The 72,089-nt window shown below is 40.9% G+C and overlaps 1 protein-coding gene and 1 long non-coding RNA gene across 9 annotated transcripts in view; one reads left to right on the top strand and one right to left on the bottom strand.

Moving 5' to 3' along the window:
* The window catches only part of LOC138760734 (sprouty-related, EVH1 domain-containing protein 2-like), a 119,730-nt gene extending 99,179 nt beyond the window's left edge, over positions 1–20,551 (top strand). For all 3 annotated transcript variants that reach the window (XM_069931752.1, XM_069931754.1, XM_069931755.1), the window contains exons 5-6: positions 11,453–11,602; positions 16,961–20,551. In XM_069931752.1, the coding sequence (XP_069787853.1) occupies positions 11,453–11,602; positions 16,961–17,620 (810 nt within the window). In that variant the 3' untranslated portion in view covers positions 17,621–20,551. The remainder of the gene's footprint in view (positions 1–11,452; positions 11,603–16,960) is intronic.
* A 7,676-nt stretch (positions 20,552–28,227) lies between these two features.
* Positions 28,228–70,943, bottom strand: LOC138760733 (uncharacterized). 6 transcript variants are annotated; one of them, XR_011355835.1, is made up of 6 exons: positions 70,331–70,943; positions 68,378–68,528; positions 68,018–68,101; positions 64,487–64,594; positions 64,177–64,372; positions 28,228–28,842 (listed from the first exon to the last, which is right to left on the bottom strand). It is a non-coding gene; the product is annotated as an uncharacterized lncRNA (long non-coding RNA). The 6 variants fall into 6 exon arrangements; XR_011355834.1 differs by having other exon boundaries at positions 28,229–28,842; positions 68,378–68,496; positions 70,331–70,941; XR_011355837.1 differs by lacking the exon at positions 28,228–28,842 and adding an exon at positions 31,356–31,636 and having other exon boundaries at positions 68,378–68,496; positions 70,331–70,942.
* Positions 70,944–72,089: the final 1,146 nt, after the last annotated feature.

Here is a 72,089-nt window from a genome sequence, read left to right as displayed (position 1 = left end):
GCCACTGCAACATGTTTAGGCTGAAGCAGAAGACTGATCTGGAATGAGACCAGAACAAGATAGAATTGTGCAAAGTTAAAGGTACATTCTACCACATGAAGGCCTCCAGACAACCCAGGTTTTGAACACATCCCGGTTTTATTGTCAGGGCTATCATGTTAGCAGTCAATTGTTGAGGAACAGCTTGTTCTGCTCCAACATATTGGACCTCATGCACAGCAGAACATCAGAGACTCTTCTCAGAACTCATCTAATTAGATCCCATGCCAAAGTCTAATGACTGTCAGGTTAATTTGTCTCTTGTTGCACAGAATCCAAACAAAGCCTTTAGAGCAGGGGTTCTCGACCCTTTTTTTTTCCACTCATATACCACTTAAGGATGCCATAGGTACTCTGTGGTTAGCAAGGGATTACTTAAGGTGGTATGTGAGTGGAAAAGAAAGGTTGAGAAACACTGCTTTGGAGGAACAGAGAGTGGATGGAGACCTGCTATGGATATAGTGCCTTTTAAATGCTATACTGCATGACCAGTGTTGTGATCTCCCCAGATATTGGAGCCCATTTTGTTGCCCAAGGAATCTTTTTTATTACAGTTCTAGACTTGTTAGGTTGCTTCAGAAAGATGGGAGTTAAAATGAAGTGCTCTTGGTCATCCTCCTTCAATATAGATCAAAGGTACAATTTTCCACCATCACCATGGTAACTTTCCAGCTGTGTCCTGTTAGGTCTGCTTTGTTCATGAATGAGTGAGACAAACACCAGGCTGAGTCGAAATCAGGGTTCTTTGTTCTTTATTACCGGATTGTAACACTTGCGACTAACAAAGTTAGTCGGAGAATGCATTCTGCCGTTATCAGCAAAATGGTGATTTTTTATACCCTTGGATACATGCTTAGAACATCATCATATCATTACTTGTCCAATGACTAAAACTGTTGCTATCCTTTCCCTGCTAGCTTCCTGCCTCTCAATCCATCAATGTCTCTCTTATCTTGTAAGTACAAGGATGCATTCTGTTACTCCTTAGTACTGGGTGACTCCTTCTCCGGTCCCATCTCATGATGTTTTACCTAACAGGAGTACAAGGACACCTCCCCTTCTTGTTACTGCCCTGTACAGGGTAACTCCCTACACATTCCCATCTCATGATGTTTTACCTTACAGTCCTCAATTCCTCAAATTCTGTCCCACTGAAGATGAGACCAAAATTGAGAAGCAATTTGGAACTTGAATCCTATGTGTTGGTGTAAAAAGCAAGAGGATGAAATTCTGCTCAGAACAGATGGATATCAGCAAGAGGGCTGTGAGCTGTCCCAAACTTGGCTCTGAGGAACCAAATGGGGATTACAAGGAACTGAACCTTTTATCCAGTCTGCCCAATGCTTGAAACTACCTGAATGGAGACTTGCTTCAAGCCCATACCCCATCCACTCCTGCAGGAATGAGCTGAGAGCTCTCTCTGGTTGAGAGATAGGAGGTGGAAACATTCATTCATCACACTTCATTTGCACTGTTTGTAGTTTGGACAGAGTACTGTACTTTCAGATTCCTTATCTCTGTTACATGCTCCAACCCATGACAACGTATGGACTTTGGAAATGCCCTGGTAGTATTAAAATTGAATTAAGTTTAAAAATTTGAAAATAAATTGCCATCAATTAAAATATCCATAAATGGATGTATTAAAACACGAACAAACTAGTATAACTTGGAGTTAGCCGTTTGAGAAGAACGTAAATGATGTTTTAGTTTCATTTCCCGCACTAATGCTATATTACATTCCCTTGATTTAAAAATCATCAAAAACACATCCAAAAGCTTGCTTGCACCTCGTTCATTCTTTAGGGAAGGAAATTCCCATTTATCTAAGGTGAGCCAAGGTGGGACTAGTCCAACGCAATCGTTGCACATGGCAAAGTGGCTTCTCAGCATCACTCCCTTAGCTTTGTTGTTTTAAGCTCCCACAATAGTTCAATAAGGCGTCTCCCATCTCCTTGGTGATCTAGAATTTAAGTGACAAATGCCAACAAATAAAGAAGAAACAAAGTTTTTTGCCCTACACCTTGACATCAATAAGTTCCCATTGTTTCTCTTAGCTCATGTACTTGTTCCTGAACCAGAGGAATTTTCCACAGACTTCAAATTTGGTGCAGGGAGTGCTCAAACTGAGAGACTCTGGCAAGATTTTTTTGGCGCACCTGCAACCTTGCACTTTGGTCAGCCTGATTGGCTGTACGCAAAATCTACACCTCTGCACCACCAGCTCCTGCTTTGACAGGAACAATACTAATTTGGTTTTCCATATGCCGGTGTCATGTTACTTTGCTCATGGCTGTGTTTATCTGCGGCCTCCCATCCAAACCACAAGAAAATATTCCACATTGTCATCTCCCTGACAGAGGAGTCATTCAGTGGACATGATCATTACACATTGACTGCATGAAATCTGGCCTTTCTGTGCAAGCAAATAATCGTGTAATTCTGGCCATTTTAACTTCTCCTTCCAGAGAGTTCAAGCAGAATTCCTGTTTGTTAACCTGACTATCCCATGTGGATATTAGAATGTGCATTTCCCCTAATCCATTGTCACAGTGCATTGCCACCTCAACCTCTCTGTGAAGAGGGAACCTCATGATTTATTTTGTACGGTGCAATCTGCCTTGCCTGTGATGGTTTGAAGGGAGTCTGCTGGTGTCAAATTAAGCTATGTGTTTTACAAGTTGAACTTCTTGCCAAAACATTGAGATTGACCGAGGGTTGTTAGCCTTCCTCCATTGCTTGCCCCTTCCATTAGAAACTGGCAATTACAGATCTCAGTGAACCTCCCAACAAAATAATCCAGTCATTCCTAAATTTTAAACCACTATCTTATCAATGTTATTGTTGGCTGCTGCTGGATCTAAAGGAAGGGTGTATTTTTTCATACAATCACTGTCTGCTGTATGTTCTCCACAAGTTGGACTGCTAGCACATTTCTCAGTACCTCATGCTAAATCTCTAAAATTTATATTTTTTTTTAAATTAAGTCTTTGAGAGCAAGATAAAGATGCCAGCATGCAAGACCAAATTGATGAGGATTGAGTTCTGGATTCCAAGAATCAGTCACTGCTCCCTGTAATTATGGAACAAATGGGATTGTCCTTTTCTAGAAGTTGGCATTTATTACATTATTTCAGTTGCTGCAAAAAAAAATTATGTAACTATTGTTTTCTACAATATAAAAGTGAATGTTAATAAAAAGCATTATTCAGTTTCACATTACAGTGGTGACTGGATTCCCCTCTCTCCAATAATATTGATCCATAGATTATGATTGTTTTTAATCTATCAGTACTGTAAGATTGTATCATACAACTGGCTTGTTTTGCAAAAATTTTCAGAAAGACAAAATTACTGACTGTTCCCAGTATCTTGGGACATGCTGAAACTTGGTGTCAGAAGTGTTCCTGAATAGAACTATGAAAATTAGACACCGTGCCTGAACCAGAATATGGAATGTAAGGCATAGATAGTCCTGACAATTGAGATGAAACACCATGTATGCCACAGAACTGTGTGATTCACTTGAAACAATTCACAACAGAACAAAGCATCACCTCCTTTTACCCCTTCACCTCCTTTCTAGATATGGGCTGCTGGATTGGCAGGCAAATAATGGCAGGTTGCAGAAAATTTGCATACAGCATTTTCTAGCAGCTTAAACCAACTCCAACAAAGGTAAAGACAGTCTTTTATCTCAATCACTAATGGAGAGAATTGTACCCTGCAATCAACCCCTCAAATGACACCCTGGAGAATAAGTTGGGCACATTACAGATTGCAACCCTGTCAGAAATAAAGCAGTCCACCATTACCAATTCTCCACACATATTTAGGAGCAGGGCGAATCCTCAAGGGCAGACTATTAGTAGATAATTGCAATATTGAGATTTGAAAGACTATCTTGGCAGAGATCAAATTATTTGTGGAACCTGTGAATCCAAGCAGAAGGAGCACAATTGCAAGAGACAGGGTTTGTTTTTCTAAAGATGTGCGTCCACTGCAACAGAGATAAAACAAAGCTAGACAGCAAACACTGGATTGGAGTATATATGGTGAAGCATGAGACCAAGGCAGAACAGGAAAACACAGCCAGGTTGAAAATCAACATGCTGTAAAAATTCAAACTACTAATCTCAAGGATGTCCAGCTAAACCAGCAAGTCTTGTCAAAATGCAAGACCACACAAAGAAAAGGTACGAGATGGGCCAAAAGATGCTGACCCCCAAAGTTTAAAAAAAAATGATAAATGCACTTTTTGCAAACATTAGCACAGTGGTTGTTTAGTCAGTAAAAGTTGTTTTAATTGCTCACTCTCCATTAGTGAGGTACTTCACCGCCCACCCGGAACAGTAGGGAGTAGTTGCAGCTATATGAAAAGTATATGATATTACACACACCCCCCCCCCCCCCCCCCCCAACAAACTTCAAATGATTCTGTTGGTTTTCACCACTGTCAATTCCCAGCTAGAATCAGGAAGCTCTTCCTCATTTCCTCCACCACTGGAAGATGGCATTCAATTCCTGCTGCCCTTGGGATCTGCACTAGCCCAACCCCTGGGGCCTGCCCCACCCACAACACTGCTAACACGTATATTGTGAAATTTTTTTTCATTCCAAATTAGAGTGTGTAGATCCTCCAGTGGGGAGAAACATTAAAACAGTGTGAAATGCAGTAAAACTACTGAACACTGGCTGGACATTGGTGCCAGTATGTCAGGTTTCCACAGACTGGTAGCTGTTACTCCCATTAATACCCAGGTGGGTTTTTCAACAGATTTGCATATTACACAATTTTCCAGTGAACCCGGAGAGTTTTAAAAGATCAGGAAATGTGCAAGCATTCTGGATTTTAGCTTCGACTACAATGCCAAACACATTGATCTATTGTGTTCCAGACCCTCACCCTAGCTGCACAGTCTGGACCCCAGCCCCGGCTGCACAACCTGTCGCCGGTGCCTTGGGCCCTGGCTGCACAGCCCACCTGCGCCCTGGGCCCTGGCTGCTTAGCCCATTCACAGCCCAAACCCCAGCCACGGCTGCAACATCTGATTAATGTGCCAGGTGCTGAAGCCTGAGGTGGCAGATTATCTGGGTTTCATTGTTATCGGAAGAAGGTTGAAATCCCCCCCCCCCCCTCCCCGGCAGACGTTTTGCTGACCATTCGAGAGACAGCCCTCAATGCAGTTTATTAAGAGCAGTTGATTTCTTTACTCCTAGTCCTTGTTCATTAATAACAAATTGTTTTTCTCTTCATCAGTTTTTGAATTGATTGCATTTTGAGGAGAGACAAGCTGTTAAATTATGCAAATGAAATTCTATTAACATGTGCTACTGTCCAACTGCAAATGCAGGACTTTAAAATAGTCCAGTGTTTAAAGTGAAGTGCTGCACAAATCTGGGTACGTAACAGGGGATCTGAAACATTTTCTTCAATGTAAAATTCTCTGCACTGGAGGTGGAGTGCTGCCAACAAACTTTAATCAGTAAAACTGCCAGGTCTTTTCACATTTGGGAAACAAACTAATGATATAATTATGATTTTTTTAAATGTACTGTGAAGTGGACTTTGAAAGCAAATGTAACAGCAGACAAAAATTAGTGTCAATAGATATTTATCAAACCATATATTTGGTTCCCATATTTAAAGAGCCTACTTATATCTACATCAGTTGAATATTTGAAGGTCTGCAACTGAGGTTGGTACGGTTCATAGTTGGGATTCCACTGTTCATGTCTTGGGTCAGCTGACTCAGATTATGCAAGTTTTATTATGTGGCTCCTCTATAGAATCATAATGTCATGAGTCAAAGGCGTTTGTCACCAGTTAATTTGTCCCCCCTTTGCAAATTTTAAAGTATTTTGTCACTTTGTCTCAGAACTTAGTTTAAGCATCTTGCATCCCAGGTCCTCATGGACATTATGTTTTAGCAACCCCTCTGGCAGAGAAAGCATTTTGATTTTTAAAGGAATTTATGCCCTTGAGTTCAGTGGAAACCGATTTTGGCAGTTCCTTTCCCCTGCACTTCGTAATTTTGATCTTCCCTCTGACCTCTTGATATTTTCCATTCTAGGAAACATTACTTATTCCTTTAGAACTCACAACCCCCTGAAAGTTTGAAAATGTGTATTATAAATAGATTTCCTGCTGGGATTTAATCACAGGAAGTGTATTAATCATCCATTTTTTCCAATAAATATATATATTCCTTCAAGATGTTCCCAATTTTTCTGTGGCATTGTGCTTGAGAGTTGATGGCTCTGTGAGTAATTTATTTAATATCTAATAGCTGCATTAGAAATTAAAATGTGTTAAAACTTGAAATAATTTAATTATTTTGAAGAATGGAAATTGTATTTGTAAGAATAATTGTTGTTAGTGACTTGGTGAATATCCTGTGTCTATTTCCTTCGTGTAGTTTACTTCCTATGAGAATAAATTTTAGAACTTGTGCCATTAATAAGTTAATAACTTTGTTCTGGGTTAAACGTTTTCGATAAGTTTTGAAGTTCTCATTACTGACCACTCTGTGGATCAGATTTAAGCAGTGTATTGTGCACACTTAATTTCAATGGCTAACAATGGTTCTTTTGCTGTAGCATAAAATATCCCAAAGTGTTTTGTAGGTACAGACCAAACTATTTGGCAACAGATATTTTTAAAAAGCTAAGCTGCCAAAAAGGTTTGTAAAAGAGGTAGGGTTTCATGTGCAGCTTAGGGACTAAGAGGACAAGGGAACAAAATGAAAGGAAGGAATTCTGGAGCTTTGGGCATAGGCCCTCTGAAGGCACGTGTAGTAACCAAGATGCTAGCATTGGAGCATATATCTGAGAGTTGGAGCATGAGAAGAGTTGAGAGCTAGGGCTAAGATCGTGGTTGAATTGGAAAATTACATGCTTGCCTAATGACCCTTTTTTTTTTGTTGAAGCAATGAATAGAAGCATTTTAGAGTTTCTAAACGTTCTGCCACTCTTCCATTGCCCAAGTTTGAAAAATGCATAATTTTTTTAAAAAGCATCGAGCTGCAAGGACTCCAAATTGAGCGAAAAGGAGAGATTTCCACTTGCTTAGACCTTTTCATCTTTTAAAAGTGACCCAAAATGTCTTTCCATTAACAACAATGCTGTACTTAGGAAAGGTGCAAGGTCTCTCAATGTGATGTCGCAATCATCAAACAAGCTACCCACAATATCTGAACAGAAAACTCATGCTGATGCTCCTCTGCAGTTTTTGAAGAAGGCGACACCGTTGGAGGGGCAACCTTTCCAGTGAAATATTGAAACAGACCCTTTTGTGCTCTCTGGTAAATGTAACCTATCCCATCATACTAATTGAAGGAAGATCAGGAAAGTTCTCCCTGGTGTCCCAACCAGCATCTCTTGCATGTTATTATTGCAATGGTCTGTGTGGAAGCTTTGACAAAGTGGTGGTACACTGCAGGTATCTGCTTCATATGAGGCCTGACGGTTGGAAAAACATTAAAACATTGAGAAAATAGTAGAAGGCACAATATTAAAAGTGCTCCTGTTCCTGTCCAAATTTAACTATTAGTCACCGGGGATAACTCTCCTGTTATGCTTTAACAATACCATGGGATGTTTTACATGAGCCAGTACATCAAGGTAATAGTGATAAGGACACATCAACACCTCTACTTTCTCAGATCAAATACTATTTATTGTTATGTAATATTACACAAAATTGCCTTTATTCTACAAACAGGAAGACAAAGATTCACCATTAGCATTGCCCGGCGCCCCTTACAGTCAGAGACGAGAAGCATAAGAGAGTTCTGTCAGTCACTGAGTATCTGTGAATTCGCCTCCAGCAGCCTCTGCAGCTGCACAAGACTCCATTTCAGTTCAAACCATCAGCAACCCAAGCCCAGATCAAAACTTCTGACACAATGAGAAAGCCTTCAATGTCCAGAGCCCCGTGGGAGCCCTTCTTGCCCTCGGCACCTTCTCAAATCCCGGATCCAATACCTGGTTTTCAGAGCCAGCCTTAAATTGCCCACGGCCTGGTGTGTCCTTTAATCTCAAGTCACCAGCAGCATGCGTGGGTTACTCGCTCATAAGTCGCCAAGAGCCTGCTGCCTGTATGCATCGTTCAGACTCTGAGCAGCTCTCCTATCTTCCTTCGTTACTCTGCTTTTCCTTCTCAACGGAGGTGTTCTCCCTATTACTGATTTCCTGGAATTTGCAAAACATCATGGCTGCTGCCGAACACAGGCACTGCCATCTTGGGCCCAGACATTGCAATCACATAAAACACATAAAGTACTGTTAAGGCCATATACATTAATTAGGGTCCAGGACTCTGAATATATTTGACAATGCACCATTACAAATCTCCTTGCTTTGTCTGTGAGTACTTTTCCAGATTTAACTGAGCACTTTTTCCAATCAAGATTGCCACACTTCTTGCCTTAGAACCAAACAAGCAGGCTATACTGGCTCTTTTTAACTTTTGATGTTCCCACTCTGTTAAATGTGTTTCCTGGAGGAAGGCCAGATTCGCCCTCATTTTCTTAGTGTGCCAAGGCGCTTTTCCTCTTCACTGTTCCGTTCATCCTTCAGCCAGGCACTCCAGGCCACCGAATCCACGACAAATCCCAGAAAGGAAAAATAATAAGAAACAAAAAAGACAGAAGGAACAATATAATGTATGGCAACAAACTATCAAAATCACATATATTCCCCATCTATATCTCATTCCCTTTAATCCTCCCTCCTTCCCCTTCTCTGGTGACTCACCCTCCGCATTGTCATCATCCCCTTCCTCACCACAGGCTGTGCATTTTGTACCCATCTATCTCTCATCCCTCAAGCCCCCACCCCAGTCCATTTCCCATTTTACAAATTTTCCCTTCAATGTATTTATACAACAAACAATTAAGCTCATTATTGTTATTCTTATATAACTATTACTTGTTGGGGTGGGGGGGGTGGTAGGGGATTAGTTTTAAAATATCATGTATGTATTTTGTGCATTTTTTTAAAGTTTTATTCATTAATTGTATGTTTTAACATATATCATGATTCAATAAATAAGTTTCAAGTAACTATTACTTGCAATATATTCTTACATACAACGAAACATTGGCATTTCCCATTTGGCACTATACACATGTATACTATTTCTTACAAACCAACAACTGCCGGGCCTCTTTGGCCTCCGACAGGAACTTTCTCTCACCCCCTGGCATTTCAATTTTTAGAGTTGCCAGATATCTAAGGACATTTTCGTACCTTTCTGCTTGGCTATTCTTTTTATTGGCTCGAATTATTTTCTTTGTTTTAAGAGGGCCACATTTATGTCTGGGTAGAATAACACCTTATTTCATTCCGGCTCCATTCCCCAACCTCCTTCGCTTTCGCCCCAACCACCGTTGCACTTAAAAAGTTTTCATGGTCCTGGTGACGCAGGAGCTTCACTAGCACCGAGCGTGGTTTTTAACCGGGGCCCGGGCGCAGGAAGGGGAACCAATAGGCCCTTACTACTTCCACTGATTCCCCCAGTTTCTCCCTTCACAAGACCTCTGGCAACCAGCCTTAAAACGCTACGGGATCCCTCCCTTCTTTTCTTTCCGGCAGTCCCACAATTTTTAAGATATTCCTCTGGCTATGGTTCTCCAGAGTGTCAATTCTCTGCCAGAGACATTCACCTTTCTGCCTCCCACACAGTGACTTACTTATTCCATTCTCATTGTTCCCAGTTCTTTCTTCCACTTCAGACACCCTTCCTGTCAGTCCAATTAGGGCATTTTTCAATCTGTCCATTTTGTTGTACAGTTCCCTGTTTTCTTCCTTAAGTCTCTGGCCAGTCTCTCTGCCATTCTTCCTATGGCCTTTAAAATATCTTATAATGAGGGCTCCGTGCCCCCTCCCTCTCTTGCCAACGTCATTTTGATCCTGGGTCTTCCCTGCTCTTTCTTCCCGACACTGCCTTCAACCTCCTCATCGTTTCCCACATTCCATGAGTCGTGCCTCCATCATTGAGACCTCCTAGCATTCGGGCCTGGACTCTTGGGCTCCACGATGATCAGGTGCTGACCATTCCACCTACCTTGCCGGCTGCCTTTGTCTGGCTGGCGCTTTTGTTACCCATTATTTCCAGGTAGGGATCTTTATTTATCTATTCTTATTATTTTTAGCATTTATTCTTTCTTTTAAAACTGTTTTTGACTCTCCTGGTCTGGGAGTTCTAGGGGTCAATATCCTGCTACTCCCTCCTCCACGTGACCTCATGGCTCTTGCTCTAGCGCCAAGTGCAACTATTAATAATTATTTATCTTTTGATATTTATTATCTTTTTCTGTCATGGTCTATTGCGTTAATTTTAAGCTATTGTAGTTGCAGTATCTTGCACACTTATTTGGCAGAGGCAAGTAAAAATTTCTGTGAATTTGAACAGTATGCATGTATATGACAATAAACTCTCTTCATGGGAAATAGCAGTAGGCCATCTGGCCCATTGAGCCTGCTCTGTCATTTAAGAAAATCTCGGATGATCGGGCTGTTTTATATATGTCTGGGGAAAGAAGTCAAACGCTGAATGAGAGTATTGCCTCAGTACTATATTAGAGAGTCCCTGCATCACTAGGAATCAAACCCTTATCTTTCGGACTGGTCTTTGGCCAATGGAATGTTATGCCCCAGCTATTCTGGGTTATTTTGAGTTGCTGAACATAACTGGTAATAGAAAATAAACTTTTAAGTTATCACAGTTGAGTTTGCATTTTCATGCCACATGATGTACAAAAAGTATTGAAATACTCCATGTTAATAATGAATAAACATGCACCGTGAACTGGAAAGGGAAAGAAAAGGTAGAGTTGTTAAAGTGAATGAGGAGGTAGCAGGTTTTATGGAAATTGGAAGGGAGAGGTCACAGCATTTGAGGATGAAACTGTCATCGATAAATAAGCTGTTAGTGATCTAGAGTGGATCCAGTCTCATCCAACTCACACGCCACCTTATTTTGCAATCTAGAATCTACTGTTTGAATGAAGACATTGGGAAAAGTGCAACATGAAGCTCATCCTTAAGCACTCTATTACAAAAAAAACAGTTGACCTGGTCATTAGCAAAAACATGATTGTTCTTCAGGAAAAAGCACGAAGAACTGATTGGAGCATTTGGCAGAAATGGAAGTTCTGCTGACCCAAACAGTACAGTTCAGCTTTGTCCCTTGGTGTGTTTTGTCTGACTTTCAATTAGCTGTGACCCAGTTTTGGTTAAATGATTCTATGTGCACATTTTAACACAACAGGCAACAGTCAACAATAAGGTATTGCATTTCAACACATGATTTAATTTTCTATGTATATGCTCTGATGCTGATGTGAATGATATTTGCTTTTAGATCTTATTTTTACTAATGAGATTTCTCCTTTTTTTTCCTTGAAAGGCTGCAACAGATAGTTCTTCAAACTCATCGAACAGGAAGGAGCAGCCAGCAAGGGTGCTTACTCCCATAGTCAGTGAAGCTCACCGGCCTCTCTGTCCTCTGAGACACACAATTGATCATTACAGCCCTGACCACTACCTCCTGGAGCAGGTGAGGTTCACTTTGCCCATTTTTTTGCACATTGAGTTACCAGGTTTGTTATTTTGGATGGGCTCCAACAGTCTGAGTGCTACCCTTTTTCGTTTGGAATAGTTAGAAAATAAGCAAGAAAGAAAATGCTTGAACTTGTGTGGAGGAGAACCTCTGGGTCTCCCACAGTGGGGAAGAAGAGGAAAATCCTTCCTAAAATGCCAGATTTTTTTCCCCCCAATGTGACAAATAAAGATTGCATTTTTTAAAATAGATAACTAGGCTTGTTCCAGCTGCAGCTCACCTCTTGAGCCAAAGGTTGTGGGTTCAAGTTCAGCACCAGGGTTTTGAGCACAAATATCCACCCTGATGCCTCAGTACCATATTGAATTGAAGCTGTATAGTCACAGTAAACATTTTACAAATGCAGTGTTAAATAAACCATTGTAAAATGTCTAAAACATTAATTATCTTAATTTGAGAATGAGCATGAGAGACACCACAGAAAAGGGTAGTTAGTGTTCATACTCTTTCAATGGCAGAAAACCTGAATTAAAAATAGTAAATGATGGAAATGGTTAGCACGACAAATAACATCTATGGAAGAAGACACGTAGCTAATGTTTCAGGTCAAAGGCCCTTCATCTCAACTGGGAAATTTAAAAAACTGTTTCAGTTGCAGAGATTGATAGAGCAGTAGGAAGAGGCCAGGTCAAGGGGATAATGGGGCAGTGAGGATAATTAAGATGCTTCCTGTGTTATGAGTTGCTTGCAGTGGGATTGAGAAGCACATGCTTTGAGTTGTGCTCATAGAGAGAGATGAACTGAGCCAATATAACATCTGGATGACTTGCTGCAGAAATGGCCAGTTCTCAGACAGAAAATGTGAGTTACCTAAAGATGAAGAATTCTAAGTTTTCAACAACTTGCCCAGATGGAAGATGTGTTGTTTCTCAAGCTTAAATTAGACCTCAGCATAACTGTGCAGGAGGCCACAGATGGACAGGTCAGAATTGGATGGAGAAATTAAATCACAAGCTTCTGAAAGCTCAGTCATTCCTGCAGATTGAACACACATGCTCTATTCCTCTTGGGTGGATTCAATTATGAATGAAGACACCACAGATTTCCTTGCAGAGATTTTTTTAGCTATCCTATTACATTCACATGCATTTCTTACTGTATCACCATTTCTCCCATCACTTCCTCCTGGCCTTTTCCCTCTCAAGTACACTGTATTCTGCCATTTTCTATGTATTCATTCTATCCATCAGACTACATTTCTCCCCAATAGTGTTAACTGCCTGACTTCCTGGTCCCAGTGCTGATTATCACTCTAGTTGACCCACACTCTCGATGCTGATCACATTGAACATTGAGGTCCAATTCTTCTAACCTCCACTTCAGAGAAAAAGTGTGTCATGGTTATAATGTGATATGAAGATAAATGCTGCTTTTTTGTAGTACCTGTATTCCTTATTACGCTTTATCTGGGACTGGAGGTTTAAGATCATGACTGATATGGGCATGAATTAGGCTTCAGTTAAAACATGGTGGTATAATTGTTTTAGTGCAAAATGCTTCACCTTTCATAAAGAAAAGGCCTTAAATAAGCCATGATTATCGTGTGGATGCCAAGCCAAATAAGGATGCCAACTGTGGATGACATATCTTTGGGTACTTTGGCTTTTAAGGATTTGAAAGGATTCCCACAATTATGCCTTCCAAAATCTTTTTTCCATATAACCATAACAATACAGAAGCAGGCCATCTCAGCCCCTCTTGTCTGTACCGATTTAAGTGATCTCCTCTAGTCCCACTTACCTGCATCCTGCCCATAACCCTCTAATCACCTCACATCCATGTGCCTTTTCTTAAATGACAAAATTGACCTTTCTGCAACCACCTCTTTCAGAAGGTCATTCCACTCAGCCACCACTCTCTGAGTGTAGAAGCTCTTTCTCATGTTACTTCTAACCCTTAACTCATTGCCCCTCGTTCCAATCTCACCTACTCTCAAGGGGAAGAGCCTATTCACATCTACTCTATCAATCCCCCTCATAATTTTAAATACCTCTATCAAATCCCCCCTCAACCTTATACACTCCACTGAATAAAGACCCAGACTAATCTATCTTTCTTTGATTTCTAGATAGTGCAATCCAGGCAACATTTTAGTAAATCTTCTCTGCACCCTCTCTACCTTATTGATATCCTTCCTATAATTTGGGGTCCAGAACTGCACAGAGTATTCCAAATTTGGCCTCACCAATACCTTGAATAGTCTCATCTGGAAAGTCATATAAATTTGTTTTTGCAAAGAGTTGCCTTAAAGATATCACTTACATTAGAAATAAATGTTAATATAAACTACTCTGAATTCCACTAAATGCACTTGTCCTATCTTGGCATAAGTAACTTGAAAGCTGACTACCCAATTGCAAATATAATTCATATTTTAGTGTTCAAATGAACAGCTTTCAAAGCACAAAGCTAACAACCAGTTAGCAGTTGGCAGGTATTTTGAAGCATGATTGTTATGTAGCGGGGTTGCTATGGTTATAGCTCGAGGTCGAAAGAAGACTCGCACACCAAGGGAGTGTAATTGACACTGGCTTTATTGGACTGCAGCTCTGCCTTTTATAGGCAGCCGGCCACGTCACCACTGGGGTGTGGCTTGAGCGGGGCCAGCTGCTATTGGCTGTCCCAGATGTGTGGGCCTGGATTGGACCCCCTGCTGTCTGTGAGTGGCAGAGTCAACCACTATTCCTGCGGGCTATGGGAATGGACGTCTCATCCCAGATGCTGTCTACCGATTGCCGTGTTCAACGGCCATTTGCTGTGGCAGCCCGCAGCCCCAACAGTTGCACCTTTTAGTCACATCTGGAATACTTAATAACCTCTCTGATTTTGAGGGAATAATCCCTGTTTGAAATTTTTTCCCCTTGATTATGTCTTCTCTAAAGTATTGGTGCATTATCATCATGTTTTCTTCACGACACTGAGAGGTCAGTTAAGTAAAATGAGGGCAGAGAACCAAGAGCCTTGCAATGTCAGTTGCATATCATTAGGTCACACTTACTGTATATCTTGGCATACCATTTTTCAGCCTCATTTTAAGGGATTTATGATATATCCAGCATATGTCTACCCCAATTTTCTGATGTCTGAGTTGCCATTTAAGTCGACCCCCAAAGATGGTGATGCCTGAGATGGGCCGTTCACCAGAGTGTACATCGACTCCCAAAGATCGCACGGATTGATCTGCTGGGCGTTGGGTGGAGGTGATTGCTATGATGGAGAGACCATCGACACAACACAACTCGTGATGAAAGTACGAAGCAAGTTTAAAGTTGAAAGTGATAGAAATGGCCAAGAAAACCAACAACTTGTGCTGCTGCAAGAAAAATTTTATGTAGATAAGAAGTTGGTAAGAGATTGAAGGAAGAAAGAAGAGACTTTAAGAAAAATACCAAAAAAGCCATGTTCTTTGAGAAAAGGAATCACTCATTGGTCAGAGTTGGAAAATCACACTGCAGAATGGGTTTGTGAACAGAGGCAAGATTACTATATAGTCACCCGAAATAAAATAAGAACATTTGCACTGCAGTGGGACAAGTCATACCCAGACCTCAGTGATGATTTTGAGGCTACAGTTGGCTGGTGCAATCGTTTCATGAACAGGAAAAATCTGGTGGTATGACAAAAAACAAAATTGCACAGAAACTACCAAAAGATCTTGATCATAAAGTTGTAAGTTTTCACCTGTTTATTATGCGGTACCAGTAGAAACACCAGTTTGCTTTGGCAAATATTGGAAACATGGACGAAATCCCCATGAATTTTGACATGATAGGCAATAGAACAGTGGAACGGAACTGCGTTCAAACTGTGCAAACCAGAAGTACAGGCCACGAAAGGACCAGGTTTACTGAGGTGTATTCGTGCATGGCCAACGGGACAAAGTTAAGACCGATGGTAATCTTCAAACGCAAAATTAAACCGAAAATTAAATTCCCTGCAGGTTTTTTTATACATTTTCATGAAAAAGGATGGATGGATGAAAATGGTGTAAAACTATGGATAGACAATGTGTGGAACAGGTAGCCAGGCGGTTTACACAAAGAGTTTGATGGTGTGGGATATGTTTTGTAGCCACTTAACTGAGAACATTAAAAGTAGATTAGCTCTACATAATACTTACATGGCAGTTATCCTGGGTAGTTTGATGTCTATATTGAATCATCTCAATGTCGAGTACAGAAAAGTCATTTACAAAAGGCATACAATGCATGCTGTGCCATTTTATGCTCAAGGCATTTGACAAAGTTAAAGTAGAGACTGTGATAAAATAATTTAAAAAGTACAGTATCTCATGCAGTTGATGGCATGACAGATGATTTATTGTGGGACACTGACAATAAAGCTGAAACCGCCTCATCAGATACAGACTGGGACCCATATGATGACTGTTTAATCAGTGAGAGTATGGATGTTTGCCGCCATCTTTGCTTCATATGATGATAGTGAGATTGATTTTGAAGGGTTCTAAATGTGTTGTTTTCAGACAATGATAGCGATTTTGAAGGGTGCAAATTGTGCTGCTATTCTCAATAAAAATTCTCAATGAAAATCTGTCGGCATTGAGTTTTTTGTTGGTTTTTCATGGGTCGACCTATACACCGAATTGGTTTTTTCATGGGTCGACTGGATTGGATTTTAGCTGAATTTTAAGGTAGATCCGGTGTATAAGTCGACCCCCATTTTTTAGAGATTTTTTGGAGATTTCACAACTCAACTTGTAAGCAGAAATAGATGGTAATTTAATAACTACTGTACAATCTTTAAGAGATAAATAAACTTGAATTGGAAGCACATTGTTGGAACTTTTTCCATCCATTGCATTGACTTTGTTGTAATGTGGTTTGCTTAGGAACCACATCAAAAACATGTTAGAATGAAAAGAGCTGATTGGTTGCTGAGAATGTGAACATTGTGTGTTGAGAAGAAGGATTAGTTCATCAGTTGTGCCTTTCTCAATCTTAAACCTGCATCAAAGTTTTGTCAGCTTGATGAACAGTTTCAATTAATTACAAGCAAAGTGCGAGTTTTGGCTTGTTGATCAACTAATTTAAGTGCTGCAGGAAGGCCTTTTCATCACAATTTGAAATTTGTAAAATGTCTACAAAAGATGAAAATCAGTGTCCTCTCCTTGTTATACAAGTTGTAACTATACAACAGTTGTGTTGAGTTCTTTCTGAACCAACATATAATCCACACAGTAATATTTTAATCTCAACTTGCCATCATGAGGAATTATTTTGTTTTCATCCATATCTTTATGGCAGAATGCACTAATGTGTTTCTTTTCAATTTTAGTCTGTGCCGAAGCAACGCCATGTCAGTTTCCGAGATGACGAAGAAGAAATTGTCCGCATTAATCCACGAGAAAAAGCATGGTTGAGGGAAAGATATGAGGACTACAGGTATGCAGCAGTGCGTCCAAAGTACAGTGACCACAGTGATGTGGATTCCTACGTACATTTCGACAAAAGTGATGCTTCAAAGCACGATTACAATTATCCTTATGTAGAGAACCCCAATTTTGGATTGGGTAAAGATCTGAAAAGTGGAGTGGTGAAAACTCAGCCCGTGCCGTCAAAGTCGAAACTCCGCCGGAGGATAGACGATGGTGAAAGGTCGAGATGTGTATACTGCAGGGACATGTTTAACCATGAGGAAAACAGAAGGGGTCAATGCCAAGATGCCCCAGATCCTATTCGAACCTGCATCCGTCGGGCGAGCTGTATGTGGTGTGCAGATAGCATGCTGTATCACTGCATGTCTGATCCAGAGGGAGATTATTCAGACCCTTGCTCTTGTGACACCAATGATGAGAAGTTCTGCCTCCGTTGGCTGGCTTTGATAGCCTTGTCATTCATTGCTCCATGTATGTGCTGTTACCTTCCCCTCCGAGCGTGCTACAAATGTGGGGTGATGTGCAGGTGCTGCGGTGGGAAACACAAAGCAGTTGGATGACTTGCCCTTGCCTGCCGAATGTCAGTTATTGAAGCACATCTTGGTCTGGAGCATTCTGATCACAGTTTGATGCAGTTACGGTCACCAACCTCTCTGAATAAACTCATCTCAACTGCAAGTCCATGGGTGGAGAAGCAGCATGACTGTATTCATTCTTCAACCGTTAAATGGAATTAATGATAACAAGTAGATTTTTCTATTGTGTGTGTGTGTGTGTGTGTGTGTGTGTTTATGTGTGGTTTTTATATATAGATATATAAATATATCTATATATAAATGCCTCACAATTGTTTATAATTTTTTTTAAATCTAAAGCGGGTGAAAGTTGAATTGTGTGTGTGGTGGTTTGGAGATGTCATGTGGAATCAGGATGGGTGGATGATGGTTGGCTACACCATGGTGTACCAAGGTGTCCTGTCCTAGCTTGCCAACATTAAGTGAGGAAACTGGCATGAATGGTTCCTGCTTGAGCAACTGAGACACTTGACCTGTAGTCAGGTATCATATATTACCTTTTTCAAAAAAGTGTATGAGTAAACTTGTACCACAACACAGTATTGACATTACTGTATGAAGCCAAAATAATGCTGCTTGTTAATTGCACCTGATTTTTCTTCAATACTCTTGACACTTACTAAAATCTAATTGTAGGTATCACCCTCTTCAGCATTGTTCTTAAAATAACAATGAACCTGATTTGGACTAATCTCTGAACTCTAAAGCAATTATTGAATCTCAAGGTGTTACACTTACCCCATTTTGCTATATTGATCGATGAAAATTTGGTTATTGTCAAAATATTGATTTTTGAAAAACAGTAGAAATGCTTTTCTAGTTAATGAGTTCCTCGAGTAGAGTTCTCATTTTAATTGTCAATACACTAAAGTTTATCTGATAATACTATATAACCAAGCTCCCTGACTGCTTGGCCTCTTATTTACACTGCCTTGCAGCCAGTACAATCAGAGAGCACAATATTAGTTCACTACATTTAGCAGGGTGACTGAAGTATAAAGTCCTTGCATTCTATTAGTTCTTAATACTCTGGCCATCTGATTTCACTAACCTCGTTTGCTGGCCTCTGCCTTTTACAGTCTTTATTCTAGTGAGCCACAGGGAGCAGTTACCACAGACTGCTCAGCCTTTGCTATAACTTGTATCATTGATTTGGATGTATACCAAACCTGGTCTTGCCAACTGTACTGTATGGATTTTGCATGAAACTGGAATTCAAAGTTTGTCCGTTTCGCAGAGCTTTAGGGAGGAAATAGTGGGTAGATCGCGGTAAATTGAAGTTAACTTTTTTTTTGAAAAGCACAAAGTGTCCTAGAAAATAAGGATTATTAAAGCCTTACCGATTCCAAGCTTTCAGTCATTGTGACTGTACACTTCACCAGGTGGATGGCGGGGTGGGGGTGGGGGGGGGGTGGGGGGTGGTGTGAGAGAGAGAGATAACTTCCTTCAAAATCTTAATTGCTCAGGTCATTAAGGGTAGTGCATAAACCCTCAAGTAGAAAGCTTATGCTTTGAAAGAATATTTTTATAACACTGGGACTAGCCATTTTTATTTATTTGAGAAGCAACAGTTTTAGCTCAGCAGCATGGTACAATCTAGTCCATTTTATTTTGAGGCAGCTAGCAAACAGGTCCGTTGGAACTTACCATCCTGTTCACGGTTAATTACCAGTCATGGAAACTCCCCCCTTCCTCTATTGTGCAATTTACACATGACTTAAAACTTACATGCCAAAAAAATGAGGGCTGCACATGGATCGAGCAGAAAAAAAGGTGCTGTGTAAGTGCATTACTCATTGCATTCTGTCGCGGCGTCTGCATTCTTGATCATTGAACACTTCTTATACACTTGCAGCACATCTTGCTATTTTATTTTTAAGTTTCTTTGGATAACGACAGACCTGATTAATTTCAGTATGCTTTCACAAGTGAAATTGACAAAATCAAATGGGCATTAATCTGCCAACACCAGTGAGAAAAGCATTTCAGTGGTGGCTCTAAATCCCATAACCAAGAGAATGGATACAAAGGGATTATTACCCTGCCATTTCATGCACACACAATTTGCAAATTGTGATTTCATTTTTATTAAAATCACCATGGGGTCTTAACTACATTGGAATGAACATACAAATGGGCTTAAATCAACACTAATTTTTCCGGAGACATTGCAGTAATCCAGAAGCCCAAGGATATAAAGTGGATAAGGTGCCTCTAAATCTGACATGGGCATGCGATCTGGGTCCATCTAGCCAGTTCAGTTTATTTTTTTTCTATTATTGGCAGTTCTTCCCACGCATACACACTGTAAATTTGTAAATTCAGGTATGCAGTCTAGGGTAATGGAGCTGAGCTAGAGATTTTTTTAATATAGTTCTCATCTGTCACCCTCACTGATGTAGAGCAGTGGTGATATTCCTCCCAATCAGCTTTGCAATACAAAAGACAATTGTCTGGGGTGGGAGGGGGGCACAGGGTGGGGGGTGAAAAAGCAAATCAAATTTATTTTTGTATCTGTGGTAAGAAAGTTAACCAAAAGCTGTTGTTTGTGCAGTCTTCAGCCAATGCACACCTTAAAGGATTAAAAGAAAGTGCCTCCACTATCTTGTATACTAAAAACCCTGTTGTATTGATTATTAGTTTTTTTTTTACAATAAGCATTTTTACCTCTGTGTAAAAAAAATATCGTGTATGATGTACATTTTAGTTCTATTTTTTTTATTGTTTCTAATGTATGATCATGATGTAGCCCTTGCTTTTTCAATGTACTGTGTAAATATGAATACATCGTATCAAAACTACAAAATAATGACCTGACCAGTACATAATTCTTCTACATTTATGTCATATCTTAAATATGTACCTTGGCAGATCAGATGGCAATAAAATGAAAGGAACATTGATGTTCAAAATTTTGTGGATGGTGAGTTGAAAAAGTTATTCAGTAGTAAATCTTAAAATAGTGTGATTTTGTGTGGTCACAAATAGAATCCCTTGCTCTTTTCCACTTTGTTAACAAAGCAATGAATTTATAGAAGACATTAAACCATGGTAAATTTGTGGATTACTCTGGGTATCTCCATCGTAGGAAGTGGTCTATGTAAATTAACATGGATGTGACTAATATTGTCTACTTTCCAACTACTCATTACTCCAAAATGTTCACTGCTCCACCCATCATTCTCAAAAGATTCAATGCCATCCCATTAACTGCCCCAAAAACCTTAGCAAATCTCGACTGTCTCCCCAAAAAGGATGAACTCTTGTTTCCCATAAGAAAAGGTGGTCATGATGTATTCTTGAGAAGTGTACAGGTGTGTTTTGCTTGCAGATTTACCTCACCCCATTTGTTGAATGCAACCAGTTCACAAGATGAAGCAGATCATCCATTTTGTGAATGAATACGATTGTTAACACACCTGGAATAACCTTTCTTCTTATCTTAGCTTTATTTTCAAATGTTGCAATATTTGTGGTATGTACTCTGAGCATGTCTTTGTACAGGCAATGACACTAGTTATGTTCAGTGAATTGAAATATTTTAACCAAGTTGTAAATATTTTAGTACAAATGTGTATAGTGAGTTGGATTTTTAAATTTCACAAAATCAAATTGGATACAGGAATAGGATCATTTATCTTGTGCTTCTGTTGCTTTTCAAATACTGTATATACTTGTGAAATAATCAAATTTTGTGCACCAATTTTTAGGGTAAAATTTAGAGGGTCAACTGTTAAACGCATACAACTTTTGACTGTGATAAGTACCTACGTCATCCAAAGTGTCAAGCGTTCAGATGGGCAGTCAGCATTTCAGGTCATTGGGAGTTTGGATGGGTGGTTGGGGGGCCGGGACCAGGTGGTAAGTCCACATTCAGGGTGTCAGGCGCTCAGATGGTTGGGTGGTCAGTGCAGTCGGGGTTCTAGGGCCACCGGAGGACGGGCAGCTGGGGCCAAAAATGGGGGGGTGGGTCAACTTTTACATGGTATCGACTATTACATGAGTATGTACGGTAATTATGCAGTCGCAGATAGAGATGCAAGTTGATTTATTTTTGAACAGCCAGCACAAAACTCTAGATGTGCCACATTATTGGCAAATTATAAACTCATTTCCATAGCAATTAGAGAACCTTTAACCAAAATGTATTTATCCTTAAGCCATTCTCGTTCTACTTCAAGTCTGGCCTTTTCAGACTTGAAACACTACAACTTGTTCTAGAACTCCTCTTGTTTCTCCTGCTTCCAGCATTTGACGCACTATCCATAGCAATTAGAGAACCTTTAACCAAAATGTTCCCAACGCACAGTCTCCAGTTTTCAAAGGCTGCTCAATAGTTAGGTGGCTGTTTTGGTAAGCTCTTTCACTATGGGGAGTCTGTTGCAGATGCAAAAATTTAAACTGAGACAGTAGCCTGGGTGTCAGCACCCACCTGAGGTTGCTCATGGCCTTGTGGAGGTGCAACGACTGCTGAGCCTCTGCAAGATGAGTAATGTTAAAAGAGGGGACAGCTCTAAATTTCTAATGTGAGGAATTCAGTTCTAAAAATGGAAATGAGTACCTGTCCCAAATTCATGTTGTCACCAAGGATTCTACCTTGTTGGAAGCTCTTGTGTCTGTGAGCGCTACTGTGCGAATAATTCTGAAGCAAAGTCCACAGACTGTACAACAGGTTTTAATTAGCTTAAACTTGTACACACCAGGTCTCAGTACAGTCCTGGCTCCATGTGTCTGACTGTCCTCAAAGGGGTGGCTTAAGTCTTTCTACAGGCCAGTGATTGACAGCAGGCAGGTGGGGCCAGCCTCCCCGGTTGCCTACCTGCAGGTACAGTGGTTGCTCCCTGCAGTAGGCTGGTAGGAGTGCGGCCAGTGTAGTGGTTGTATCACTGCAGTGTCTTCCTTCATTTTATTTCTCCTCCCTTCCTGCAACCAATTCTAGTTTTGCACTATGAAAAGTAGAAATAGAAGGGTGCTGGTGGATTTTTCTCGCTCTGACTGGTCTAGTGTCACATTTGACAACATTGGAACGTGCAGTACCCGTAGGACCATGACTGCATCGAAGCCCAATCTTAGCCTCTATTTTGTCAACAGTGTTGGATGGCCCACAGACTACTGTTGAATAGTCAACTAGTCAGTCCGTATCTACTACAAATTATTTGTTCCAGTACTGAGGTAGTGCCAAAGGGCCGAAGCTCCAGTCATTTTAATGAATCTTCTAGCCCTCAGAAGTGAAATATTTCTTGGTACCATTCTAACAAAGACTAAGGGCTGGATACCTCCAGTATTTATCCCTTGATCAAAATGTAAAAGATGGTCTTTTAATTTTTTTTAAATCCCACTTCTGTTTGCAGTAAACATGTACGTTGGCTATTGTGCTTTCTACGTGACAGCGTAAGGCACTTAAAATGTTTTGGATCACGAGGATGTGAAAGGCACTTTAAACAATAAGATACAGGTCTGTGACTTCTTGTGGCCTTTAAAACAAATTTAAAGATTATGCTCAAGTAAGTTGCATAAGAAACTGCTGTTTGCTTGTGGGGTTTTTTCAGCAAGAAGTAAAATTTCCTGCACTGCATTGCCCTTTAAAATAAATGTTAATTACCTTCAATGAAAGCAATAGTTCATTCATTGTCCAACATGAGCTTCCAGCCGAGAAACAGATTTACATGAAACACTTAAAAATCGAGGCATTATTCTTTTCTGTTGTATCTCATTTATCACTCTAACATATGGGTTCCTTTCAAAGAACATTGAGTTTAAATGTTATGGACTCTTATCACTCAATCTATGATGCTTTTATGATGAATTCTGAAATCATAATCAGCTATTATCAGTTCCTTTGTCTAATTTCTTCCTTTGGTTTCCAGGAAAAATCCAGACACCATTTCCAGTTCCTGTTTTATTGATTCTGCATTGTCAGGATCAAACACAACTTCCTTTCGAACCCCTCTGGTTTCCACTTTCGTTGTCCTCTGAGCTATGGCCTGAACCACCAAAAGAGAAGGCCAGTTCTTCAATGGATGCTATATAAAATCTCAGGAAGATTTTGCACATATAGTCTTTGATATCTTTTATTTCATAGTGTGCATTGTATGAGGGCAAAGATTTTATATCGAGGTACTTTCCTAGACTTGGTTGAAGAAGAACCAGGACAGGTTGCTCAATGTTCTAGGATGCTGTGGGTGTGAAAGGGACAGTGGGAAGAGCTGGGGGATTACAATATTAGTCAAAGAAGATATCACAGTGATCTTTAGAGAGGATATTGTCAGAGAACTATTGTGTGTGGTGGTGTATGGAACCAAAAAGAGCAGATACCTTCATGGGTGATTCAGTCACCGGGAGCTAGAGGATCACATGTAAATAGAGGGTTGATATCTGTAAAAACATTTTTAAAATTATTGTAGGTAATTTCAACATCCACAACATTGACAAGGAATGCCAGAGTGTTTCGGGATTGGATAAAGTGTGTCCAGGAGAACTTTCTCCAGCAATATGAGGACAGGCCTACAGGGAAGGGGCAATATTGGGCCTTGTACTGCAGGATGAAGATAGTTGGGTAACTGAAGTATCATTAGGGGAATACTTTGGGACCAGTGACCACAATTCTATTAGCCCTGAAAGAGTTATGGAAAAGGGCCCCAGGGCAAGGCCAATTTTGACATGATTGGGCAGGAGTTAGCAATGATTAATTGGATGCAAATGTTAGAGATTCAGAGCCTGACTGCCAAATTGGGGGCATTCAAGAAGTTGACAAGGAAGGTCCAGGATGAGCATGTTCCCAGAATGTTAAAAGAACTGGTTAGCAAGAAATGTAGAGGGCCAGATCAAGAAGAAAAAGGAGGTGTATATCATAAGTAGGCAGACAGGTTTGAGGAAATCCCTTGAGTATAAGGAATGTAGGAGAATAGTGAAGAGGGAAATCAGGAGTACTAAAAGAGGTTATGAGATGACTGACAGACCGTGCAAGAAGGAATCCAAAAAAATTTTAATATTATACTAAACAAGTGTATCACGAGGGGAAGAATAGGCCGTAAGGATCAGGAGGGGCGTATATGTGTCGGGCAGAGGAGATGGGATGATCTTAAATTAATATTTTGTGAATTTGTTTACTGTGGAGCAGGATAAGCAGGAGCAGGACATGATGGAGATATTGGGACAGGCTTTGTCTGTAGTGAAGAGTGTTTCGCAGTCCTAGATTATATCTTGGGGTCCAGACCAGGTGCTTCCCAGAACATTGGGGAAGGCAGGAAATAAATTGCTGGGACCTTGACAAATATTTTTCATTTGTTGCGGAGGACTGGAGGGTGGCAAATGTGGTGGTGTTTAAAATGGATTGTAAGGATAATCCAGGAAATTAGAGACTTGTTTGTGGTAAGGAAATACTGGTTAGGATTCTGAGAAATAGAATCTACCAACATTTGGCCAGACAGGAGAAAATTAAGGAGAGCCCGTATGGATTTGTGTGTGGAAAATAAGGTCTCATGAACTTGATAGAATTCTTTGAAGAGGTGACAAAGAGGGTAAACAAGGCCAAGGCAGTGATGTTAAACTCTGTATGTGGATTGTAATAAAGCATTTGATGAGTAGGTTGGTCACATGGGATAGGAGGGCAACAGGATTAAAAATTGGTTTTGTGAGAGGACAGAGTGGTTGTAAAAGGCAGTTTTTCAGACTGGAGGACCTCGAGCCTTGGAGTGCCTCGGGGTTTGATGTTAGGTCCCTTATTTTTGTAATATGCATAAATTATTTTGACAAGGATGTCTGTGGCAAGGTAAATTTGCTGATGACACAAAAGTATGTGCTGTGGTTGACGCTGAAGAAGGATACCTGGGTTTGCAATGGGATCTAGGCAGTTGAGGAATTGGGCTAACAAATGGCAGATGTAGATCAAGCGTGGTGTGATCCATTTGGGTAAATCGAATCAGGGCAGAACTTGTTCTGTTAACAACAGAGCCCTAAAAATGTTATGGAGCAGATGGACCTAAAAGGTGCAAACACATAGCTGTTTAAAGATAGCAGCAGAGGTAGCCAGAATAGTGAAGAGAGCATCTGGGATACTTGTCTTCAATGGCTGAGTATTGAGTGCAGCATTGGGATGTTATGTTGAAGTTACACAAGACATTGGTGAGGCTATACTGGAATATTGTGTGTCACCTAGCTGTAGGAAGGATATTATAAAGTTGGAAAAGATTGTTGCCAGAATTAGCTGAATTATGGTGAGATACTGGAAAAATTAGCTCTGTTTTCCTGAGAGTAGAAGATTGAGATAGGATCTTACTGAGATCTATAAAATCATGAGCGACATAAACAAGGTAAAAAGTGACCGTCTTTTGTTGAAGAGGAGAAATGAGAGGGCATAAGATGACAGGGGTGGGATTTAGGAGGGGTGTTAGGAGATGGCTGGCTCTTCACTCACGACGGTGAGCATTTGGAATAAGCTGCCAGACAAAGTGATAGAGGCAGGTACATTAACCCTAATGCAAGCGAGTGGGACTAAAGCAGGAGGGCTTGTGGGCCTGTTTCCCATGCTATAAGGACTGACTCTCATCATTTGATTAAGGTACAGTAAAACCCCGAGCATCCGGCACCTGTGGGAATTGGGAAATTCTGGATTTTCTGGTTGCTTGAGACTTACTCTTACGATGCCTAACTAATACACCTGCATTAAGAATAAACAGTTTAAAAGCCAAAAATACTATATTGTACTTGCACTCAACAAACTTCACTTCCATGAATATATAAACCTTAAATCATTTTGCTTTATTTTCTGTCATGTTTGAAAATATTTAACTATCGCTGCATCTGCAGGTTCCTCCTCATCCACAGAGTCACCAATAGACAAACAATAAACTTATAGATAATTAACACACCCCCCCCCCTCCCAGTTTACAGATAAAGCTGAACTAATATACTAATAAAGATAAAAAACCAGGGATAAGCAGACATTTTAAGAGATTCTCCCTAACGGCAAGCAGTATCAACCAGATCTTCATCCTGGGCGACACCATTTTATTCAAACAGTTGCTTAGAGCAAAGCATAGCCAAGACACTCTGCTGGTTGAATATTTGCTCCATCTTCACCAAAGGATTCTGTTGCTTTAAGAAACATTTTCTTTTACAATTTTAAACTTGCTTATTTTTACCTATTATTTTATTCTTATTTAATTTTTAAAATTTATTTTTACTGATGTTTTTGCTGGCTACCGGAGGTTTTACTGTACCTGTATATAGTTTTCTCCCTCCATTACCCTGGAGCATCGGATGTGGTTTTCTGAAGATATCTTGCGTGACTTGTTACTCTGGGGAAATTCTATAATCATTGTAATGGTCAACTGTGAGGTTCCATGTGTGTGCTCCAGAGCTGCTGTCTGCTTTCCTCCATCCAACAGCAGAGAGACATTATTATTCTCAGCATAAAGACAGATGAAATGCCCAGTTACATATAAACTTGGCAAAACTAGTAAAATTGCACTGTTGTCATCAGAACTTAAATGCATTTATTTTACATTTAACCCAATAAGCTTACATTGAATAATGGGTAAGTGATAAGTTGCTGGTTGCATCACTGCCTGGTATGGAGGTGCCAACTCTCAGATCAAGAATAAACTCCAGAGGGTGGTTAACTCGGCCTGTGACATCACAGGCACCAGACTTCACTCCTTTAAGGACATCTACATGAGGCGGTGTCTTAAAAAAATCAGCCTCTAACCTCAAAGGCCCCCACCCCCCAGATCATGCCCTCTTCACTCTGCTACCATCGGGGAAAAGGTACAGGAGCCTAAAGACAAGCACCCAATGGGGCAGAGACAGGTGCCATCAGATTCCTGAATAATCAATGAACCAAAGACACTGCCTTACTTCTCATGCACTGTTGTTTTTTAATATAGTAATGTCATAAGATGGTTACAATATATGTCTGCACTATGATTGTTGCTTCAAAACACTGAATTTCCTGACTTGCTCATGACAAATCCTGATTCTGAAGTTGAAATGAGAAGTTTAAGATGAATTTATTAAGTTCACATATGTTGTCTGCAACTTTCAAAGCAGGAGTGTGTGGGTGTTAGAGGGAGAAGTGAAACAGAAGACATTAATAATATTAGAATTTTTCTTGGAACACCAGACATTAACCACAGCCTAAAATATCAGTTTCAGGAAGTTGTGATCAACCCCTGATCCCCAATGTACATGGATAGAAGTCAACAATCTATCTATCTGTACTTTAATGACATGTTTCTTTAAAAAAAAGTTTTTAAACTTCTAAACAAATTGTTCTGACTTCTTTTAAAATGTTACTGGCCTTTGGTGTCCAGAATGCAATATTACAAAGTCATTCTTTGTCAATTTTATGATCTTGCTGTAAATAGCCGTGAAAAATTGTCCCTGGTTGCAATGATCTCCCCATCATGTCAGTCGTCAGCCATATCAAAGAATGCATGGTTGGCGCAGAGGTCAGCACGCACTGCTATAGCGCCAGTGATCAGGACCAGGGTTAGAATCCTAAGGAGTTTATATGTTCTCCCCAATGTCTGTGGGTTTTCCCTGGGAGCTCTAGTTTCCTCCCACCATTTAAAATGTACCAGAGTTGTAAGTTAATTAGGGGTACTGGGCAGCACAGGCTTGTGGGATGAAAGGGCCTATTACCATGCTGTATGTCTAAATTTACCTTTTTTTTAATTAATTTGCATCTGACAATAAAGTGGATATAAACAGTGAGGTGGTAGAAGGTGCAGGAGAGAGAGAATACAGGAGAAAGGCCCTGTCCAGGAATGAACCAATAATTTCAACTGCATTATTTCCCCAAAATTCATAAACCTTGCAATGTTTGAAAAGGGAGGGGAAATGTTGAGTCATTTATGGAAGCACAGGTTCAAGTTTATTGTCACATTTATAATGCAATTATATGCCAGTGTTCAAGACAGTACTTATCTTTAAAATTGTCACTCCAAAACCAAGGGTCATCTTATACGCCAAGTATAAAATCCGAATCATAATGGCAAAGTTTCAGCACTCCTCCAAGCCAAGTATAAAATCCTAAGCTTTGCGGTGAAGTCTCAGCGCTCTCCATGCCAAGTATAAAATCTGAACCTTAACAAGGAAATCTCAGCATTGCCCTGCAGGGTCCATCTGCCCAGTCCGATTGCCTTTGGCTCAGTACAGGCTCTAAATGGCCTGTTGAAGGAGCTGGCTGTGGTTAATTTTAAAATCTGCAACAAAAAAATTAAATCTTTTCTGGGTAATTTACATTTAAAATATTATGACAGCATCACTACACTGGTCAGTGGGGTGGTTGGTAAAGGACAATTGGGCAGTAAAACTTGGGGTAGTCTTATGCAGTGAGTATTTGGGGTCATCTTATACACCAGAATATAAGGTAGTTTGTTTTGCAGGCAGTCCAGCTGGACATCACATGCAAGTACAACACAGCACAGAGGTGAAGAGTTCCAGAGAGATTGGATAGAACAGTGTAAAGGGAGCATGACTATATTACTTTGACGTTTGTTCAGGGGTCCACAGGAAATAAACTGTCCTTGAATATAGTGGTGCATGATCTCATCCTTTTGCATCTTGTTCACAGGAATGGGGTGGTGGGGGGGGGGGTGGGGTGGTGAAGAGAGTGTGGCCAGGATGGGATGAGTCACTGCAGATGAAACTATTTCTTCCTGATTTTGAGTTGTGAGGAGGAATTACCAATACAAAAAAAAAGAGAGAAAGAGGAAGCTTTTTGCAGTGCTGGTCTCCGGAATGCATGCACATGTTGGTTAATGAAGAGTCCGTTGCATCTTTTAAGAGAAACTTGGATAAATATTTGAAATTAGACTGCAGGGAGAAAACTTGTGGTTAATTCTTGATTGTTGAAATAGAAGCAGCCCAGGCAAATGTCCCCTGGCTGCAAATTACTATGATTCTAGGACACCGTTTTAATTTTTGGTAATTTCACATTGTATATCAGGAAAAATGAATTAAACAAAAGTTTTGAGCACAAACCTGGAAGGCTCTACAATAGGTCTTCTAATAGATTTAAGATCTCCTCACTACTCGGGCCACCGATGCTGGTGGAGCAACCAGGCGAGATGGTGGCTTGTGCTATCGATACCCAATGGTGGTTAGGTTGATGAGCAGTTTGTGGTGGATTGGGAGGGAAGAAATTGGCATTACAATTTGTTTTGAAGCTGGGGCGGGGATGCAAAATTTGGTGGGGACAAGAAAGACAGTTGAGGAAGGCACATTCCTTCCTAAAGGGCTATTTCACTTCCACACCATTGTCAGAGCATGCTACACCTCGCTAAAGTAGCCTTTGCATTAATACTGAAGGCCTTTTTGGGCTGGACTGTTACCATTTGCAGGCCACCTGTGTCTGAATTTTCTGGAAATGAAGTCCAAATGTGCCACACACCTTAATGTGCCCAAGGTGATCAAAAGTCCCTTGATTCCATGACTCCATGCAGTGAGTCAGCAGATTATCCACAGAAGAATCAGAAGCAATTTTCCAATTCTTGTAGTGTTGATAAACCTTTCAATTAAAATGTTATTGTTGAACATACAAACATTGCACAGCATGTTAGACCCTATGATAAGGAACCCTCATTCTTGTAGGATGAATTGACAGACAAATGTATTCATGGACTTGGAATAGTTGTGATAACTATGTTACTTGAATGACTTGGATGCAGCTGGAATACCTGTGCAATTATGTTCAAAAGTGAATCACTCGTAAAAGTAACAGCCCCTTTGTTTTTAAAGTTTGAAATTATTTTCTTTTAATATCACAGATTAAATAACTAAATTAACTTGAATACACCACATTGTATTCAAGCTGTTAGCTGCATCAATATATTTTATTTTTACAATGCAGCATGTGATAATGAAAGTTTTTCTCAGATGAAGGGATATGTAGAACAGAATCCCTGTTAATTGCTTGGAATTCAGTTCAGAAAGCACAATTCCAGATCGACTGATGCAAAATGAAGTTGTGAATAACGAGCAACATAGAACAGAGTTGAAGGTGGAGTGGGCAGATAAGTGGCAGATGCAACTTAATGCTGAAAAATGCCACTATAGCTGGACGAATGAGATGGTGGCATAATCCCAAGGGGATAATTTGTACAGTGGGACAAAGACTGAGAACCATTGTTGATGTCTATTGTTCATTGATAGAGACAAGGTAGGTGAAGAAAGTATTGGGGTTCTTGGATTTTATTAATAGGAGCGGAAGATACGAGATCTGAAAAGTCATGGTGAATATATACTGTATGTAAAGAAAAAAGTGGTTTGGCCACAGTTGGATTGGACCATTGTGTCCAGTCTGGACACCATTCTTTAGGAAAGGCTTTGGAGAGCATGCAGAAGAGATTTGCTCTATCAGAAGCAACTTCAGATGCATGGATAGATTGGAGAAGGAGACATTATTCTTTGGAATAGAGAAGATTATGAGGGACTATGAATGAGATAGACAGAATTGATAAAAATAAACTACTTGAGGGGTAATATCAGATGATTGGTCTAAGTAATAAACTTTTAGGCTCTGGATAACATTGCTTGGGTAACGATGGAGGCAGATTCAAGTGTAGTGTTTCAAAAGTTACTGGATGTGCAGTCAGCAGACTCACTGCATATAAACAAGACGACATGCATATGGATTGTAGTACCCTCAGAAAAAATCTATATAAATAAATTTTATTTTTAAATCCAGTTTACTCAAGCTAAAGCTTCTAGCTCCATCTAATAAGCATGTTCTGATTTTTATTTCAAGCCACCTAAATGTTTTTAATTAAAAGTTGAAGGTTGCAGTTACTTCACTTGTTCAGGGGTCCTGAGAGGATTCTGGGGGTATTCTTCAACCATTTGTCTTGGTCTGACAACCAGAAAGCAACCAACATTGGAAAAATTGGAAATCCATGACACAAACATCACTGAGTCTTTGTTGTCAGCTTTGAAGGTAACAGGAAGGACCATCATTTCCCCACATACCAGATCCATGTTCTCTCTGCAGATAGAAAACTTGGATAGAGGGGGTAAAGTATTGTTAGATACCTAGTCTGATATTATTAAGTCTGTGACCTAGATAAAAATATCAATATTTTAGTAGTGGCTTCCAGAAAATAAAAATTTGAATAAATGGGCAATAGAATTTGGGCAGCAAGATTAATGTAGTGGTTAGTGCGATGCTATTACAACCTGGTTCACATCTGGCATTGTAATGAGTTTGTGGGTTTAATCTAGGTGCTCCAGTTTCCTTCCACCCTCCAAAAACATAACGGAGTTAGTAGGTTAATCAGTGTATTTGGGTAACGCAGCCTTGTAGGCAGGAATGGCCTTTTTACCTTGCTGAATTTTTAAAATGTAAATTCTGTGAATAGTATTGGGAGCAGGAAACTAGACCTGTAATAATTGTGCTGTTTTTTTTTAAATATATTAGAGCTTTTCCTGTGCTTTCAGTTTAATACACACTACATGACTTAAGCTAAGAATGATCTGTGTGTTGCATCAAAGATGGTGAAATTAGACCTCCAGAAATTAGTCCTCCAGAAGGTTGAGGAACGTACATTTGAAACATTTGCCATTCATTCATTTCCACCAGATGACTTTGTTCAAATTGCGTTTCTGCTGTTTTACCCATGCAAAATTAACCCATAAAACAAAGGCATAAGCTGTAATGAAGCAAAAAAAAACTGCCGGAGGAACTCAGCAAATCGAGCAGCATCTCTGAGGGAAAATGGGAAGTGTTGGATTCCAGAAAATGGAAAGTTTAATATCCATACCTTTGGGATGTAGACAATCCAAGTTGAATAGGAGAAGATATTCTTCTCGTTTGACCTCTCCTTGGCACTGGAGAAAGCCAAGAACACATGGGTCGGTGTGGAAATGGAAAGGGGAGTTGAAATGGCAGGTTACTGGGAGGTCAGGATGTCAGTGGGAACAGAGTGCGGGTGTTCCACCAGACATTTGCCTAGTCTACGCTTGGTCCCGACATTGTAAAGGAAGCCATGTGGAGAGCACTGAGTGCATTACGCAAGGTTGGCAGAAGTCTAACACGGAGAGGGCAGAGAGACTCCTTGGATGGTGGTGAGGAATACCTGGAGGGACAAGGGCTGTGACTGCGTCAGTTGCAGGTGAAAGTGCAGCGGGGAGGGAGTAGCGGGGCAGGTGCCTCCTGCAGAAAGCAGACAGTTGTGGAAAGGGAAGAAAGGACTGATGGTGGGACCCTGTTGCAACCTGTGGAAATGGTGAAGGATGACGAAGACTCGTAGGGTGAAAGGTGAAGACTAAGGGAACTCGATCTCGGTGCTGTCTGGGTGGAGGGGAAATGAGGGCGGACACCTGGGAGTTGGAGGAAATGCAAATAAGGGTTCCATCGATCACAGGAGCATTTGTACATTAGTTTTCATGACTTCAATATCTCCAAAGCATGACCCTACAAATACAGTTCACCTCAGCAATGAAAGGAATGTGAAGGGCAGGGGGTACGCCAAAAAAAGGCCCCACACAAAAAAACCCTCAATATGTAAAATTCACAAAAGTGCTAGAGAACCTCAGCTGGTTGTGCATCATCCATAGGAAGCAAAGGAATATCACCAACATTTAGGGCCTGGGCCCTTCGTCAAGGTACTACAAGGTTAACTCAGTGTGTAAAATTGTTTAGATGAGGTTGATGGAAATAAATATCGATCGAAGCACAGAATCAAGACCCCCAACCTTCAAAATAGTAGCAAGAGCAGACAAAAGCCTAATTATAACATGAATGAAAGAAGTCTGAAGACACTGTGATTGAAGCAAAAACACAATGCTAGAGAAACTCTTCTGGTCAAACAAGGTACTATTTATAGCAAAGATGAAGATATAAAAACACTATTTTGGGCTTGAGCCCTTCCTCAAGGTATGGACAAAATGTGGGCAGACTGTTACATCTCAGCTGAAAGGAGAGGGCCCTCAACAATGCAGTGGGAGTCTATGATTCATCCATTAAACCCAGGGCAGCAGACGGGAGGGGAGGGATCTTCTCAGAAGGCTTGTTCATTTTGTTTCACTTCATTCTTATTCCCAAAGCTTCCAGCATTTTTATGGAGTCACATCATGTGCCCACTCAGGAATTTTCTCCATTGTCGGTCCTTTAGTGTGATTGACTTTCCAAATTCCACTACTTTAACTTGCATCAGTTTTGATGTCCATGTTAAAATAGAGCAGACGAGCTTCATTAACTATTTGATTGTGTTTTCATGGCAGCTTTCATGGGCAAAGCCTTTGCAAAAATTGTAGTTCTGTGAGTTGCAGTCACATGAGGTAGTAGAGGAAATCAGATGGTGTGTGTCATTCCTGGGCTGTCACTTTGGATCCAATTCTTACTTAAATGTATGTATGTAAGACACTCTTCAGTGGGATGTAGTTATAGATAGGGAAGCAGTATTTTGCTTCATGTTAGGACATAATGTTTGTTCAGTAGTTAATGATACCACAACCAAGTGATTATGCGAATTTGGAAAGATTGAACAGAGACTGAGAGATGATCCGTTCAAGGCCTTTAAGATTATAAGGTTCTTTGTTAAGAGTCAATGCAGAGATATTTTCACCAAAGCTGGTGATTATGAATATATAATAGTTGATTCAGAGGAAATCTAAAGAGGTACCAACAAGAGAGGATGCAGTACTTGATCTCCTATTAGGGAACAAGACAGGTCAAGTGACAGATGTATGTGTAGGCAAACATTTTGGGTCCAATGACCATAATATCATTAGCTTCAAGTTAATTATGGAAAAGGATAAGTCTGGTCCTCATGTTGGGATTTTAAACTGGAGGAAGGCAAATTTTGTGGAAATGAGAAAGGATCTAGGAAGGTAAAACACAGGATTCTGTTGACACTGTAGTTAAATGAAAAAACAAAAAAAATGCTGGAGAAACTCAGCAGGTCAAACAGTGCCTTAATGTAGCAAAGGTAGGAGTCCATTATGGAGTAGTGGCTGGTAGGAGAATACCAGCCCTCTCCAGAAAAGAAGAAAAAAAGTGAAGAAAATGCAAAGCTCAAGAAACACAAAACACAACAAATAAAAGATAAAGGAATGGAGAAAAGAAAGAAAATGGCACCTAAGAAGGAAAAACCAAAAACAACGGGGAAAAAAAGGAAAGACGCCAGAAGAGAAAGGAGAAGGCCTTACCTGCAAGAAGAAGCAGGGACCCGCCGTGGACAGAGGAGCCCACACCCCGAGGTTAGTGGAGACCCCGCAGGGTCGCGACCTCCCAACCGCAGGACTGCAAAAATGGCTCACTGAGCCAAACAGAGGTGCGCAATGTGCACAACAAGGAAAAGGAAAACACCGATGGGAAGGGTGCCCAGCTGTGGAGTGAACTTACACAGCGCAACCAGCTAAGAGATGCCCGACAGCAGGGCTCTCAGCTGGAAGAAAAGGAAAGCAACGGGAAAGGGAGTGATAAGAAAGAAAAACAGCAACAGGAAGCCCAACAGATAACTAGCCCAGAAGAAGAGGACCAACATCAAGAAGCCATGAAACAAAACACCCAACAAACTGAGGCAAGCAGCTCAACAAGAAAGTCAGAAGAGGCACAGATACAAGGAAGAGAAATAGAAGACACAAACCCAAGAACAGACACAGAAGAAGAACACCAAGCTTTGCACAGAGGAATAGAAGGTAAAATAAATGGACAGTACATAGATTTTTAAAAATTTCAAGAACAAATGAAAGCATTAAAAGAATGGCTGACACTAGAATTTAGTGAAATGAAAAGTACAGAAGAAAAAGTGAGTAAAATACAGGTGGTCATAACAGAAGTAGGGAAAAATTAGAAAATGTGGAAGAATGAGAAATGGCGGTAGAAATGGAAGTGAATGACTTATAAAGAAATTTGGAAAAAAGTGACAAAAAGTTAAAGAAACACAGGAGTTGTTCGCTCAGAAGATGGATATGATGGAAAACTATAGTAGGCGAAACAATATAAAGATAGTGAGCCTAAAGGAAGATGAAGAAGGCAAAAATATGAAAGAATTTATAAAAGAATGGATCCCAAAAGTCCTGGGATGCCAGAAATGCAGGAAGGAATGGAAAAAGAAAGGGCACACTGAACACTAGCCCCAAAACCACAGTCACAACAAAAACCAAGATCCGTTTTAGTAACATTTCTGAGACACACAACAAGAGAGAATATATTGGAGAAGGCAAGGAATAAAATTAGAGAAGACAAAAAAACCTTTGGAGTACAAGGGTCAAAAAAATATTTTTTTACCCAGATATAAGTTTTGAACTCCTAAAGAAGAGGAAGGAGTTTAACACAGCAAAATCGATCCTATGGAAAAAAGGCTATAAATTTATGTTAAGCGGTGCTTAAAATAGTTATCCCGGAGGAGCAAAACAGACTGTTCTCGGATCCGGAAAAAGCACAAGAAATTTGCAGAATGCCTGCAGGAAAGAAAGAGAGATGAAGAGATGTAACAAGAATGAAGAATGACGACAAACTACATATAAAGATGTAAAAATAATGTATAAGTATGAACTAAAGAAGGGAAGAAAAGGGAAGTAATGGAGAAAGGGAAAAAAAGAGGAGGAGAAAAAAGAGGAGGGGTAAAAAAGAGAAGAAAAGAGGGAGAGCCTTGTTTTAATGTGAAGGTAAAAGTCTTTTCTGGAGGAGGTTGGGTGGGAGAGAATAACAGTCAGTGCGAAATCAGTTGACACTTGCGAACGGGTTTGCAATCCGAATGGAGAGGGGAGTTGTGGTTGCCCGGCAAGGGACAAGGGGTGATTCAGAGAGGGGGAGGACACTTGGGGTTAAGGGAATTTTAGATGTGGGAGTGATTGAAGTATTTTATATTTTAGAAGTCTTGTCATACATTGAGTTCAAAAAAGGAAAACTGAGAGATGAAAATGGGGATAAGGGGAAAGGTGGTGGTGAGGAAGCGGAAATGAGGTATATAGAAATGAATAAATGTATTCCATTAGAAAAAATTACATATAGTTTAAGAAATAATATTGAAATATTCGAACAAATATGGGAGCCTTACATTAAATACAATAGCGAAAACCTACCGGGGACAATCATTACCTAAGTTGATGGAAGGAGAAGGAAAGAAAAGAATGGACTCAGTAGAATTTCTGGTGTATTTTTGTTGAATGACAACATTGTCTGACTGGTTTAATGTAACCTAGATTGTATACCTTAAATGGATGGGGGTGGGGGGTGGGGGGGGTGGGTTGGGAGGAGGGAGGGGGGGAGAAAATGTCACTGTATATGTGTGAAAAGGAAAAAGTGTGTATCATGGCTAATGTGATTTATGGTGTGAAAAATAAAAATTTTTTTTAAAAAAGGAAGCGGAAATGAGGTGTAAACAGAGTATGAGATGGTCATGTTGAACTATATGACTATAAATATTAATGGAATACATAACCAAATCAAAAGGAAAAGGCTATTAAATTTACTGAAAAAATAAAAAATAGAGATAGCATTTGTGCAGGAAACACATCTAACTGAAGTGGAACATAATAAATTAAGGAGATATTGGGTAGGGCATGAAAAGCCAGAGGTGTAGCTAGATTAATCAATAAAAAGGTATCAATCAAAATAGAGGAGGAAATAATAATCCAGCAGGGAGATATGTAATGATAAAGTGTCAGATATATTCAGATTTCTGGAATTTGGTCAATATATATGCACCTAATGAAGAGGATCAAAAGTTTATGCAAGATATTTTTTGAAGATTGTAGATACGCAGGGGAATATATTGATAGGAGGAGATTTTAACTTTAATTTGGATCCAAAGGTGGATAAAACTGGACAAAAGACTAGCAAAAAGAACAAAGTAGCCAAATTTATGGTTAAATCAATGCAGAAAATGCAACTTTTGGATATATGGAGGAGGGAACACCCAAAGGAGAAGGAATACTCATATTATTCAAGTAGACATAAAACATACTCAAGGATTGACCTGTTCCTGTTGTCAGCCCATATCCAAGGGAGAGTTAGGAAAATGGAATATAAATCTAGATTGTTATCTGATCATTCACCCCTGTTATTAGCAATAGAACTGGAGGACATCCCAGCAAGAACATATAGATGGAGATTAAACTCCATGCTACTTAAAAGACAGGAATTTAGAGAATTTATTGAGCGCCAAATTAAAATGTACTTTGAAATAAATATGGAATCAGTGAAAGACAAATTTATATTATAGGATGCAATGAAAGCCTTCATTAGAGGTCAGATAATAAGTTATGTAACTAAGATGAAAAAGGACACAATCGGGAAATAGAGCAGTTGGAAAGGGAAATAGTAAGTACAGAAAAAGAACGAGCCACAAGGGAAGATACAACAAAAGAAGAGAATTGGCGGACAAAAAAATAAAATACAAAACATTACAAATGTATAAGTTAAAGAACATAATGAAAATAAAGCAAAAGTATTATGAGCTAGGAGAAAAAACGCACAAAATACTATCCTGGCAACTTAAAACAGAACAAGCTAAAAGAACTGTATTGGCATCAAGGAAAAAGGACAAACATATTACATATAACCCAACAGAGGTCAATGAAAACTTTAAGGAATTCTATGAACAATTATACCGAACTAAGAACTAAGGGAAAGAAGACAAAATAGATGAGTTTTTAGCTAATATTGAACTACCGAAATTGCAAGAAGAGGAGCAAAACAAATTGATAAAACCATTTGAAATAGGGAAATACAGGATATATTAAAAAAGCTATTGAACAATAAAAATGCCTGGAGAGGATGGGCTCCCAATAGAATCCTATAAAACATTTAAAGACTTATTAATTCCTCCTCTCCTGGAAGTAATGAACCAGATAGAAGAAACACAAAACTTGCCAGATTCATGTAAAACAGCAATAATTCTTTCTTTCTTTGGCTTGGCTTCGCAGACGAAGATTTATGGAGGGGTATGTCCATGTCTGCTGCAGGCTTGTTGGTGACTGATGTCCGATGCAGGACAGGCAGGCATGGTTGCAGCGGTTGCAAGGGAAAATTGGTTGGTTGGGGTTGGGTGTTGGGTTTTTCCTCCTTTGTCTTTTGTCAGTGAGGTGGGCTCTGCGGTCTTTTTCAAAGGAGGTTGCTGCCTGCCGAACTGTGAGGCGCCAAGATGCACAGTTGGAGGTGATATCAGCCCACTGGCGGTGGTCAATGTGGCAGGCACCAAGAGATTTCTTTAAGCAATCCTTGTACCTCTTCTTTGGTGCACCTCTGTCTCGGTGGCCAGTGGAGAGCTCGCCATAGAACACGATCTTGGGAAGGTGATTGTCCTCCATTCTGGAGACATGACCCACCCAGCGCAGTTGGGATTTCAGCAGCATGGATTCGATGCTTGCGGACTCTGCCAGCTCAAGTACTTCGATGTTGGTGATGAAGTCATTCCAATGAATGTTGAGGATGGAGCGGAGACAGCGCTGATGGAAGCATTCTAGGAGCCGTAGGTGATGCCGGTAGCCATGATTCGGAGCCAAACAGGAGCGTGGGTATGACAATGGCTCTGTACACAGCAAAAATTACAATAATACCAAAAACAGGGAAAGATTCACTAAAACCAGCATCATATAGACCAATATCTCTACTTAATTTAGATTATAAGATAATACCAAAACTATTAGCAAACAGATTGGCCGACTGTGAACCAAAAATAATAAACAAGATCAAACTGGATTTATTAAGAAAAGACGAACAACGGACAATGTCTGTAAGTTCATTAACTTAATCCATGCAGTACAAGGAAATAAGATACCAACAGTGGCTGTCACTTTAGACGCAGAGAAAGCCTTTGACAGGGTAGAATGGAATTATTTATTTAAAGTATTACAGAGGTTCAACCTACCAGAGAAATATATTAATTGGATTAAAGCATTATATAAGGGACCATTGGCAAAGGTGACAGTAAATGGATATATATCGAACCAATTTAAATTAAGCAGGTCAACTAGACAGGAATGTCCACTATCTCTCTCACTGTTCGCGTTAGCAATAGAACCATTGGCAGAACTGTTAAGAACAGAAAATAAAATAAAAGGGATAAAAATAAAGGAGAAGGAATATAAAATCAGATTATTTGCAGATGACATCATAGCAGAACAGAACCAGAAATATCAATAAAAGAACTACATAAGAAATTGAAGGAATATGGAGAAATATCAGGGTACAAGATCAACACAAATAAAAGTGAAGCGATGCCAATGAATAATGCAGATTACAGAGTTTAAAAAAGAATCACATTTAAATGGCAAACACTAGCAATCTGATACCTAGGTATTAGATTAGATAATAATTTAGGCCACCTATACAAATTAAATTAATGAAAAATTACAGGATGACTTAGAACATTGGAAAGCATTGCCACCAACACTGATAGGGAGAGTAAATTGCATTAAAATGATTATCTTCCCAATGATACAATACCTATTTCAATCATTACCAATTCCCTTAACAGAGAAATTCTTCAATGAACTAAAGAGAATAATAAGGAAATTCTTATGGAAAGGGGAGAAACCAAGGATAGTGCTAGATAAATTAACAGAATGGTGCAAACAAGGAGGTTTGCAGCTACCAAACTTTAAAAATTATTATAGAGCAGCACAATTAAGGTATCTATCAAATTTTTATCAAACAAGGGGAAAACCAGATTGAACCAAGATAGAGCTAGATAAAATAGGGGAGAAGGTACCAGAATATATACTTTATAAGTAGGATGAAAAATTGGTGCAATATAGAATTCACCAGTACTGCACCATTTACTCAACATATGGAAGAAGATTCACGTAGAAAGGAAAAAAACAAATTACCAAATACCAGAATTATTATTGACGCAAAATCAACTAATCCCTTTCACAATAGATAACCTCTCCTTTAGAGAATGGGAGAGAAAAGGAATTAAAAGAATATAAAATTGTTTTTTGGGATATAATTTATTATCATTTGAACAAATGAAGTAGAAATATGGAATAACTCATGGCACAATAGTTGCATACTGAAAACCTACTTAAAGGATAAATTGGGAAGCAGACTGAGATTACCAGAAGGAAGCAGTTTTGAATATGTGATTACAGACACAATGATAATTAAAAGATTTATAACAAACATGTACATCAAGCTGCAAGAGAAAGAAAATGATGAAATAAGCTATAAACCTAAACAAGAGTAGGAAAAAGATCTAAACATAAAGATAAAAAGTAAAATATGGGAAAAATTATGCTCTGGAACTATGAGAAATATAATAAACATGAGGTTACACTTGATACAATATAATTGGTTACACAGGCTATATATCACACCCCAAAAGTTAAATAAATGGGATCCAACATTATCAGATAGATGTTTTCGCTGTAAGAAGGAAATGGGAACAACAATAGTACTAACTTAATGGTATCCAATTAGGAAAAGAGGAGATGCAAAGAAACTACTCCAGAATCTAAAGAGTTTTGAAAAATTATCAATAATGCATCCACTATTTCATGGGCTACTTCCTTTAGCACTCTGGGATGCAGACCAACTGGCCCTGGGGACATGTCTGCCTTTAATCCCTTCAATTTATCCAACACAACCTCATAACTTACAATTATTTTCCCCCATCCTTCCATCACATTAGCCCCATGGTCCCCTATTATCTCCTGAAGATTGTTCATATTTTCCCTAGTGAAGACCGAACTAAAGTAGTTATTTAATTGGTCTGCCATATCCTTGTTCCCCATGACCAATTCACCTGTTTCTGACTGCAAAGGACCCACATTTGTCTTCACTAGTCTCTTTCTCTTTACACATCTATAAAAACTTTTGCAGTCTTTTTTTATGTTCCCTGCCAACTCTCTCTCATAATCTCTTTTGCCTTTCCTGATTAATCCCTTTGTCTTCCTTTGAATTTCTCCCAGTCCTCTGGTATTCTGCCTTTCCTGGCTAGTCTATATGCTTCCTCTTTACATTTGATACTCTCCCTGATTTCCCTTGTTATCCAAGGATGTTCTACCCTCCTTGAGTTATTCATTTTCCAAGCCGGGATGAACAAATGTTGTATTTCATCCAGGTGATCCTTAAATGCTTGCCATTGCCTTTCTACAGTTAATCCTTTTAGTAACATTTGCCATTCTAACTTAATTAATTCGCATCTCACATCCTCAAAGTCACCCTTCTTTAAGTTCAGAACCTGAGTTACAGAATTAACCCTGTCACTTTCCATCCTAATGTAAAATTCCACCATATTGTGGTCACTCTTGCCCAAAGGGCTTCGCACAACAAGATTGTTAACTAACCCTTCCTCATTACTCAGAACCCAGTCTAGAAATGACATGGTTCATAGTGTGAAAAATAAATTAAATTTTAAAGGTAGCAAAGGTAAAGATACATCACCAACCTTTTGGGCTTGAGACCTTCGTCAAGGATCTAGGAAGAGTGGATTGGGATATGTTGTTTTCTGGCAAGAATGTGTTAAGTAAGTGGATGACCTTCAAAGGTGAAATTTTGAGACTGCAGAGTTTGCATATTCCTGTTAGGATTAAAGGCTAAGTTAATAGGCATAGGGAGCCATGGTTTTGAAGGGATATTGGTGATCTGGTTAAGAAGAAGAGGGAAATGTATAGTAAGTATAGGCCACAAGGAGGTAATGAGGTACTAGAAGACTACAGAAAATGCAAGAAAATACTGAAGAAAGAAATCAGGGAGGCAAAAAGAAGACATGAGATTGCTTTGGCAGATAATGTGAAGGTAAACATGAAGGATTTCTACAAGTATATTAAAAGGATAGTAAGGGACAAAATTGGTTCCCTAGAAGATCAGAGTGGTCACCTATGTGTGGAGTTTCACATAATGGGGGAGATCTGAAACAGGTTTTTTTTGTGTCAGTATTTACTCTGGAAACTAGCATCGTGTATAAGGAAGGAAGAGAAACAAACAGAAGTGTCATGGAACATATGGAGATTAAGGAGGAGGTGCTTGCTGCCTTACAGCAAGTGGAAAGATATTTGGACACCCATGGGCTGATTAAGGATAGTTGGCATTGTCACATTTGTGGCCCGAAATGTGAAGTTAATAAAACATCAAACACAAGTTTTATCAGGTAAACTTCTCAGAGTCTTTATTTTCCAGTTTCCTTTGTTCTCCTGCTTGTGCTCTTATCTCTCTCTCATACCACGTGACTTCCGGTACATCTCATACATATTCATTATCATGACATCCCTCCTTTAATCAGAAATAAACTTTACCTTCACTTACCAATATCCCTCGGAAACCTACAAACATCGTAACTAATAGTAATACTATAACTAAACTACATAAAATTTACTTCCTACAGCACTCATACATGCACTTTATGATATAAGATTAAAATACTGTCCCAAAGTTCTTATTAAAACTATGGCACAAAGTCTTCGTATCGTTTGGGCACTTTCCGATTTCGTTTCGGCCTGCCTGCGATATTGTCGTCGCTTCTCGGTTGTTCACTCTCAGCGTCGGAAATACTGCTCGCCACGGCTTCGGGTGTTTCTGGCGTTCTAGTCACTTCATCAGGAGTGCTGGTAACTGCCTCTGGAACATCATCAGGTCTCTCAGTTTCAGCATCTCGTATTGGCCTTTCAACCTCTTCGCTCGATGCATCTCTGGACTGGTACCTTTTTACACCTGATACATTTCTCTTATACAGGACTCCAGTCGGAGACTTGACTGTCACCATACTGCCACTTCTGGATACGACAGTATAGGGTTGATGGTAATAAGGTGTGTCTAGCTTACCACCAGTTTCATGCCTCACTAGAACATTATCTCCTGGCAAGATGTCTGAGTACTTGGCTCCACGTTTCGAATCTGTGTACAGCTTTGCTGCACCTTTCTTTTCAGCATCGTGGTCCCTCATCTCCTGGTCGTCTCGGATTTCCTTTATTTCTGGCATTTTTGTGCGGATTTTTCTCCCAAAAAATGCTTCTGCAGGACTTTTTCCAGTGGTTGCATGAGGCGTTGCTCGATAGACAGCCACATAAGATAGCAATGCTTCTCGCCAATTTTGTCCTTCTGCGTGTGCAATCCTCAATCGTTTTTCAATGGACTGATTTTGTCTCTCTACTTCTCCGTTGGCTTGCGGCCATTTCGGAGTTACTTTATGATGGTGGATACCTGTAGTCCTCATGTATTCCGCAAATGTCTCTGAAATGAATTGTGGACCATTGTCAGAGTATAATGTAACAGGTAATCCATATCTTGCGAAAATCTCTGCTAATGCTTGTATTGTTTTTTCAGTGGTTGTGGACTTCAACACCACGTACTCATATTATCTGCTGTAGTAATCTATCACTACCATAATTGATTCACCCGTCGGTAAAGGTCCAAGAAAATCAACAGCTACGTCGATCCATGGTCCTGTCGGAAGTTGCATACTCCGGATCGGTTCTGGCGGATTACTCCAACTTGTGATTTGACATCCGTGACAAGTTTTAACAAATTTCTCTGCGTCTTTATCACAACCTGACCACCATACCTTGGTCCTGAGGTTTTGCTTGGTACCAACAATACCTAGGTGTCCTTCATGCGCTAAGGATACGATCTTCGGTCTCAATCTTTGCGGTATCACCAATCTGCAACCTCTTAATACACACTGTCCGATGCAACAAAGTTCGTCTCTAATGGGAATGTAAGCCTTGTGAGTACACTTGTCCCATTGTCCACTCTGTATGCATTCTCTTACTTCCCTGAGTTCTGGATCACGTTCGGATTCTCTCTCGACTTCCTTCGTAGTCACAGCTTTCGGTGTCGACTGAATAGCTACGAAGTGTACAAAGCTCTCTGTTTCTGTTCCCAATTCTGACTTGGATTGTGGACCACCATCCTTTACCAATCTGGACAGTGGATCTGCAATGCTTGTTTTCCCTGCAATGTGGATTACTTTATATTTGTAGGGTTGTAGTCTGAGTACCCATCTCTCTATTCTGGCACATGGTTTGGATCTAGGTGCATAGATCACCTCTAATGGCTTATGATCTGTGATGAGTTCAAATTCAATGCCGTATAAATATGCATGGAACCTCTCACAGGCCCATACAAGTCCGAGTGCTTCTTTCTCTGTCTGAGAGTATCTTCTTTCCACATCTGATAACGATCTGCTGGCATAGGCAATGATTCTTGGTCCTCCATCATGCATCTGGACCAACACAGCTCCTAAACCAACCGGGCTGGCATCCGCTATGACTTTGGTTGATGCCGCCGGATCGTAATATCCAAGAGTTTTTGCATCTGTCAGGCTTTGCTTCAGCGCTGTGAACGCTTTCTTCTGCTCAGATCCAAAATGAAATGGTACACCTTTCCTGGTTAGTTTCCTTAGTGGTTCTGCCACTGTAGCGAAATTAGGAATGAACTTTGCACAAAAATTGTTGCGTTCTGAGGTGCACGTGCCTCTGCAATAGCTTTCACCTTGGCCTCTGCAAGGTTTAGTCCTTCCCATGTAAGTCTGTGTCCCATGAAGTCCATTTCTGACACACCAAACTGGCACTTGTTTCCATTCACGGTAAGGCCTGCCTCCTGTAGTCTAGATAGTACACGCCTCAACCGTTTGTCATGCTCTTCCTTCGTTGGTGCATGGACTATGATGTTGTCAGAAATGTTGGCAACTCCAGGAATGCCTTGAATCACTCGATGGATTTCATACTGGTAGATCTCCGAAGCTGCATTAATTCCAAATGATAGTCTCTTGTAACGATACAATCCACAGTGAGTCACAAATGTTGTTACATCTCGGGAACCTGAATCCAGCTCTAATTGATGATAGCCCCATTTCAGATCAATTTTTGAGAATACCTTGCTGGTAGTTAGTTCTTGAAGTATTTCCTTCACTGTTGGTATAGGGTGTCGTTCTCTAATTATAGCTTCATTGGCCATTCTCATGTCAACATATAGTCTTATGTCACCCTTTGGTTTGGGCACAATCACTACGGGACTGACCCATTGTGTCGAATGTTCCACCGGTTCAATAATGTCTTGTTCGATCAATTCTTTAATTTTGGCTTCGACTTTCCCACAAAGTCCAAACGGAGTTCAGCGCATTGGTTGTGCCTTGGGTTTGACCGTTTCATCTACCGCTAGCTTCAACTGTCGACCTTTCAGCTTTCCTACTCCTTGGAAGACTGCGGGGAATTCTTGCTTCATATCCTCGTATGACTGAATTGAATTGACACAAGCTCCAATATGAAGTATTGCCAGGTCTTGCGCTGGGCTTCTACTCAGCAATGGTTCTCCCCTCTCTTCTATGACCATAAACTCTGCTTCGGTGTACTTATCTCCAGCTTCAACAGTTGCAGTAAAACAACCAATGGTCTGCAATGGCTTGGTTGCTGTGTATGGATACAGTTTCTTGGAACACTTCTTTGAGGTACAGATGATCTTTTTCCTTTTTAACTTCTCCCATAAATGTCAATCAATCACATTACTGTCACTGCCTGAGTCTACAATGACCTGCACTGTCACTCCACCAGTGATCACTGGGACCTTCTCATGAGGTACTTCATTCAACGTAAATTGGAAACAACTCTGTTCCTCTTGGGTATCATCGTCGTCACCGTCTATCTGGCGAATGGTATCTTTCTTTCCAGGATACTTTCCTTTCCCCCAGGCTTTGCCTTTGGAAGTTGTACTCTTCCTCTTCTGGTCTGCATTGGACTTGCTTTTGCACTTCTTTGCAAAGTGGTCCTTACCTCCACACTTTCTGCAAACTTTGCCTTTGGCCGGGCAATATGGGTCTTTTCCAAAGTGACCTCGGTTTCCACATCGATAACACTCCACGTCCTGTGTCGATGTATATCTTGGCTGATTATGGCGATGTGAGAGCCTCTTAATTTGCTGGCTTGAGTTGTCTTTCAGGGTCATGGTATGAAATTGCCCTTCAACAGCCTCTAATGCAGCAGCAATGGTTAAAGCATCAGTGAGTTCCAACTCACTCCCTCTTTCCAGTAGACGTCTTCTGAGTTTATCTGATCTACAGTGCTGTACGACTTGATCCAATAATTGGTTGTCCAAATCAGCTGGCATGTAATTGCATCCAACAGCTAGCTGGCGTAGTCTCGTCACGTACTGAGCAATTGTCTGGCCACCTTCTTGTCTCGTTCTCCGAAACAAATGGCGTTGAAATGTAGCATTCGGTGTCACTACAGAGTGTGCATTTAATGCATCTACCACTTTCCGGTACTCATCCTTTCTTCCAGTATTCAAAAGTGTCTTAAATGTTTCCCGAACTGCGAGACCAGCTGTGAAAAGAAGTAACGCCCTTCTCTGCGCTTTTTGTTCAACTGTACCGGTATCTAGAAATAGGCCACGACTGTCGGCGTAGGATTCAAATTCTTCCAACCATGCCTTCCACTTCACACTTACAGTGCTTGCATCACCCGTTGGGTCAAAATGAGCAATTCCACTATGCGTTAGAAAGTCACCGTCTGCACCAGCCATGAGGAAATATTCCAGCCCCAAAAGTACTGAGCAAAGAGAAAATTCTTATCACCTTGAAGTTGTCTGTAATCCTCTGTAATCTTGTTTAGTCTTTAATTTTCTTCAAGCTTCTTTCATCCTCGTCGCCAATGTCACATTTGTGGCCCGAAATGTGAAGTTAATAAAACATCAAACACAAGTTTATCAGGTAAACTTCTCAGAGTCTTTATTTTCCAGTTTCCTTTGTTCTCCTGCTTGTGCTCTTATCTCTCTCTCATACCACGTGACTTCCGGTACATCTCATACATATTCTTTATCATGACAGGCATGGCTTTATGCGTGGTAGGTCATGCTTTATGAATCTTGTAGAGTTTTTCAAGGAAGTCACCAAGAAGGCAGATGAAGGAAACATAGAACATTACAGCACAGTACAGGCCCTTCAGCCCTCAATGTTCTGCCAATCCATATATCTCTTCCTTAAAAAAAGTACTAAACTCTCCCTATCCCATAATACACTATTTTTATTACATCCATGTGCCTGTCTAAGAGTCTCTTAAATGTTTCAGCTTCCACCACCATCCCGGGCAAGGCATTGCAGGCACCCACAACTCTCTGTGTAAAACAACATAACCCTGATGTCTCCATAAACTTCCCTCCCCTCACTTTGTACATATGTTCTCTGGTATTTGCTGATCCTGCCCTAAGAAACAGGTGCTGGCTGTTTCTATGCCTCTCATGATCTTGTAGACCTCTATCAAATCTCCTCTCGTCCTTCTTCACTCCAAAGTGAAAAGTCCTAGCTCTGCTAATCTTGCCTCACAATCCAGGAAACATCCTGGTAAATTTCCTCTGCACCCTCTTCTTAGCTTCCACATCCTTCCTGTAATGAAGTGACCAGAACTGAACATAATACTCTAAGTGTGGTCTCTCCAAAGATTTGTAGATTTGTAACATGACCTCTCTACTCCTGAATTCAATCCCCCTATTAATGAAGCCCAATATCCCATAGGTCAACCTGTGCAGCGACCTTGAGGGAAGTCAGGATTTGAACCCCAAGGTCCCTCTGTTCATCCACACTCTTAAATAACCAACCATTAACTCTGTATTTAGCCTTCTGGTTAGTCCTTCCAAAATGCATCACCTCACACTAATCCGGATTGAAATCCATCTGCCACTTCTCTGCCAACTCTGCATCCTGTGTATATCCTCTTATAACCTTCTACAACCTTCAGCTCCATTCACATCTCCTCCAACCTTCATGTCAACTGCAAATTTACTGACCCATCCATCTGCCTCTTCATCCAGGTTATTTATAAAAATCACAAAGAGCAGGGGTCCCAGAACAGATCCCTGCAGCTCTCCACTAGTCACCAACATCCAGGCAGAAAACTTTCCTTCCACTACTACTCTGTTTTCTTTCTACAAGCCAATGTTTTATCCATACAGTTAATTTTCCACTGATCCCATGACTCATGAATTTCTGTATTCGCCTTGTCCAATGCCTTGCAAAAAATCCATGTTGACCACATCTACTACCCTATACTCATCAATTTCTTTTGTTGCCTCCTCAAAAAACTCAATTAGACTCTTGAAGCATGACCTTCCCTTCACAGAGCCATGCTGACTATCCTTGAGTAGACTGGACTTCTCCAAATGCTCATAGATTCTATCCTCAAGAATCCTTTTCATTAGTTTGCGCACCACTGATGTTCGACTCACCGATCTATAATTCCCAGGATTCTCCCTATTACTTTTTTTTAAACAAGGGGACTACATTTGCCATTCTCCAATCCTCTGGCACCTCCCGTTTGGCCAAAGAGGATTCAAAGATCATAGCTACTGCCCCATCTATCTCTTCTCTCACTTCCCACAGCAGTCTGGGATATATCGTGTCTAGCCCCTTGGACATCAATCTTGATGTTCTTAATAAGATCTAAAACTTCTTCCTTAATCTCCACATTTTCCTATTCTATTTCGACCTCACCATGATCAAGGTCCTTTTCTCTTAGGAATACTGATACAAAATATTCATTTAGATCCTCCCCAACCTCCTCCGCCTCTAGGCACGCTGCCTCCTTATTCCTTTAGCGGCCTCACCTTTATTCTCATCATCCTTCTGTTCTTCATATATGCATAGAATATCTTGGGCTTCTCCTTAATTCTACATGCCAAGGCCTTCTCATGCCCCCTTCAAGCTCTCCCAAGTCCTTTCTTAAGCTCCTTCCTGGCTACCATATGCTTCTCATGACCCCTTCCTGTTTCTTGCTTCCTTATTCTAATATATGCTTCCTTCTTCCTTTTGACTTGTTGCCTGACCTGTTTCATCAGCCACGGTTCCCTTTTCATACCATATTTTCCTTGTCCCAGTGGGACAAAAGTATCTTGAATCCTGCACAAGTGGTTCCTCAACTTCCTCCACATTACTTCTATGCTTTCTCCCTTAAACATCTGTTTCCAATTTATTCTCACTAGTTCCTGCCTCATCCCTTCATAATTAGCCCTTCCCCAATTAAGCACTCTCACAATTTGACTGTTTAAATCTTTTTCCATAGCTGTGTTGGCACTCAGGGAGTTGTGCTCTCTTTTACCAAAATGCTCCCCCATCGTGAGGTCGTCCACCTACCCAGGTTCATTCCCCAGAACCAGATCCACTATGGCTTCTCCTCTAGTCGGCCGGCTGGCCCACATTCTGTGTCAGGAAACGTTCTTGTTCACACCTGACAAATTCAGTCCCGTCTATCCCTCTTGCAGTCAGGAAGTGCCAGTCAATATTAAGGAAATTGAAATCACCCATAACTACAACCCTGTATTTCCTGCACCATTCCAAAATCTGCCAGCTATTTGGAGGCCTATAGACTACTCCCAGCACAATGATAGCTCCCTTCCTATTTCTGACTTCCACCCACACCGACTCAGTGGCGTCCTCCCTATTCTTTTTTAAAACACCTAAACTCAGGTACATGCATCAGCCAATCCTACCCTTCCTCCAGCCCAGTTTCAGTAACGGCCACAACATCATAGTTCTACATACTGATCCATGATCTAAATTCATCCCCTTTATTCCTAATATTCCTAGTGTTGAAATAGACACATTTCAAACCCCCTAACTGACTAACTTTATGTTTTTCCCCTGCCTGTCCTTCCTCTCCAACTCAGAGCATGTTGTGGATGTTGTCTACATGGACTTTAGTAAAGCCTTTGACAAGGTCTCACATGGGAGGTTAGTTCAGAAGGTTAAGACAATAGGTATCTACGGAGAGGTTGTAAACTGGATTCGAAATTGGCTGTGTGGGAGAAAACAAAGAGTGGTAGTGGATGATTGCCTCTCAGACTGGAGGCCTGTGATGAGTGGTGGGCCTCAGGAATCTGCGTTAGGACATTTGTTGTTTGTTGTCTATATCAATGATCTGGATGATAATGTGGCAAATTGGATCAGCAAGTTTGCTGATGACACAAAAATAGGATGTGTTGAGAACTGCGAGGAAGATTTTCAAAGCTTGCAGAGGGATCTGAACCAACTGGAAAAATGGGCCATAAAATGGCAGATAGAGTGTAATGAAAACAAGTGTGAGGTGTTGCACTTTGGAAGGGCAAACCATGATAGGACATATGCAGTAAATGGTAGGGCACTGAGGAGTGTGGAAGAGCAAATAGATCTGGGAATATAGATTTGTTGTTCCCCGAAGATGGCATCACAGGTGGACAGAGTTGTAAATAAAGCTTTTGGTATCTTAACTTTCATAAATCAAAGTATTGAGTATAGGAGTTGGGATGCTATGTTGACGTTATTTAAGACATTGGTAAGGCCAAATTTGGAATATTGTGTGCAGTTCTGGTCGCCTAACTACAGGAATAATATCGATTAAGATTAAAAGAGGGCAGAAAAGATTTACTAGGATGTTGCCAGGTCTTCAAGAGTTGAGTTACAGGGAAAGATTAGACAGGTTAGGACTTTATTCCTTGGAGTGAAGAAGAAAGAGGGGAGATTTGATAGAGGTTTGCAAGATTATGAGAGGTATAGATAGAGTGGATGCGAGTAGGATTTTCCATTTAGATTGGGGAGGTAAATATGAGAGGTCATAGTTTTTAGGCTGAAGGGGGAAACATTAGGGGAAAGTTCTTCACTCAGAGAGTGGTGGGAGTGTGGAATGAGCTGCCATCTGATGTTGTGAATGTAGGTTCGATCTTAAGTTTTAAGAATAAATTAGATAGATACATGGGTGGGAGAGTTCTGGAGGGTTATGAAATGGGAGAAGGTCAATGGGACTAGCAGAATAGTGGTTGCCACAGGCTAGAAGGGCCAAATGGCCTGTTTTCTGTGCTATAGCATTCTATGGTTCTAAATATCTTTACCCTGAGAGAGGGCAGAAAGTAAAATTTCATAATTACAAAGAGAGTTGAGGCAAAACAGCATAGATTTATTAAAGGACACACTTGATAGACACTTCGAGGGAATAAGGAATTGAAAGCTGTTAGGGTGTGATTGAGGGGAGGCTTGTGTGGAATCAGCCCAGATCTGTTGGGCTGTTAATAATTTGTAAAGAGGTAGAAAATGACCTGCATTGAAGTATGATCCATCAAGCCCTTTGAACAAGGGTTCTGAAGAGACAGACTGCAGATGATAAGTTACAAGCATTAGGTTTCATGCAGGCACTGTTTAACTGTTCAGTGTTAATGTACAGCACTCATGGGTTCGCTCATGTTGTGTCCAGTCTGTGGGGACTTCACTGTGCTGGTTTTCAAAATGAAACTAATGGAAAAAATTATCAAAGGTGTAAGGTTAAAGAAAAATAACCAGAACATTTTTGGTTTCTTAACCCTTTCAGAAAGAGGATAAATGAACTGCTTGTTTATTTGTTTACTTTAAACATAGTAGAAGCTTTTTAATAGCCACAGCCCTGTGGTGAACAAACCATTTCCTTTATTCAGTCTTTCCCATTAAGCAAACACTACCCTATATATGGGGAATGAATCAGTGTGCCTAAGCAAATGTTTCCTTTAAAGAAACATTCCTGTTAACAGGGGCCCATTAACATGGCATGGACTTTATTTGTGAATTGCATTTCTATCACTGAATGTTCCTTTAATATTGATGCAGAACTGAACTTCATATGTAGTGAAATGTTAATTTAGAAGGGATAATAACAAGTGGATTTCATCTCATTTCTCGGAGCTTGAAGTCAAGAGATTTTTTTTTAAAATCATTAATAAAAAAACCAGGGTTCTGCCATTTTCCACTTTTGACAGTGATCAGGACCAAGAAATCCCTGAATTGCTGCTTGTTCATGGCACTGGCAATGGTGCATCTGGCAAGCTGCAACCTCAGAGTTAATCAGCAGCTTGCCTCCTGAAACGGTGGGAATTTGACCGGGTTCCAACCTTGCTGTGCAATGGCAAATTTTGGAGCAAATTCATTGACTCTGTGTTTTATGCTTCCTGCAAGATTCTATAAAAGCTGAATATTATTACAAGAATAGCATCATTCATTTCTCTTCAGATGTAATCTCCCATTTTTCCATTTGCTCTCACCAGTGGGCATTGTTCCTGGGGTCACTGCCAACTTACATCCCAGACCATCCATTCTGGTGGCTCTACATGGTGCTGCTGTCTGAATAACCATCTCTATTACTTGTATCATTATAGGGATTGGGACATCCATTCTTTCTAGATCCAATAACAACCATATCAGACAATCTTAGAATTAAAGGCAGTCAAATCCAAACAAAGCTTTACCAAAAAATACTGTTGCAATCTAAAATAATAGAAAAAATATATGAAAAGAGGATTCCAGGGAGGTTTACAAGGATTATCCCTTGAGTGAAGGGGTTTTCATATGAGGAGTATTTGAAGGTTCTAGGATTGTACTCGGTGAAGAAGAATGAGGAGGGATCTGATTGAAACCTATCCAATACTTGGGTAGAGTGAATGTGGAGAGGATGGTTCCAGAGGACACAGCCTCAGAATACAAAAATGTTCTATTAGAACAAAGATGATTAGGAATTTCTTTACCCAGAGGATGGTGAATTTGTGGAATTTGTTGCCAAGGCCATTATTGGATGTATTTAAGATGGAGGTAGATACATTCTTAATTAGGAAGAGTATCAAGGGTTACGGAGAGAAGGTAGGAGAATCAGGTTAAAAAGGATAGTAAATCAGCCATGATGTAATGGTGGGGCGGTCTCAATGGCTGAATTCCATTCCTATATCTTATGGTCTTATTTCTTGCATTTATATAGCAAATTGGAAGGTGTTGGAGGCAGGTACTGTTGCATCCTGTAAAAGTATCTGGATGAGATCTTGAATGACTAATGCACAGAAAGGCAATGCACCAAATGCTGGTAATTTCAAGTTTGTTTTATTGTCATGCAATAAAACAGAAAAAAGTGATATTACACAAAATTTCCTTTAGTCTACCATAAGGCAGACAAAGATTCGCTATCAGCAAAGGTTGCCCAGCGTCCCTTACAGCCAGAGAAAGAGAAGCAAAAGAGAGAACCCCAAAGTCACTGAATGCCCATGGCTTCACCTCCAGTGCTCCCGTAGCCTCCACAGCCACACAGTCTTCAGTCCGAACCATCAGCAACCCGAGTTCTAGATGCACACCTCTGACATGATCAGGAAGCCTCCAGCGTCCTCTCGCATCCCAGTTCTGATACCTGGTGCCCCTTCAGCCAGACTCAAGCCAGTCTCCAGTAGTCCACAGCCTGGTGCGAGTCCTTTGACTGCAGTTACCAGCAGCGCGCATTCCATATGGGTACCTCGTCTCATCACCAACAGCCCTTCCTCCTGTGAGTTCTTCAGCCTCAAAGCTCCTCACTGGTACGCTGCCGTAGTCACTGTCCCGTGGGTCGTCTCCTCTGCTTCTCTTTCTCAAAAGGGGGAGTTGCTCTTCCCATTTTCTGCTGCCCTGAGCCAGTCCTCCACTTACCTGGAGCCTGCAATCAACTTGCAGCAGCTGCCAATCATAGGGGCTGCCATCATGGGCCAGACCCTATAATCACAGGATTTTAAAATATGGGATTAGTATAGATGGCTAACTGGAATATGATAGGTTGAAGGAACTATTTCTGTGACTTGATGAGTTTAGAACATTTCAAATGCTCAACAGGTGTCCAATCCTTTGTAATGTGGCAAATATGACAGCCCATAAGCTCTCACAAACAGTGTTATAAAAGCATTGACTAAGGGTTGGGTGTACAACCCCTCATTTTCTTCAAGACAAGGGATGTCTTATCTCCACCTCTGAACTCAGACAGAACTCCCTTTCTGAAGCACAGTGCAACTTTCCCTCAGAGTGTCCAACAGCAAAGCTTAATACCTGCCCTCTGGAGTTGAATTAGGACTCATAACCTCAGGGATCTGTGGAGTGTTGTAAAGCAGAGGAAAAAAGAGGTGCAAGAACATAGTACCTTGAAAGTGACATCACAGGTAGATAGGGTTATCCAAAAGGCTTTTGGTACATTGGCCTTAATCAGTCAGAGTACGGAGTACAGAAGTTGGAAGGTCATGTTCTAATTGTATAAGTCATTGGTAAGACCCCATTTGGAGTATTGTGTTCACTTTTGGTCAATGTGCTGCAGAAAATATGTTGTTAAACTGGAAAGGATGAAGAGAAGATTTAAGAGGATGTTGCCAGGACTCTCAGGGGCCTGAGCTACAGGAAAAGGTTGAGCATGCTAGTGCTTTATTCCTTGGAGCTCAGGAGTGATCGCACAGAGGTGTACAAAGTCATGAGAGGAATAGATGGGTGAATGCAGTCTTTTACCCACCGTAGAGGAATTGGTAACCAGGGAACATAGTGTGATGTTTCTTTTATTGTAATAAAGAAACGAGTTATTTTATAGCAACTATAATTTATTAGCGGCCCTGGCCCCAGTCCGAGCAGGGGCCTCCGCCGCCTACCTTCTGCTCGGACTGGGGCCGGGGCCGTCGCCGCCTTCCCTGTGCCCGGACCGGGGCTGCCACCTCCTTCTTTCTGCCCGGACCGGGGCCTCCACCTGCTTCACTCTGCCAAAGCCGGGGCCACCGCCTGCTTCACTCGACCGAGGCCGGGGCTGCCACCTCCCCCTCGCTTTTTACATTTTACACCCCAGTTACACAGCAGTAAGAAAGAGTGTGACTCGGTCAACCCCGTCAGAATCCAACCGGGTCCCTGACCTACCTCAGAGGTAGTTAGAGAACCCAATTAAACTTACCTAGGCCATGTCCACAGGTGATTTGTGACCAGGTATGGTCCGACCTAGGAGGGGAGGCAGGTCAAACGAACCCAGCTCAGCGCGGACATTGGCGACTTCAGGGGTTTTTACGAGGCTCTAAAGGCTGTTTACAGCCCCTCACCCGAAGTCCAAAGCCCGCTGCACAGCTCAGACGGCAAAGTCCTCCTCAGCGACAAGATCTCCATCCTCAACCGATGGTCAGAACACTTCCAATCTCTTTTCAGTGCCAACCGCTCAGTGTAAGAATCCACCCTGCTCCAGCTCCCTCAACAGCCCTTAAGGCTAGAGCTGGATGAGGTCCTCACCTGGGAAGAGACATATAAGGCAATTGAACAACTGAAAAGTGGCAAAGCAACAGGTATGGATGGAATCCCCTGAGGTCTGGAAGGCTGGCGGCAAAACTCTGCATGCCAAACTGCATAAGTTTTTCAAGCTCTGCTGGGACCAAGGAAAGCTGCCTCAGGACCTTCGTGATGCCATCATCATCACCCTGTACAAAAACAAAGGCGAGAAATCAGACTGCTCAAACTACAGGGGAATCACGCTGCTCTCCATTGCAAGCAAAATCTTCGCTAGGATTCTCCTAAATAGAATAATACCTAGTGTCGCCGAAAATGTTCTCCCAGAATCACAGTGCGGCTTTCGCGCAAACAGAGGAACTACTGACATGGTCTTTGCTCTCAGACAGCTCCAAGAAAAGTGCAGAGAACAAAACAAAGGACTCTACATCACCTTTGTTGACCTCACCAAAGCCTTCGACACCGTGAGTAGGAAAGGGCTTTGGCAAATACTAGAGCGCCTCGGATGCCCCCCAAAGTTCCTCAACATGGTTATCCAACTGCACGAAAACCAACAAGGTCGGGTCAGATACAGCAATGAGCTCTCTGAACCCTTCTCCATTAACAAAGGTGTGAAGCAAGGCTGCGTTCTCGCACCAACCCTCTTTTCAATCTTCTTCAGCATGATGCTGAAACAAACCATGAAAGACCTCAACAATGAAGACGCTGTTTACATCTGGTACCGCACTGATGGCAGTCTCTTCAATCTGAGGCGCCTGCAAGCTTATACCAAGACACAAGAGCAACTTGTCCGTGAACTACTCTTTGCAGACGATGCCGCTTTAGTTGCCCATTCAGAGCCAGCTCTTCAGCGCTTGACGTCCTGTTTTGCGAAAACTGCCAAAATGTTTGGCCTGGAAGTCAGCCTGAAGAAAACTGAGGTCCTCCATCAGCCAGCTCCCCACCATGACTATCATCCCCCCACATCTCCATCGGGCACACAAAACTCAAAACAGTCAACCAGTTTACCTATCTCGGCTGCACCATTTCATCGGATACAAGGATCGACAACGAGATAGACAACATACTCGCCAAGGCAAATAGCGTCTTTGGAAGACTACACAAAAGAGTCTGGAAAAACAACCAACTGAAACTCCTCACAAAGATTAGCGTATACAGAGCCATTGTCATACCCACACTCCTGTTCGGCTCCGAATCATGGGTCCTTTACCGGCATCACCTACGGCTCCTAGAATGCTTCCACCAGCGTTGTCTCCGCTCCATCCTCAACATTCATTGGAGCGACTTCATCTCCAACATCGAAGTACTCGAGATGGCAGAGGCCGACAGCATCGAATCCACGCTGCTGAAGATCCAACTGCGCTGGGTAGGTCACGTCTCCAGAATGGAGGACCATCGCCTTCCCAAGATCGTGTTATATGGCGAGCTCTCCACTGGCCACCGAGACAGAGGTGCACCAAAGAAGAGGTACAAGGACTGCCTAAAGAAAGCTCTTGGTGCCTGCCACATTGACCATCACCAGTGGGCTGATATCGCCTCAAACCGTGCATCTTGGCGCCTCACAGTTCGGCGGGCAGCAACCTCCTTTGAAGAAGACCGCAGAGCCCACCTCACTGTCAAAAGACAAAGGAGGAAAAACCCAACACCCAACCCCAACCAACCAATTTTCCCTGCAACCGCTGCAACCGTGTCTGCCTGTCCCGCATCGGACTTGTCAGCCACCAACGAGCCTGCAGCTGACGTGGACATACCCCTCCATAAATCTTCGTCCGCGATGCCAAGCCAAAGAAGAAGAAATTTATTAGCTTTAGAACACACTACATCATGGAGATATCCATTTTAAATCTATCCCTAGCTGCAACAAGTCATCTCTGACTCCCTCTAATGGTCAGGATTATCACTAGCACTCTATCACAATGGTTCTCAACCTTTTTCTTTTCATTCACATACCACTTTAAGAAGTATTCCCTTTGCCATAGGTGCTCTGTGATTAGTAAGGGGTTGCTTAAAGTGGAATGTGGGTGGAAAGAAAAAGTTTGAAAGCCACTATTTTAATCATACCTAATTGACTTGTTATGTGCACAGTTTCATAACTCCAAAGGAAATGGGCCAATGACAATTTTTCTCAAGCAAAATATTTCAATAACAATTGGGTCCAGAGAGTGATTCTCACTTGCATACCACCTTAAGCAATCCCTTACTAATCACAGAGCACTGATGGCATAGGGATTACTTAAAGTGGTATGTGAGTGGAAAGAAAAAGGTTGAGAATCACTGCATCATTACACACAATTTTAAGGTTAAGGAGAAGAAACATAGGAACAGAGGGTGGTGGTTGCATGGAACAAGGTACTGGAGGAAGTGGTTGAGGGAGGTACAACTTGCAATCTTTAAGAAAAATTTGGATGGATACTTGGATAGAATAGGTTTAGAGGGATATGGACCAAATCCAGATAGGTGGGATTAGTGTGGGTGGGACATTTTGTTCAGCATTGGCAAGTTGGGCCAAAGGGCCTGTTTCTATGCTGTATGACTTTATGACTCTGTGGAAGTAATGATTGCTGCTACTCTTCACTGTGGCTGAGATTATTTTCAATATCCTACGTGTACCAAATTAGGAAAGATTGTAAAGCTATAAATTTGGCCAAAATCCAATTTACCAAATTGTCACTCTGTTCATGTTCAGTGTGAACCTCCAATTAAATCCCAAGTTGGCAGCAGAGAGCCAAAGTGCTCTTGGAATATTAACGACAAGTCTGAGTATATCATTGATGCACATGTCCAATATGCATTATCCACAACCTTCTTCATGCCTATATTTAATTGACTTCTGGGGTTGCTCGGCAACGTGCTATATATGGAAGTAAGTTTCAAAGGCCTAGTCAGAAGAGTCAGTGAGTAATTGTAACACTATTTCTGGAGCCCTTTCTTCTTTTTTTCATTGACATTTAGTTTCCAGGAAATTTTCTTCTCTATCAACCCCCACATTATCCTTGTTGTATTAGTACTGTGTAACAGAACAACATCAAGTGAATCAGGAAACACAAGTTAACATTAACAATGACACAATGAACAAGTTCGGGTTTTGCTGCCGGTTCCTCACACCTGCACCTTCTGACAGAGGTCCACAAGTGATTAGTGTATGTGGACATTCCTGTTATCCAGAGACACTGAACTATAATGTCTTCTCCTCCTGCGATGTCTGCTGTTACTCCATGTGTTCACAGTGAGTATCTTTACTTCTGCAACACAAGGTTGCAAGTTCAAGTTCCCTTCCAGAGACTCGTGTGACATTCCCGGGCAGTACTGATTGAGTGACACACTATTGAAAGAACTGACTTTCAGATGAGATATTCATTTGATTTTCCCTCTTCAAGAGCAAAAGACCCTATTGCAGTATTTTGAAAAACAGGAGAAAGAGCCCCAAAATTCTTACACACATCCAACACTTAAATAAAAACTGCCCTTGACATTACCTCATTGCTAAAATATTTCCTACATTATAGTTGTTTCCGCTCTTGAAAAGTACTACATTGGTCTTAGGAGGTCCCAAGGTTATAAGAGGCACTACGCCAATTCAAATCTTCTTGAACAATCCTGGGTGAAGTTAGCCAATTGCAGCATGTTGGCCTGCTCAAATATTCCTCCACCAGCCACAAGTAGCAAGGATGTGAGAGTTTTGTGGAGACAGAGAATAACCTCCACAGAAAACACCATTTGGCACATCGTATGAGTGCACTGTTAATTTGAAAGTGTTACTTAGTCTCCTCTATGCTCAATTCTCACATCTATGTTATTTTTGCTCTTTCAAACATTCATTCAGTTCTGCAGGTCTACAGCTCTTGAAGGCATTACTCACCACTCACTGCATTATAAAAATGTTTAAATCTCTGACCTCTGATATCAACTCCATTGACACCAGAAATTATGACAATGGACTTGATAATTGATAATAAGGTTATTGTCATATTCATTGTACAGTGTACATATTTACAAGATTCTTGCTTTCTGCAGCTGAATAGATACTCGTTTGACATTACAGGTAGACCCCAACTTAAGATGAGGTACTGTTCTGGGATTCACATTGTGAGGTGAAATTATCAGAAGTCAGGGTCTACTTGTATTGGTAGTAATCTGTCTTGTTCTTGCTTGGAGGCCGATGTCCTCACTGCTGCCGGCGGGAGGCCAACATCCCCGCTCCTGCCTGGAGCTTGAAGTGGAGCCGGGTAACTAGCGACGTCACCTCAGAACATAACCAGTGATTTGGAATACATGCACAGATAGCCGTCACTCTCCCTCCTTCTTCAATCCCTCTCCCTCCCCAGCGAAGGCAATCTGCAAATAAGTTTCAAATCACTTTTTTTTAAAAACTGCGTTGGGCTGACAAAGGATATTACAGGTAGACCTCGACTTACCTTTATTCAAAACAGATTCTGATCATCCCAACTTTGAAAAATCGTAAGTCGGAACTTTGTAAGTTGGGGTCTATATGAACACGAGGCCATGGATGGACATTGTCAAACCAAAGCCACCCATAAATTGGAGGACAACACCTCATATTCTGTTTGGTCACCTTCCAAACTGATGGCCTTAACATCGACTTCTCCAGTTTCTGCTAGCCTACTCCTCATTCTCCCTCTCTTCCCCATCTGTCTTCATCCCTCCAGCTTTCCACCCCCCTCCCTCTCCATTCACAGAGCCATTCCCCCCCCCTCCCCATTTGATGCCGTGCCCTCCCTCCCTTATGCATCTCCTTCCTGTGGGACTGTACTCTTCCCCCTGCCTCTCCCCCGCACACCATTTTATTCAGGTGCCTGCCTAAATTTTGTTCTTACCTTGATGAAGGGCTAAAGCCCAAAACATTGTTCATGTATCTTTATCTTTGCTATATAAAATACAGCGTTTGCCTTGCTGAGTTTCGACGGCATTGTGTTTTTGCTTCAATCATGGTTTTACTGCTATTAATGCCATATAGGTACACAATACAGAGACGGACCTGCTAGCCTCCAAATCTGCACCAACCATTAACCACCCATTTAAATTAATCCTACCTTAATTCCAATTTTTATTCATCTCCACCTTCTCATCAGCTCTTCACATTCTGCCACACACCTGCACTATAGGGCCTATTTATATTGGACCACTGCAATCAAACAAGTCTGAAATGAAAAGCTATCACAAATGTGTCCACTTTCTTGGGTTGTTGTAAATGGCCATGAGCATCTCTTGGGTCTGTCCTTGTCATTGTGACTTCAATCCTACAAGAATGTGCTTGGACCATGGCTGTCCCTGACAGACAGACAGACAGACAGGGATGGGCACAAATGTTGGCTTAGCATGGAAACATACACTTCATGAACAATAAGAATAGAAAGTCTGCTTGAATGCAAAAGATCAGATTCTACGTTCCATATTGACATCCAGCTGGCATTAGTCCAGTGACAGATGCAGGTGAATGAGACACAGATGTTGGTTTACTGTTGCTTCCCATTATTTCAGGAGGAATGTAAAAACTGCTGATAGGGATGGGATTTTGTAGAGATAACTGGAATCAGGTGGAGCAGTGACTGGGAGTATTTCAACTGGATTCAGAAAGGCTTGCATGGTAATATCAGCCAGAGTTTCAGTTCTTGGTTGACACACAATCCACCACCATATCAAGCAGTGGCTTAAAGGGAGGAATATAAAGTTGGCAGAGAAAAGAGTCTCTATCTGTTTGCAAAATCATAAATCTATCCTTTGCTCTTATCTTTATTATTTTCTTACAAGCAGAAAACAGATAAAATGGCTGATTTTCCTCATATTTAGCAATAATTTTCTGTGGATTCCTTTTCATTTTTAACTTACAACATGTCGGAAGTGTACAAGAAGTAAGATCTAGTTTCTTTGAAGACTATGTACATTCGGGTGGGGAAGTTAAGGGTTTGGTGGCTTTGTGCCAATGTATCATCATCCTTCCCACACAGACTCAATGAGAAAGCAGGCAGCAGTACAAAGGTTCCCCATAGGTGGTTTTATCAGAGAACCTTGTGAGATTTTCAACATTTGCTTTCAAAATGGTCCTCCAACATTTCTTTATTTGTTGCTGCCAGAAAAGCTTTTCTTTTTTGACCAAGAGAGAAAAAAGTCATTCTTCTCTCACTTCCTTTCTGAATCGTGCTGCGTAGGAGTTATAATTTGCAGCAGAGCTTGCTTGCAGACATGTACAAGTTGTATAATGTCCCAAAGGAAATGTCTTTAAGATGTGTGTGCATACTGGGACTTTGTGGCTAGTTTTGGACCTTAAGCGTTGCAATGGTGCCCTGAAGATCACTGGGATATTATTCAGGACAGACATTTTGCTTGCTTTTCTGAGCTAAGCTGTTTAACCTCTTGAATAATAGAACACTACAGCACAGAAACAGGCCCTTCAGTCCATCTAGTCTGTGCCAAACAATTATTCTGCCTCATCCCAATGACCCCCTGCATACCCCTCCTATCCAAAACTTTCTTAAATGTCAAAATCGAGTCCACCTTCACTACTTCAGCTGACAGCTCATTCCACACTCTCTCCAATCTCTGCATGAAGAATTCCCCCCTAATGTTCCCTTTAAACATTTCCCCTTCATCCTTAACCCATGTCTATTCCTTGACTCACCCTACCTCAGTGGAAAAAACCTACTTGCATTTACTCCATCTATACCCCTCATAATTTTGTATAACTGTCAAATCTCTCTTCATTCTTCTGCACTCCCAGGAATAAAATCCTAAACTGTTTTACCTTTCCCTGTAACTCAGTTCCTCAAGCCTCAACGACATCCTTGTAGATCTCTGCATGCTTTCAATTTTATTGATATCCTTCCCGTAGTGAGGTGCTCAAAACTGTGTCTCCCTGAAATGCAATTCCTCATACTTGTCTGCATTCAATTCTATCTGCCATTTTTCCAATTGGTCCAGATCCCTTTGTAAGCATTGAAAGCCTTCCTCAATGTTCACAATGCCTCCAAACTTTGTGTCTGTGATAGTACAGATTCTATCACCAGTGTGTATATGTACAGATTGTAGTGTAGGATGACTGTGATTGGTTGAGAGTGTAGCCACGCCTCCTGGCAGGTCTTAAAGGATGGCTCCTTCCCAGACCAGGTCATTCTGGACTGGTCGACCTACTTGTGATATGCTCCAGTCTTTTGGTTAATAAAAGCCTTGGTTTGGATCAACAAGTCTTTGGTTCTTTCGACGCGCACTACAGTGTCATCTGCAAACCAGCTGAATTAGTTCACAACATTATCATCTAGATCATTCTAATAGCCCCTACCAAATAAAGTGAGTTGAACCTGTAGAACACTACAGCACAGAAAAAGGCCCGTCAGCCTATCTAGTCTGTGCCAAACTATTATTCTGCTCCATCCCAATGACTCCATCTGGACCTATCCCTCCATTCCTCTCCTATCCATGTACCTATCCAAAACTTTCCAATTTAGTGGGCCCGTAGCAGGTAATCTGGTGATGTGAAAGGTCCCAACTGGGCAGAGTGAGTAAAAATCAACCAGGCTCTGATTCTTGGTGGAATGCGTGGGGGGAAAGTATCAAAGCCCAGCCAAGTTAACTTGTTATTCACTCTGTGGTGGTGTGAATGCTCTACCTGGTACCATTAGTGACAATAGTGCCTGCGTGTGTGCGTCAATTTGGTAGTATTATAAGTAATCTTGAGATGATTTAAAGCACAAGTACACACTGACAGCTCCACCAGCCACTCTGTGAAATATAATTGCACAGTAATATTTCACAGGGTGACTGGTGGAGCTGTCACAGAGAGGTCGGTGGAGCTGTCAGCACATACCTGTGCTTTAAATCATCTCAAGATTACTTATAATACCTAATACAATGAAATCCTATGTAAATAGTTGTTATTCTCTATTTAGGGAATAATGACAAGCTGGTCTGTGGGTTTGTTCTAAGTCTGAACAGTTTGAAACGCTCTATGGTAAATTTTCCCATTGAGTGCGTATGTGCTTTATTCCCACTACAATTTCACTGCCCCGTGAGTATGTAATATACGCTCGTGATGTCACCACTGGAGTTTGGGCCCTCCCTTAGATCCAAGAGACCGAGATGAACCAGATAAATCATGGTCCAGTGTGAATGGCTTACCAGGTACTACATGCCTGGTAAGTTTACCTGCTTCCTAGGAGCACTGGTGGTGTGAAAGGAGCTAGATGACAAACAACATCGGACCCAGCACTGATCCCTGAAGAACACCACTAGTCACAGATTCCCCTTCAAAACACCTGATTGCATTTTTTTCCACTGATCTCTCAAGGAGTGCCTCCAGATAACAGGATGGGGTCAGAACTTGCTCAAAAATGACAGCTGTGATTACAAGAGTGATTGGTGCAATGCTATTACACCATCAGTGAACCAGATTTGAATCAAGCACTGTCTATAAAGAATTTGTATGTTCTCCCTGTTTCTGCTGTGTTTCTTCTGGGGGCTCCAGTTTCCTCCCATCTTTCAAAATATATGGGCATTGTAGGTTAATTGGGGTATTTGGATGGCACGTGCTCATGGACCAGAAGGGCCTGTTACCATGCTGTATGTCCAAATTTAAATTTAAATCATATGGAAATGCACTGCTGGTTCCCCCAGCACCATCCATACCTGTCACTTCCATTGGAGGAGGAATGCAGGAGCGTAGAACTATCACCATCTGTAGATTCCCCACAGGAGCCGCAAGACCTTGCAAGCACGTGGCCATGCTTTCCTCAATGCTGGGTCCAAATCCTCGAGTACCCTAGCCAATGGGAAACCTTCACCTGAATGACTGCAGTGAATCAGAGAGATAGCTCACTGGCATCTTCCCAAGGGCAAAAAAGGACAGAAAAACTGGTCATACCATTCATAAATCATCTCAACTCAATGAATTAAAAATAATTCTCTTCCTCTGCCCTCTGTTCCATTTCCCAGTCACCTGAAATTTGTGTCCTCTTGATGCTGAGATGATCTTTTGTTATTAATTCCGTCTTCAGACACCAAACTTTCACTTCTTAAAGGTGGGTTCCAATCCAGTCTCAACAACCTGAAACAGTTGTTTATGGAATGAGTTAGGACAATGGGAGGAGTTACGTGATGTAGTGGCTGGTAGGAGAATACCAGCCCTCTCCAGAAAAGAAGAAAAAAAGTGAAGAAAAAGCTAAGCCCCTGACACACAGAACACAACAAATAAAAGATAAAGGTATGGATAAAATGGCACCTAAGAAAGTGTGAGAGTACAGATTCTATCACCAATGTGTATATGTACAGATGATAGTGTAGGATGACTGTGATTGACTGAGAGTGTAGCCACACCTACTGGCAGGTCTTAAAGGATTGCTCCTAGCCAGACCAGGTCATTCTGGACTGGTCGACCTACTTGTGATATGCTCCAGTCTTTTAGTTAATAAAAGCCTTGGTTCGGATCAACAAGTCTTTGGTTCTTTCGACGCATGCACTACAGAAAGCAAAACCAAAAACAATGGGAAAAAAAGAAGGAAAGATCCCGGAAGAGAAAGGAGAAGGCCTTACCTGCATGGAAAAGCAGGGACCCGCCGTGGAAAGAGGATCCCACTCCCCGAGGTTAGTGGAGACCCCGCAGGGTCGCGACCTACCGATGGCGGGACTGCAAAAATGGCTCACTGAGCTAAACAGAGGTGAGCAACTGCGCATGCGCGATGCGCACGACAAGGAGTACACCGACGGGAGGGGGGACCAGCTGTGGAGTGAAACTGCACAGCACGAACAGCTGAGAGATGCCCGACAGCAGGGCTCCCAGCTGGAAGAAAAAGAAAGCAAAGGGAAAGGGAGGGATGAGAAGCAAAAGCAGAAGCAGGAGGCCCAACAGATAACCAGCTCAGAAGAAGAGGACCAACATCAAAAAAACATGAAAAAAAAACCCAACAAACTGAGACAAGCAGCTCAACAAGAAAGTCAGAAGAGACACAGATACAAGGAAGAGAAATAGAAGACACAAACCCAAGAACAGACACAGAAGAAAAAGAAGAAGAAGACCAAGCTCTGCACAGAGGAATAGAAGGTAAAATGAATGGATAGTACATAGATTTAAAACAATTTCAAGAACAAATGAAACCATTAAAAGAATGGTTGACACTAGAATTTAGTGAAATGAAAAGTACAGAAGAAAAAGTGAGTAGAATAGAACTGGTCATAACATGTAGGGAAAGGATTAGAAAATGTGGAAGAACGTGTAATGACGGTAGAAATGGAAGTGAATGACTTAAAAAGAAAATTGGAAGAAAGTGACAAAAAAGTTAAAGAAACACAAGCGTTATTAGCTCAGAAGATGGATATAATGGAAAACTATAGTAGGCAAAACAATATAAAGATAGTGGGCCTTAAGGAAGATGAAGAAGGCAAAGATATAAAAGAATTTATAAAAGAATGGATCCCAAAAGTCTTGGGAATGCTAGAAATGCAGGAAGGAATGGAAAAAGAAAGGGCACACTGAACATTAGCCCCGAAACCACAGTCACAACAAAAACCAAGATCCGTTTTAGTAAAATTTCTGAGATACACGACAAGAGAAAATATATTGGAGAAGGCAATGAATAAAATGAGAGAAGACAAAAAAACCACTGGAGTACAAAGGTCAAAAAAAATTTCTACCCAGACATAAGTTTTGAGCTCCTGAAGAAGAGGAAGGAGTTTAATGAAGCAAAATCAATCCTATGGAAAAAAAGGCTATAAATTTATGTTAAGATATCCAGCAATGCTTAAAATAGTTATCCTGGGGGAGCAAAACAGACTGTTCTCGGATCCGGAGAAAGCACGAGAATTTGCAGAATGCCTGCAGGACAGAAAGAGAAATTAAGAGATGTAGTAATAAGAACGAAGAATGACGACAAACTCCATATAAAGAAGTAAAAATAATGTATAAGTAAGAACTAAAGAGGGAAGAAAAGGGAAGTAAGGGAGAAGGGAGGGAAAAAAAGAGAACAATGGAACAATAGAACACGACAGCACATAAACAGGCAATTTTGGTCCATCCAATCTATTTATTCCACCTGCACCCAAAATATAGCCCTCCATCCCCTTCCCATTCATATATCTATCAGGTCTTGTCTTAAGTGTCAAAATCGAACACACATCCATCACTTATGTTGGCAGCTCATTCCACATTCTCACCACTCTCTGAGTGAAGAAGTTCCCCTAATGTTCCCCTTAAGCATTTCACCTTTCACCTATGTCCTCTCATTGGCCTTTCAAACCTGCCCCACCATTCATGGCCTCAACTTCTCTTCAGTGACAGTTGCCTCTAACTCTTGATCTTTTGGATATCTACCTATCTCCACCTTAAACAATGATCTGGCTTCCACCTCCTTTAGGAGCAAGGAATTACAGAGATTCACCACCTTCTGAGATAAGAAATTTCTATCACTTCAGTTTTAAATGAGGGCCTTTTATTTTTGAGCTATGTTCCATTGTTTGTGACTGCACCACAAGTGGATATATCCCAACACGTACCCTGTCAATCCCACTAAAGATTTTGTATTTTGAATAAAGTCACTATTCTTCCAAATTCCAAGGAAGACAGACCCAAACTACCTAGCCACCCTTGACATGACAAATCAAAGGTTTGGGAAAGCAGAGGAAGTTTGACTGGTATTACAAGAAAGGGCTTGGGTTTCATTTTGAGGTAAGCATAGTATTGTTACTTGGAGCAAGGATTATTTTAGACATAGAATTATAGAAAACTTACATCAGAGAAGCAACACATTGATTAAGGAACAGAATGTCACAACATGGGACTATGGGAATAACAAACTGAAGTGACCAGAGAGACCGAGGGAGCAATTACAATGTTCAATGTCAAAGCAATGGGCAGCAGAATGTGTATTAATTTTGTGATTTACATAGAAATCTTCAGCCCACAGTGGTGTGCTGACCTACTCTAAAAACTGCCTAAATTTCCCTACTGTATCACCCTACATTTCCTCAGTTCCAATGCATTTCTCTTCTTTGGCTTGGCTTCGCGGACGAAGATTTATGGAGGGGGTAAAAAGTCCACGTCAGCTGCAGGCTCGTTTGTGGCTGACAAGTCCAATGCGGGACAGGCAGACACGGTTGCAGCGGTTGCAGGGGAAAATTGGTTGGTTGGGGTTGGGTGTTGGGTTTTTCCTCCTTTGCCTTTTGTCAGTGAGGTTTAATAGTCTCTTAAAAGATACTATTGTACCTGCTCTACTACCATTGCCACTCTCTGTGTGAAACCACCTACCATTCCCTGTGTAAAACACGTACCTCTTACTTCCCCCCCCCCCCCCCAACCCGTACTTACTCCCTATCACCTTAAAAATATTTCCCCTTCTGTTCATCATTACAGCCCTGGGGAAAAGCCTCTGGGCATCCACACAATGATTGTCTCTCATTATCTTGTACACTTCTATCAGGTCACCCATCCCCCACCATCTTCCATGGGTCCAAGGAGAAAAGACCAAGTTTACTCAACCTATCTTCATAAGGCGTGCTCTCCAATCCAGGCAACATCCTTGTAAGTCTTCCCTGCTTCCTCTCGACAGCATTCGTATCTTTCCTATAATGAGGTGATCAAAACGGAACAAAATATTCCAAGTGGGGTCCAAACAAAGTCCAATATAGCTTCAACATTATCTCACAGTCTTGAACTTGATCCCATATTTAATAAAGGCCAACAAACCATACACCTTAACCACACTATCAACCTGTGCAGCAGTTTTGATTGTCTTATGGACATAGACGCCAAGAATTCTCAGTTCATCTACACTGCTCAGAGTTCTCTCACAATAGGGAACTTCCAAAAGAAATTCTCGGAAAGTTTAAAACAACTTACGTTTTTTAGTCACCAGAACAAAATCCATCTCAGCTGTTGGCATCAGTTGAAAAGTCTGTTATGCTCACTGCTGGGACCCAAGTAGTGTGTCAATTGAACTACCACTTGGTAGTAACTGTCTGTAGAATCACATTCCTGAATGACTTAAAATCTTCATTAAAAATAAGCAAAACACATTGATTATCTAATATTGATGATAGAAACACATTTAGAGTAAAATGTCATACAACAATACAGATGCAGTATATAGTTTGACAATTGCTGTGTTATGAAATGTGGCTTTGAAAACAACCTAAGTACGCCTACGGGGATTGGTAGATGCCAGATAATTGAAATTTCTGGTTGCTTGAAACTTCATGTTGTGTGAATGGAGAACTAATGGCAAGGCATGCCAATTTTAAACTTCCGAATTTTTAACCCATTTAATTTTCCAAGATTTTTTTTTGCCAGTTGCTTGAGCTTGGCGGTTGCTTGAATTCCAGATAACAGAGATTTTACGTATTAAAGATAATCAGAGGCCCCTCAAAAGAGGATTTGTCTTTCCAATCTGTCAATGAGCTGCTTGTGACACTCAGTGTACTTGTCTTCTAATCCTGATCCTGTCCAAAAGACTTGAAAGGAACTGGCCACGCAAAAGCAATTCTCTTCTGCATCTGAACGTATGTCTTTCATTACACAATCATTAATGAACCAAATTTGCATTGCTGTAGGTAGAGACTAATCATCGTTATAGACATCATGTTGAGACAAAACATGCACTCATACCATTTTAAAGGAAGCATTATCTTAAAGTGGAGGGGATGCAGTGCAGGGAATGTGGGTTTGTGATGCTGAGGGCAAGACATGCTGTGATCTGTTAACCAAAGTTCTAATTGCACAGAGACAAAAGATAAAAGAAAGTTTTGTGAAGTTGGCTCCAATCCCCTTGATGAAGATGGATGATTGCTGCTGCTTGGTCTATGATCAACACTCTCAGGCAGTCTGAAGGAGGATGTGAAAAACAGATGAACGAGCAGCAGGAAATCCAGATGTGCAGTTTAACCATGTGCCTTGTAAATATGATTTCTCTAGAATTTGTTCTGAAAGAATCCTGTCGTGGAAATATCAGGATGTTATTTTCCAGATAGTATCTCCAGCTTCCGTTTCTCACAGTGATGAATAGGCCAGTTCCCACAGACTAGACAAGATTCAAAATGTCTCTAATTTGTAACTTTTAAAGAACAAAAGGCTCAATCTTAGTGCATAGCTAGCTAGTGATGCAAGGTGTCATGCAACATTCAGCACAGATGGTATCTCTGTTGCTAGATTTTTGCCTAAGCGGAGATTTGCTTCCACTAGGTCAGCCTTATGTGGACACTTGCTGTCCAACTTAGTCTCTAAGTGACAATTGATAGATTGCTCCATTTGTTGACCTGTACAATATAGATAGGAAAATAGTGTCATTAAATGCATCTGTATTTCATGTTTTTTTTTCAGGCCCTAGATGTCACTTTTCCATCCATTTATTAGAAACACATCTGCCTCCAACCCATGGATTAATGACTTGCTGAACTCAGGTATCAGAAATATTTAAAATTTGATCAGCAGTCTTGCTAAGTTAACTGAGGAATGCCGGCAACAGGGGGACCCAGTTTCACAGAGAGGAGGTATTCACTAGGATTTCACCCTGTTTTTCAATCCCTCTGGAAATAGATATGTGCGTAGGTGAAACATAAAAGTCTGAGATTGTAATTAAACACAGAGAAATGCTGGAAGAACTTACTCCGTTTCACAGTGTCCATAGGAGGTAAAGATAAATTACCATCATTTCAGGTGTGATCCCTTCTTCAAGGTATAAGCAAAAATCAGGCAGGTATGTGTGGGTGTTCGGCTAGATTGGGCTTAGGCTAAGGTACCTAGGGAGATCAAACCTAGATTTTCCAGTCACCATCTTTGCTTAGCCTCTGCACTGACCTGCTTTTTAAAAAATTGGGTTAACCTTGCTCATGAAGTAATTGCTCCAAAGATCCAGCTTTAATTAATGACGTCCACAAATGGAGTAAATCTTCTCCAAGGGTCAGCTACCATTTTCTCTGGAGCTGGAATCCAGAAGAAGTCAGACTACAGAAAACTCAGAGAAACAGACAGCAAGGAATGAATAAACATCATTATATTTACTTTTCACCTACAAACAATATGACAAGAGATCAAAGTGGAGCTATATGTAATTAAATTAGAAACCTTTAATGGAATATTCAAATCTTCTAAAAATCTTTCATGTATCATTTTAATCTTTCAGACGTTGACTTTGAATGTTATGTATTTCATGTGCAATTGATATTGTATATAATTAGAGTCAAACATGAAGACAAGGGAAGTAAAATATGGCTTACGGCATATTACATTGAAGATACTGGCTAGTTGCCAGTGAATTAGAAGATGTCAGCCTGATGTTAGGGTTCACTTTACTCTGTCAGTTTACTTCAAGCAGTGGATGTTGATCAAGATTATTGTGTAATGCACAAATGAAACAATAGGATAATAATTTTAATTGTTGCTTAATGCATAAAATTCATGGTTAAGCATCAAAATCCAAAATTTGTAGTCTGAGCTGTACCACCACCACCCCCCCCCCACCCCCCCACCACAATCAAATTTGTGAAAATGACTCCTTGCTCTCTGCTACACCATCCAGAACACTGACTGGATCAGAATTACTTGATTCACAAACATGAGACACACATTTTTGCTATAACACCTTTGGCTCTTTGGAGAACACTCCTTCAGTTTACTTAGACATCATTTTCCATAATGAATAACGTTCAACCCTGTGAGGAAATATGTAGCGCTAAAATCACCATCATGAATTTGACCAGCCTTTTTGATTTAAAAAATTTTACTTAATCAAATGTTTTTTTCTGGGAATAAAGCCCAGAAAAATATGAGCTCAGCTCATCAACTTAGCAAGAGGAATAATTATTAATTGCTGCCAGTCAACGTTTATCATTGCCAGAATGGACTCACATTCCATCAGATTTTAATTATTTTTTTCTCTCTCTGCTTCTGGCTTGACATTGAATTCACTGTTCTACCTTACCGTCCCATGTTCAAATGCACTATCCAATCCTTAAGTCTGAGCGATTGAAGAGATTTCCAGTTACTCATCAACTATAAGAAATATGAGCAGGAGAAGGCCATCCTGCTCTGCCACTCAATGAGATCAGAGTCCATCTAATGATTGGCTCTTCTCCACCTACTTGCCTTTTCCCCATATCCCTTAATTCCCCTATTACGTAACTCCTCGACTAAACTCTCTGAAGGAAGATAAACTAATCTTTGGTCCATTTTGCAAAGAGAGATACATAGAGCAATGTGTTTGAGACATGACAAAGGAAGTTAAAGGAAACTAGGCAACTTCAATTTAAAGGATATCTCTGGGTGGTACTCTCTCCATTGATCTTTATGTCCTGCACACTGAACAGACTAAGTATAGGAAAACTGGAAAGGTCAAACCTAACTGTGGGGCTGGTACAAAGCAGAAGGGCTCATATGTAATCTTGTTACATTTTAATATCAGGGAGGAGCTGAGCCTCAATGGTGTTCATGTTTTTGTAGTGGATTAGCAGAGCGACAGAGCAGGGAACTAAAATGGTATGTCTCAGGAAAATTTAATTTGCTTTTAAATTTAGAAAGCTCAACTGACTTGATAACCAAACTATTATAGAATCAGAAT

The sequence above is a fragment of the Narcine bancroftii genome, chromosome 4, assembly GCF_036971445.1.
Source record: "Narcine bancroftii isolate sNarBan1 chromosome 4, sNarBan1.hap1, whole genome shotgun sequence".
NCBI classification, from domain to species: domain Eukaryota; kingdom Metazoa; phylum Chordata; class Chondrichthyes; order Torpediniformes; family Narcinidae; genus Narcine; species Narcine bancroftii.
This window is presented reverse-complemented; position numbering and strand designations above follow the sequence as displayed.